Here is a 72,089-nt window from a genome sequence, read left to right as displayed (position 1 = left end):
TGCAAAAACACAATTTCCGGACAGATTTGAAACCGCTGAAACGAACTGGGCGGTGTAAAGTTTTCCTTGACTTTGATAGGAGAGCAGCCGTTACAATTGGTCCGCTGACCCGGACAGTGGAAGGCAAAATGCTGTCTAATCTGATGAAGAGAATGCCGAAGGCACCCCTCAAAGAGAATCAAACAAATCAACACCAACAGGCCAGCGAGGCCAACAGAAGAGTGCAATTCAATAAAGAAATTGAAGTGCGAACCCTGCTCAAAGGAAACCAACAAAGCAAAAGCGAACTGCAACCAGGCAAGTCAAGCACAACCAGCAGTGAGGAGCTTCAATCAACAGCTCACAGGTACGATAAGAAGCTTCAAGAGTTAGTGGAAGAAGTTAACACTAAAAGAAGTCTTGGCTACAAAATAATTGAAGATTCAGATCGACCCAACAAATTAAAGGTCCTCTATCAACAGACTGTTCACCTTCTAGAGGAAGAAATACCCAAACAACTGCAGCGTCAAAACAAGCTTGTGTCCTACCAAGCTAGTTTCGTTGAAGAGCATCTGAAACAAGCAAGGAAGCGCAAAGCAAGTTTGGACTATCATTGGCTTTCATATATAAGCAAAGGCACGCAACCAATGAATGCAGAGCAAAGCAACGCAACCCAAGCAGTGAACGACAGCGAGAGCAATAACAACTACCCAACGGACAGCCCAGCTGCTAAAAAAGTGCAAAATGGAGCAACAGCAAGTGGCCAAGAGACGGAGAATGTTTCGGAAACATCTTCAGCAAAGCAAAGGCGAGAGGAAAGGATGAAGAAATTCAATATCCAATTCGAAACCAAGATGCGACTCGAACAAACACGGTTTGAGTGGAGGAGGCTAGAGCTGGAAATGCAAATGAGGGAACTGGAAACCAAGCATCAACTGCTGGAGGAAGAGCGTGAGCTAGAGCGCAAAGTGAAGAGAACAGCATTAGAGAACGATGATGCTCGTTCCCAATCAACTGGTGCTCGCGACAAATATCCCTTCAACTGGACCCCAAAGGAGAAAGATGGCTCAGACTGGGCCAGCAGGATCGACAACCTTCTAACACCAGAACGACCAACAGCTCGCTTCGAAGTAACCCCTGAAGTGACCAGGTATAGTCGCTTCTCACAATATCGCAGTTCACGAGACCGATCCTCAAGTGTTGAAGACCGAGACGTTTCCCCTAGAGCTGGTCTATTACGATACAACACTGGCTATTCAGGTAGTAGTAGCCTACCAAAGCTGAAGTTGAACAACTTCGACGGAAACCCTCTCGAATGGCCGGAGTGGGCTAGTATGTTCATTGCTACAGTGGATCAACGACCAATACCAGACTCAGAGAAGATGAGCCATCTGAAGACTCTACTGACAAGCACGGCAAGGTCAGCAATCTTTGGAATGGGCTATTCTGGACAATTCTATAGTGCTGCATGGAGCATTCTGGAGAGGAAATTTGGAAGGCCCCATGTGATCATTGATGCACAACTGGAGAGTCTTCGCAAAGCAAGTCCGGTGAAACCACACGACTTAACAGGTCTGATCAGTTTCTCAGTTATTGTTTCGAACTTTGTGAATGTGCTCAAAGAGAACAAGCAGATTGGTGATCTGCAATCAAGCTCGACATTGTATATGGCAGTAGATCAACTACCCCAAGTTCTCAAAGAGAAGTGGTGGTTCTATGTTGATGATAAAGATGAAGATTGGCCTGATCTGATTATAATTGAAAAATGGCTATCAATGATAGCATTCGTGCACGAAGGGTTTTCAGCTTTCAAGGGAGAGCGAAGAGAAGAAGACCGAAGAAGCACAAATAGAGACAAACGGTTCTCGAAAACGTCGAACTTCAGTGCAAGTTCCAACGTGAAAGAAACGAAGCAAACGCAAAGTGATCACTGTCCGCGAGCTGATGGCACTCATAAACTATGGAACTGTCCACTATTCTGGAACATGAGTGTGAATGATCGGTACGCAGCAGTTAGAAAGCAACGCTTATGTTACGGATGTCTGGGCAAGATTGTAAAGTCAATGCGTGCGGCATCAATGGATGCATCAAGAAGCACAACCGATTGCTACACTCAGAAAACCAAATGGACGAGGGCAATCATGCAGTCAACGTAAGCGCAGCAACAATCAACCAGAATAACGAAGTTACTAGCTTTCTTCAGATAGTTCCTGTCTCAATACAGAGCGGTGGCAACAGGCTGAACACATATGCTTTCCTCGAGAGTGGATCAACGGTTTCATTCATCGATCAAAGTGTGCAAGAGAAGTTACGGGCCCAAGGCACCGGTGTGACGCCCAACATAGCTGGCATACACGGAACGAAGGATCTGAAGACAGAAAGGGTTCCTCTCAAAATAAAGGGACTACATTCAAAGGTGCATTCAATCGAAGCGTTTGCACACCCGTCAATCTCCTTGGGAAACACAAACTACAACTACATCAAGCTGAAGCAAAGCTTCAACCACTTGAGTGTTTTACCCAACAAAAGCTTCAACTTGATGGAAGTTGGCATCATCTTTGGTCAAGATGCTTATGAGCTACAACGCCCATTGGACTATAAGATAGGAACACGAAGTGAACCTTTCGCCGTTCTAACAGAGCTCGGATGGGTAGTCAGTGGACCCATGACGGGCAAAAGAAGACAAAAGGATTATCATTTCGACTTCACAGAAGATGTGAAAGTGGCTGAGAATATCCAAATCTGGTGGGACATAGAAACCTATGCTTCCAAAATCACTGTCGTCGGTCAGTCAAAGAAGGAACTGCAGGCACAAAAAATGCTAGAGAGTACGGCAAAGTTCACAGGCGAGCGGTATGAAGTGAGAATGCTGTGGAGTGAACCAGAGCAAAACCTACCGAACAACTACAGCTCAGCCTTGGGTCAGCTTTACTCACTGGAGCGAAGATTTCAAAGAGACCCAAACCTGAAGAATTTGTATCAACAGTCAATAGATACTGACGTAGAAAAAGGATTCGTAAAGATATTGGACGAGTCCGAAGTGAAAGGCACCTTCGGGAACGAATGGTATTTGCCACACCATCCAGTGCTAAACCCGAACAAGCCTGGCAAAGTAAGACGTGTTTGCAATGCTGCCTCAAAGTACAAAGAAGTATGTCTAAATGATAAGCTACTAGCAGGACCTGATCTGCTACATGGTTTGATTGGAACAATATTTAGATTCCGTGAAGGACCAATAGCCCTAACAGCTGACATCGAATCGATGTTTCTACAAGTGCAAGTTCCCGAACAGGATAGAAGTTGCTTGAGGTTCTTATGGCGTCCTAGAACAAACGAACCTGTTCAGATATACGAATATCAGCGTCATGTTTTTGGAGCTAAGAGTTCTCCAACTTGTAAAAATTATACTCTCAAGCGAGTGGGACTGGACAACGAAAAAGAGTATCCGATTGCAGCAAAGGCAATACAAAACAACTTCTACATGGACGATTTCATTAAATCGGTAGAAACCTCTGAAGAAGCAATTGAAGTCTTCAATCAACTACAACCTCTTCTCTCACGACATGGATTTGAATTGAAGAAGCGGACAAGCAACAACGAGGCAGTTACCGAAGCAATCCCAGAGGACTTGAAGTCAATCAGCAACACAAAGCAAGTCGAACTGGAACCCAATACGGAGGGACCCTCAGTGCTAGGACTACAATGGGCCGTTACTGATGATAGCCTTCAAGTATGCAGAGGTACAAACAAGGAATTTGAAGCATCTATAACCCAGAGGAAGATTCTCTCACTGGTATCTTCAGTATTCGACCCGAACAGATTGTTTGCTCCGTTCAGTGTTCATATGAGACGACTTCTGAAAAGCATCTGGACTAAGAATGGACAACATTGGGACAACGAAGTGAAGCCTAGTGAAGAAGAAGAAGAATTCCTGAGATGGAAAGAACAACTTCCAATAGTGGCTGAAACAAGCATCGATAGAAGGTACTTCAACAGAGAGAGGGATAAAACCGAACTTCATGTGTTTTCTGACGCATCTGAAGACACGATGTGTGCAGTGGCCTATATACGTTCACAACCAAAAGAATACTCAGCTGACTCAGCATTGTCATTGGAAAATGCAGAGTGGCACCGATGAGGCATCTTTCAATACCGCGATTGGAATTGCAAGCGGCAGTCATGGCAGTGAGGTTGAAAGAACAGATAGTCAAGGAACATGAAATGAAGATAAACAGTTGCAGTTTTTGGTCAGACTCAACTACAGTATTGCAGCGTATACACAGTTCCCATCGCAAGCAACAAGTGTTTGTGGCCAATCGAGTGGCTGAGATACTAGATACAACTGATGTTTCACAGTGGAAACATGTCAGCGGTATCAACAACCCAGCGGACATTGGCACCAGAGCAATCAACATTGAAGAACTCAAGAGAAGTGAGTGGCTCACTGGGCTGGCCTGGTTAAAACGACCAGAAGGTGAATGGCCGGAGCAGGTGAACCTAATATTTGCATCAGATGAAGAGAATATACCTTCATCAGTATTCATGATACAGGCTGAAGAGAAGAAAGTGTTATCCAGTGGGAACGATTCAGTAACTTCAAAAGACTAGTAAATACAGTGGCATTTGTACAGCGAGCATTGAAAAAAGACAAACCAGCAACACTTATAGTCAGCATCGAAGAAAGAGCAAAAGCAAAAGCAACAATCTTCAAGCTACTACAAAAAGAACAGTTTGGTGAAGAGATGAAATCTCTCAAAGCTGAAAAGGAAATTCCAAAAGTCAGCAAAATTCTACAATTCTCCCCCTTCCTGGATGAAGAAGGACTTTTTCGAGCCAAAGGCAGAATAGGCAAAAGTCAGTTGGACTTCAATGCAAAGCATCCAATTTTGCTACATTGGAAACATCATGCGGTTGAATTATTCTTGCGAAACGAGCACAAGGACAATCAACACGAGGGCACTGAGCATGTAAGAAACATTGTTCAGCAGAAGATGTGGATACTAGGCATACGGAACGCTTTAAGATCAATCAAGAACAAGTGTGTTACTTGCAGAAAAGGCAGAGCACAAACGATAGCACCAGTCATAGCAGATCTACCCGAAGAGCGGTTAGATGTTTCAACAGCCTTTACAAATGTTGGAGTTGACTACTTTGGCCCTTTCATTGTGAAGATTGGGCGCAGAAGCCAAAAGCGATGGTGTTGTCTCTTTACTTGTCTAACTATGAGAGCGGTGCATATAGAAGTTGTACCCAAGTTGGACATAGATAGTTGTCTCAATGCAATAATGAGATTTATTGCTCGAAGAGGCAAACCGAATACGATCATCAGCGACAACGGGACAAACTTTGTTGGAGCTGAAAGAGAGTTTGCAGAGTACGTTGCGGCATAGAACAAAGAAGGGATCGAAGAACATCTAATTCAACGAGGGATCAGATGGAAGTTAAACCCACCCGCAGCACCCCACTTTGGAGGAGTATGGGAGCGGTTGGTGAGAAGTTGCAAGAAAGCAATCTTTGCAGTGTTGGGGAACAGATCAGTCACAGAGGACGTTCTTTCAACAACGATGTGTATTGTTGAGCAGACGTTGAACGCGAGACCTTTGACTCCAGTCAGTTCAGATGTTAATGACTGAGAAGCATTGACCCCCAATCACTTCTTGCTTGGCAACAAGAACGTCTGTTTACCCTACCTACCATGCGCGGAAGATTTCGTTGATCATCGAAAGCTCTTTCGAAAAACTCAAGCCTATGCGAATCTCATATGGGACAGATTTCTGAAAGAATGTCTGCCAACTCTAAATAATCAGCAAAAATGGCGACCTACGTCGAACGAAATCCTAAAAAAAGGCGATCTCGTTTGGTTGATCGAAGACAGCGATAAGCGTGGATATTACAACCTAGGTCGAGTTACGGAGACCATCGATGGGTCTGACGGTGTGATTCGATCAGCTATAGTTCAAACGAACGACGGTGTGTACAAGAGACCAGTAGTGAAGCTCGCCCCAGTACTACCAGGAAAAGATGTTTTCGCGATGGAAAACAGGGCCGGCGATGTGGCGGCTGAGTTTACTAACTCAATGACCAAATTGAATAGCGCTTCAAGGTCATTTCAAGCATTAAAGCTAGAATAGCGTGAGAAGCGAAATTTAAAGCTACATTCTATCGATGCCAAACGGATTTGTGCAATTTCTTCAACATTTATATTTAGCAACTATTATTAGTACACAATCGTCATTCATGAAGTTAAACTATAACTCAAATTCGAACTAACTCAACCACCAGCAAAACAATACTACGAATTAACAGTACTGCATCAGATTCTTTGTGATTGGATTGCGAATCAACCTGTTATTGATACAGAATATTCGACAAAACTTCTACATGGTTAACAAGTTTCCCATGACATCAAACTTACACTGAAAAAAGTGACGTTATGGAAAAGTGTTCACATTCTGTCGACATTTTTATCTACAACCAATCAACAGTTGAATTTGACATGTAAATCCACGTGACTAGCGTCATAAAAGGAGCTTGAAAAACTACCAAAAATCAGAAGAAATTTACAATTTTGGTCATATTAAACTGACATACAGTGCGTATTGAAGCACACTTTCTTGAGCGGTAAATTACTTGCTATCGTGTCTTGTTTCTGTAGATCAAATTAGTGATTGTACAGCCTAACTTTACTCTGACTTATTGAAAATAGAATTGACTTTGAAATTCTCAAATTTTCACATTGCGGAACAAAGTTCTAATAAGTAGAGTTACAGAGCAGATAAACTGTTCGTTCTTGTTTCATTCATTTACCAGTTGCCTAGGCTGATTCCAGTTTCTTGATCGGTAGATCTGAGAACTTGGTTACAAAGATATACAAAACTTTGTATTTCGCCCATGTATTAAGATTGGGTATAAAATATAAAAGGTAGCCCCACCAACGCAGTTTACCGAGCGTTGTTCGTTCTTACAATCAGATAATAGGCCTACCTAACGTTTATAAACCAGTGAAATTTTATCTCACTAGTATTTGTGGTTAAGGAGATATCATCGAAAAACTTCTAATTTGAGACTATTTGGTTATTTGAAATTTTGATCTTTTGCTTAGTTGAAGCAAAGTTATTTTTTATTCGGCAAATCTGAACAAGCAGTTATTTGATATTATTGAATATCAAGTAATGCAACGGCGTTCTACAGTATAGCGGATAATACAGTTCACAAAAGTTAACTGCAAAAACACAATATCCGGACAGATTTGAAACCGCTGAAACGAACTGGGCGGTGTAAAGTTTTCCTTGACTTTGATAGGAGAGCAGCCGTTACAGTTTGATTTGAAGACTTCCAATATTTTTAGGTGCTGAGTTTATCTGCAGACACAGACAAGCTCCTGAATGGCTGATGACTCTGTTTCATTGGCTAGTGAAGTGCGTTTGTGTGTTTTTTGGGGGGTGAGCAAAATTAAAAAACACCAAGTACACTGGATGAAATGCAACCTAATATTAATTTGGTTTGTGCCTGCCTATCCACTGTGACCGTCAGTGATGATCTTACCCAGGCTAGCAAAGGTAGCAATTTTTTCAAGATTTTATGGAACTCTCAATATAAACATTTGTTTTGGAAATATCCACCTGACAGGAAGAGTTGACGATGAGGCACAGGTGAACATTACCAAATTGCGGTTATTTGACCGTCATTGTTGTATAAACCAGCAGCCTTGAATTTTGAAAAAGGGTGAACTGTTTCAATACTTTTCTTCAGTGAATTGATACGCTTGATTTGAGACGTTTTAAGGCACTTCTGGCTCCAATTCTACAGGGTGTATTTTCTTTTGGCTGTCAGCTATCTGTTGAAATCAGAAGCATACTGATAATTATTGAATTTGGGGCGTTCTAAGCATTTTGGTTGCTATCAGCGCTCAAAAAAATTGTCTGTCTTGTTTAAAAGAATGCTGATTCTGCTCAAAAAACTCCCTCCGTGGTGTTTCGTTTTTGTTTACTGAAATTGTTTTTGATGCAAAAGTAGACAGAAGTTGATTTGGAATTAGTCCAGTAGATTTTTTTCAGCCCCCCCCCCCCCAACCGATGTTTTTATATGTGGTTTCAACAACTCTGATTTCTATAAATTGAACTTTGTTGTACTTATTCACTGTATCAGGAGAACTCCAAATTGAATCTGGTTAAGCGCTAAAATTAAGTTCTAAGGTCATTTAGGTCGTTAGCTCCGCTACACCTGTTTCGTTATCATTCGTTACAACGATTTTACTCTGCGCTCTGGAATCAGTTGCGTCCTTTTGTCAATTGATTTGCGTTGCAAAAAATATTTTTGATACTGACATTATATTTTAAGCCTTTTTTATATTTTTAACTCTGATTCACACAGAACTAACTTGTATATAAGATATTTTTGTTTGAAGAATTCTAATATTTTCGGCAGCTGAGTTTGGCTGCAGACACAGACAAGCCCCAGGATAGCTTTTTTCTCTTTTTTATTGGTTGTTGAATTGTGTTTGTGTGTTTGTTTTTGGGGGCTGGGCGAAAACGTGTCAAATTTTAGCAAGGTATAAATTCCGCAAACACCGTCCACAGATTAGTTGACTTCGTTTTTCCGAGAAGGAGCCAGCTAATCACGCTAACAACTATTTTGGTTTGTTTGGGGCGCCAAATCATTGGAATTCATAGAGTTTTCAATTTGTTCCAAATGGCGTAAACACTCCTAAAGCGGAGCCAGTTAAATAAAAAAATGACCACAGCAAAATTTGTTCCAAATTTCAGAATTTTCTCGCACAATTATTTTTGGGTCAGTGATCATTTTTTACAAATTTTTCAAAAATCACAGGTCACGGGGCGGTCACAAATCTTCTTCCTTACATTGGTCGCTGTTTCAAAATCCACAGAGCGAAAGAAAAATGGGGGTCATTGACATTTGCATAGAAGGATGAAGCAGACTATAATTTATCCCCCACATGCTGCTATGTTCTCTAAAATCCACAACAAATTTTTGCCAAAAACTTTCACAGCATGCTAAGAACAATGTAAAACTACTCTACAGAAGATCGAAACTTGGTCTTCAGACAGTTGTTCCTAGAGTTTTTTTCCAAAAAATTTCAGCAATTTCTTTGTAAACAAGAGTGATCAACGTCCAACGTTCTGGTGGTGTCAGCGTAGTTATGGAATCTTATGGTTTTCCATTGAACTGTGAGCTTTTCAACTTATTGTTCAACAGTTTTTAACCACTGTTTCCGATGTGAAATAATAACATTTCTAACTTTTGATGAATTTATTATCCATTTTAATTTTAGTTTAAAAAAAGTTGTTAACCGATCTATCTAATACGCATAGATTCTGGTAGCATCGAATTTATCATTGTAAATTTCTATGGGATTTTCAAGTGTAAATGTCGCTCACAACAAAAAAAAAATTAATGGCCTGTTCTATGTTAATCCCGTTATTGTTTTATTAGCAATCTTTCTAGTTTAATCTAAGGCGTTTTTGGAGATGAAATCCGTTTTTCGTTAATGATTCGATAAAAAATGGTTAAGAAGGGAGCGGTAATGTATGTCCGCACATTATTCACCAACCCAAGTTTTACAAATAATTTTTAATCTAGCATAAATGCTTTATATTTAAACATTTAACTCATATTCTTTGAAGTACGGCAAATTAACCTGTAAAAAATTTTGCTAGTATGATTAATGCGCGCCTAGCAATGTCGAAAAAATCCAGAACATCGACAAAAAGAGGAACCTTTCCGTTTCGGTCCCCAGCACATTTTGCACGACCCAGCCAAAGAGCAGAAACTTAGTTGATTGTCAAGCTAAGATATGGCACGTTCTTCTACGGTTCGCAAATAATATGCACAAACTCAGCTGGGGGCACAAACGCAAAAGATCCAAAGTGTTTTATTTTTAGTAAGAAATTCAAATCATGATTAGAAGTATCAGCAATTGAAAGGATCGGCTACCTCTATTTGATTTGAAGTTTACAATTTTTTATGAAAACGGGTCTGTAAAAGCTGCTTAGAGGTTGTTTTATCAAAAATTATTTTAGAAAAAACAACTTACAATTTTTTGAAAACAAGTTTAATAAGCAACATAGAAAATTCTGTTTATTTAACTGATTTATGCGCTAAGCAATCAATATCTTCTTTAAAAAAAATTTAGCACTAGTATAACTTATAAGCAAGTTAATTTTGTAAGTAATTCTGTTCTTCGGAAAGAAATATTCGTTTTCATTTTTCTGCATACATTTTAAAAATACAAAATTATGTTTTCTTTAAGTCACTAACTGAAGCCTTCATGTACGATGGCTTCTAACAAGAATAACGTCAACCATTTATGCGCTAAAGTTGATTCGTAAAGAAAAAACATTGCCTAAAAACTATATTGCGCAAAGCTACAAATAACATTTTCCGTAAACTGAAAAACTTCTAGTTGAAGGTTTCTTAAAAAAGTTAAATTAACTGTCAAATAATTTTTTTCATTAAAAAATTGAATACTTAAAAAAATTCTCAAAAATTCTCCGTTACTCAATGTAATATATTAGTTCCTTTATGTGACCAGTGACAACTGCTATTCCAAGTTTCATCAAATTGCATTGTTCAAATATTTCACAGCAAATAGAGAAAACAAATTTAGTTAAATTCGCAGAAACGCTCGTTTTTGCATTTTTTTACAAAAAAAAATAAAATATATTTTTTAGTTGAGATGGACTTGATTATCTTTTACTAATACTCACTTATGTAACTTTTTTTTCAAATGTAATTGAAAAAAAATGCGTTGTCTTAATTAAGAAGTTCATCTGTTAATTCTTGCTTGATATTTCTGTTAAAACTTCTTGGGTGTTTTCCCTAAATCACTGTCTATTGAAGACCAGAGTTGCATTTATGTATTGATTATATCTTAGAGCTTATAACAGAACTGTCCTGAAAAAAATAAACAAAATATTTGTAGTTACATCATATGTCAGATGTTAGTTGTTAAAAATTGGAGGAGAAAACTTACTGCTGCAAAAATACTTTCTTTTAGCCTCACCAGTGTTTTCCTGATTTTTTTATTGTGGCCTGAAAAATCCAACTGATGATACTAATGATTGAATTGAAGAATAAAACACTTGAAAAGAGTTTTTGCTACATATAATTGAACGTTTCTAATACATATACATCTTTTTGTGGATCCAGCTCTGTAATGTAAAATACTATGATGAAAATAAGATGACCCTGATAAATTTCTTGACGTTCCTTGTGTTTACAAAACATTTTTTAAAAAATGAAAGAAAATTTGTTAATAGTTCCGTTAAGTTACAAATTTTACGCATATCTTGTAACAAATTTTGCTAATTTTCTTATTTTTCTGGAAGTGACTGTGCAAAATTTTATTTACTAAACTTCTAACAGGGTAGCGAAACTTTAGGACACAAAATTATTAACATTACTGCATTTAGCAGGATTTTTTTGGATATAAAGTGTCGCGATTGACATTTTTGTTGACCTTTCTCAGAAAAAGTTATATCCTAGCAAAAACATCTAAATAACGTACCAAAAAATTGACATCTTACATTACTTGAAAAATGAACTTCTTTAAGCGTTGTAGCAGTGTCAAAAGCAACGAAGAATTTGAGAAGCAACGAAGTGAAGAATTTTAAAAACTTAAGCCTCATCCTCGCATTAAAATTTGAGACTTCACAGATTAATCTGTTTGCATAGCTTTTTAATAGCTTTTTTAACCTCTTTTGTATGTTTCATGCAGAAAATATATTGATCGAATAAAATTGACACACTAAAATGCGAGCTTCGCATATAATTTCTACGCCCTAAATGACTTTGAAGGTCCGAATAAAAGCTATCTAGTAGTGATCGATAAAAAAGTGAGGTAGTTATTAATAACCGTCAATAAAGTCAATAACAGGTACCCGGTTCACTAATTAAGGTACCCGAAACCATTATTTGAAACGTTAAAAAGCGAGGGAAGTGAAAATGTTGGCAACTTCAACTCTATTTACTCGAGAAAACAAGAAATTGGAAATACCTCCAACAGTCGATTCAGTTTTGAAGGGCTTTCAAATAGCATCTTTTTCTCTTCGCAAAATGTATCGATGGCCAAAATTGGCTCATCGAAAATAGTACGGCTGGTAGTAGTTTAATCGTGGAAATTTCAAACATTTGTTTGCTGATTTATCTCAACATTATTAATTTTCTCGGACATTTGTGAACGGGTTATTGGCGTAAAAAGTGATGCCTATAGTCTTGTTAATGTATTTGTTTAATGAATATCATCATTGTGATTTTTCTGACTACAGAATACAATTCATTATTACTATTATTATTCATCACTGAAAAAGCTGAAGGATGAATTTTATTTTGAAAAAGAGAATTGGATATTAATAAAGATTTGATATTTGAAATAAGTCCTCACTGCAAACAAAATTCAAAGTATTATTCACTTGCAATCAATTATAACTTCTTCTAAATTCAGGTAATCAATCGCTCATTTAGAAATAGTATTAATATAACAATCCATCCTGCACTCTCGAATCGTACCATAAAAGTATGGACTCTAGACATATAGTTTGGCGCTTACGATTTTTGTAGAATTCATTAAGTGTACAGAAAACGTCAAAATGTACACAAATGAATAAAAAATACTTCTTACTCGTGGAAAATTGTACGGAATGAATTAATGCACTGCACGGATTAATTTATGTCAGCTTTGTTTGTTTTTAGGCAAGTTGACAAACAAATAGCAAAGCAGGAATGAGTTTATTTTGAGCTCCATGGGGTAGCGTTGTTTTTGTTTATATAAATGGAAAGAAAAAACAGACACAAAGTGAGGTTTAGGAATGCTAAAACGTAGAATTAAGGAATGAATCAAAATAAAAGGACAATCAAATTAAAATTCGTAAATCATCTTTCAAGAACAAATTAAATGCGACAATTCAATCTCTTTAAAATCTCTTCTTTGTAAATTTCTTTCAAATTTAGGACAAAACTGAGATAGGCTAAGCACAAGAGGTAAAAATATAAAAGAATAAAAGAATTAAATATCAATTTAGAAAAGTTTTTTAATTAATAGTTTTATCTCAAGTTCAACCCGCATATTTTAACAAAGCTTTATCGGTCAAAAACTGCATATTTTTTGCACTAATCAAGTAAACTAATTGTTAAAACCACATTGAAAGCGGTGGTACTATTAGGAAATTTTTCCTTGTAGGGAAAGCGTGACCTGTTATTCTGGGAATAACTCAAAATATTTACTTCAACTCTCGAAACAAGCCTCTTATCAGAAATCTTCACATCACTATCGTACTATATCCAACGGCTTGTTTGCAAGAATCTGAACAGAATATCACTACGTAAATTAATTGATTTGAAACAAAGTTATTTGGTCCAAATTTAAACTAAGACAACGGGAGGCTTTTAAAATATCATAAAATGAGATCACAATAAGAACAATTGGATCATGTAAACAAACTACCATGTACCCCGACATTTTAATAAACCCTTAGGCTGTTTAAAAACTACGAAGGCTAACTGGGCGGTGTGGGGGAGGGGGAGGGGTTTACAAGACCCAAATATAAAAGCGAAGAAAATAATTTTTAAGAGCTAAAAAATGGTACTTTATTACGTAATCACGAGTCAAAGAAATAAGGTTTTTGAAGCACTAAATATTGAAGAATTATTTTTTCGTTTAGTGGACAACAGAAAGCAATTAACTATTGTACATACTTGAAATCAGCTATTATTTCTTTAACTAAACCAATATCAGCTTTAAATTAATTATCAGCAGCACCCTCAAAACTGCTGATCAGCTACTGGCAAAGCGGGTGGGGGATTCGGTTCCCAAGTTTGTATGCTCGGTTCCTAAGTCTTCTCAAAACTAAATTATTTTAACTTTAAACTAGTAAAATAAAATCTTTTTGCATTATGTTCCAAGTCATTTTGGCGGTATTTAAAGTGAAGTTTTGAGCTTTCACCCGTTTGAATTTTAACAGGTATAGACCGACCGTCTTTATAATGTCGCTGAACCCAAAAAGCACATGTTAACGAAGTAAGGGTAGCAATTCTGTCTTTACAACACCCAGACTAACATAAAATGCATCAAATAATCACAAAGGTTCTTTTTCAAAAAGATTGCAATTTCGGTGAGGAATCTTCTCAGAGTTCTATTTTTAGAAGAGTTTTCATTTGAGGTCCAGATGCAGGGAAGCTGAGATGATACGGGCAGAGAATGCAAAAGTGGGGGAGGGGGGTTCCTCAAAGATGAGGCTGGGCGAGTGGGGTTTAAGGGATTATTGTGACATTGGAGGAGGCACTGCAGCTGAAGCGTAGTCCGCGGTTCCCGTTGAGTTGATGGCTGCCGATTGAGCTCCGACAGATGCCTGGACGGCGGCAGCAGCTGCAACCGCTTCCTGCTGCTGTTGTTGTTGACTTTGCTGTTGAGATACTACAGTAGTCACCAGTCCGTTCAGTTGCTGTTGCTTCAGGTGGTCCTCAAGAGACATTTGGAGGTGCGGGTGACTATGGTGGGATGAGAGGTGAGAGTGGGTTCCACCAGCTTGGGGTGTTGCGTAGAGGGCTAAGTGCTGATGTTGGTCATTGCCTGAGGCTCCGGTGGTTGCACCATTTTGAGCGGTTGCTGCTAGTGGCATGTAGCCCCCAGTGCTGGCCCAGTGGGGTGCCAGGTGATAGTGGGCGGTGTGAGGATTGTGGGCTCCAAGTGCACCGTGAGGCACACCAGCTGCGCCCAACCCATTGGTAGTTGGGGCTGCACCCATTGTGAGCTGGTTCATTTGATGGGCTAACTGATGGGCTAATTGCTGACCACCGGCAGGGTACCCAGCAGCTGTGACTGCAGGTCCGGTTGAGACTGGCACTGAGAAAGGTCCGCAAACGGGCACATTGCCATTGGCCATGGTCGGGGACATGACACCCTGGCCGACCGGTTGTTGGCCAGTAGCCGAGGTGGTAGTAGTCATAAGGGCGCCGTTAGAGTTCACAGCTGAGGAGAGGAGTGATTGGTCCAAGTGTAGGCCTGTTTGTGAGTATTGATTGTTGTTGGCAGTTGACAGCAAGTGGAATGACGTGGCGCTTCCCGGTTGAGCAATTCCTGCGGGGATTCCAGCGGCAGGCGCTCCAGCGGCCGGGTGGTGGTGGCCGTTCAAGGCACCGGTCGGTGACAATTGATGCATGGTTGCGGCTGCTAACGATTGCTGACCAAGCAAAGCGGCTGTAGCTAGGGAAGGGTAGGCGCCATTACCTGCGGCTGCTGTGAGGGGGTGACCTTGTGCTGTGAGTGCGGCACCAGTTGGCGACGTTGAAGGGTATCCGGCTGCCAAAGGTAGATGATGTGGAAATGCTGCTGCCGCGGCGGCTGCTGCGAATGCTGGATTGGCTGCTGCCAGAGGCAAAGCGGCCGCGGCTACTGGAGCAGCGGCCATTCTATTGTTGGCAATGCTGTGGTAGCAGAATCCATTCGGAGTCAAAATTGATGGGTCGAGCGCAGTCAGCCCAGTTAGGAATTCCTCCCCGTTTCTGAACTTGTTCTCTGGCTTTTTCTTCTTACCAGTATCGGCAAACTTTACTAGCAAAGGCTCTTTATCCACGGGTGAAGACAAATTTTGGGCACATGATGGTGGGAGCGGGTTTCCGTTTAGTTTGTCGATGATGTGTTCACAGATCTCTTTGGATTCCATGCGGGCGAAGCCAACACCTTTACTTTGAGTTGAGTTGTCACGCAGAATCCGGGTAGAGATCACGTGACCATAGCTCTTGAGCAGCTTCTCCAGTTTCTTCTCGTCGAAGCATCTAGGCAAGTTTGAGATGTACAGATTGGTGGGGTCCTGTTCTTGCTGTCGGGCCATCTGGGCAAGCACGCCTTTGTTCTGGAGAGCCACAACCGCTTTGAGTGCCTCGCCCTCATAGGCGAAATCAACAAAGCCGTACCCTTTGCACAAGTTAGTATTCTTGTCAAGTATCGCTTTAGTTGACACAATTTGACCATAGCTCTTGCACATGTCAACTAGGAACGCATCGGTTGTGTTCTCGGAGAGGCCTCGAATGTAGAGGTTAGTTTTACTCAGCTTCTCCCCACTGTGGTCATCACCACTTAGACAATACTGCGGGATCAATTTAGGCGAATCGGCCGATGTCTGCGAGTTATTACACGATGAGTTTGAGGAATCGCAGGCCGATGCCACAATAGCCTGTCCATTTACGACTCCTGAGGAGGCCAAGACATTGCCGGTGCCTCCGTTGCTTCCAAGATGAGCTCCGCTCTTCGCGGGGGAGTTTCCACTGCCAACGCTGCTTCCGTTAAGGTACACTCCACTGTCTTTTCCCGGCGATGAGAGGTCGGGCGAAGCAGAGTGGACCCCGTTAGTCTGGGCACCCCCTGCACCTCCCCCGCTGCTAGAGCGCATGTAGGTGCTGACCATGGTGGAGAAGTCTAGAGTAGGGTTCTAAACACATCAAAACGATTAACAAACTATCCATACGTAGCCATTTATGATGCATTATCTAGATAAGCCAAAATAAATTAACAACAATCAAATGTCAATATTTATGAATTTTCTCGACGAGAAATTTGGCCAAGCAAAAAATTCACAAAATAGAGTAGGTAATTCTATATAATGGTAAGCAGATGCACCTCATCTTTATCCCTTTTGCTACCCTGACAGGATAGCTGTATCGGGCTTTCTATCGAGGTGTGGGGGTGGGGTCTATGGTTAGTAAGAAATGAGTGATTTGAAATCATATTCATAACTTACGAACAGTTTTAGGATATTTACCGTTTGTGCCTCCCACCTTAGTAGGTGCATATTATTTGCCCCCCCCCCCGACGCACGTGCCTTATTTTTACATAATGATTTACTATGTAATGGCACGGGCTCTGTAATTGGGGGGCGCGTAACTACTGGGGGGGGGGGGGGGGGGGTTGGCACAAACGGAAAAGATCCCAGTTTTGATATATATATTTTATAAATATCCGAATTGGTATACAAAAATGGGCATATATATTCAACAATCATACCACTTCATTCAGTCATAGATAATATCTTCGTTCTATTTTTAATATTTTTAGAAGAAAAATCTCAGTCTAACAATCTGTCACTCGTATCCATTTTGAGAGCAATCAATTCATTCAATATCGAACATACAAATCTCGTCCTAATACTTGCGACCCAATAGCCCAATTACAATTCAGCTAATCTCCATTCTGAATATAAAATTAGCTCTAATAACATTGTCTCCAGCAAAAACACAATGAAAATATAAATTTAGTAACTTTGTAAGCCCCTCGTCTTATTGTCAAAAAGATGGTAGATTGCCGATATTGTCAAAAAGAAAAAATCAGTTAACTAAAAGTATTTAAAAAAATCCGTTGAGTCCCAACCCCCCCCCCCCCCCCCCCCTCCCCCTCCCTCACCACCTCCACCACCACTCCCCACCAAATGATCCCTTCCTACAAAACACCCAATGAATGAGACAAAATAGCCGAAATTGAAACCAATATTTCATCTGGGGGAGGGGGACATCAATCCTTACTGTGAAAGCGCCGAAAATAGTATTGTCAAACCTAAGTAGAAAATGTTCATAAGAGGTCAATACGTAATTCTAGCGATGCTGTATTAGAAAGTGGTGGTGGTGGTGGTGGCATAAGTTCTAATATGGCAGGCACATTTGTGTTTAATCACTTTAATCCTACCGGAATTAAGCTGAAGAGAGGGAGAGAGAGAGAAAGAGTGGTAGAAAAGACAGAGCAAGTCAAATGAGCCGTGTGTGTGGATAGGCCGTCAAAAACTGGGAAAATATGTGACGTCAGCACAGCTCATATAAAAAATTTAGCTCTTTAGTATAAATGATGAAATTTAGCGACAAGTTATAATTGCCAAAATAATGACAAAATTCGGAAAAAAGGTCTGGAACGGCCTGGAAATTTTTGGAACGATTTGCTTTCCCCCTGTCGAAAATAACAATTTAAAACATAAATTTACCCTTAAGTAGTATAGGTTAAATAGTTTTACCCCGAGCTGTTAACCTTGCCTTTTCTGTCAGACACAAATATTTTGGGTCTTTCCTATTATAGCCCCCCCCCCCCCAGCTTAGTGGCCAGATAACCTATAGCCCCCCCTCCCCCAACATGGTAATTATACCATAATAGGGGGGCTTAAATTTCATGGGGGGCTAGAATGGGAAAGACTCAATATTTTTGCTACCCTAATTTTGTTCACACGGGGGCGATGAAAACATATATTTGTTCACAGATAGAAGGAAAGAGATATTCCTCTTTATATTTTTATATAGAAAGAGTTAAATATAACTTTCAAAATTAGCAAACTCAAAGTACCGATATATTTTAATACATTGAATGTTGAAAAACGTTAAGTTAATAATTACATAAATTCCTTATCAGAAAATTAGTTTTTATTATTGATCGCGCTTTGTAAGATTAAAGTACGGCCAATTTAAATCGACTTACCATTTTTAGAGAGAACAACAATTACATGATTAACTACAGACGATATGGGCGGAGTCGCGACAAATTCCTAACCACTAAAATTGTTTGGCACATCCTTAATCATAACAACAACAGTAAACAACGAACTTCAAATCAATTTTTGATAAATGTTAATGAACCAGACCAAAAGGAAAACGATTAAGTTGGTGTTCAAAAACAATAAATTTTGTCAAAAATTACCGAAATCTTAATTTTTCAAGACGGTAAAGTAAGTCAAAATAGAGTAGCCGTATGAACAACAACAACAATGAGGAAAACAGCCCAAGTGCCGAATTCAAAGGGAAAAACTGCACTTAAATAATTTCACCTCAATCAAATTTGGCTAGATTAAAAGAATTTCCCACAAATTATTGCCTTTGCTCTGAAAAAAAAGACTTTTTTATCTCCGAATAAAATGTGTGTGTGTGTGTGTGTGTATTTGAACAAAAGAATCATTACGGATTAGAGGGACGGAATTTACACGTATAAAACAGTGTTAGTTTATACTCTCACAGCTAGAGGGCGGGGAGGGACCGTAACTGAGAAAGGGTGGTACAAATAGGCGGGTTGGGGGGGGGGGGGGGGGTAAATTACGCACAGTTTCATTCCTTCAAATGCTCAATAAACGTCTTCCCACATTTACCATTCACGTGCAATGCGCGTGCCAAGGTGAGGCAATAAAAAATCAATAAAATCTCTTAAGGTAATGTGCAATTTGAGCGGAACAATCGACCTTTTTAAGGGCTGACAGTTACCGATCTCCGACGGCATAAATATCAGACAGTTCTGCTCTTAAGAGTGCTCGTTATTAGAAACTGGTAGCATAACTAGAAGAGATTATAACATCATGGCCATTAATGGGACATCAAAATGGCGGACAAAAGACATCTCTAGGGTAAAAGCATGCTTACAATTACTACTAATTGACATCAGGATCTAGTAAAAATATGGAATCATTCTCAAAAAAGAACATAATAAAAGTTAGAGCCATCGAGAAATTGACATCTAATTTAGCAACAATTAGAATACAATTATGTAACACAAACTCTGGTAAAACTATTTGTCTAAATAATTAGAATATAATATTTTACAAAGTTGTTAGACAAATTTGTACGATTTGTGAAATATTTTCGCAAAATTCTGACAATTTATTTCAAGCACAATATCGAAAATTTTTCTTTAAAGGCTCATCCGATTCCAGAAAAAGTTTCAAAATTCCGAAACTATCGAGCCTTTAAACTCGGATGAAATAGGTAGCCCTTCATTTAACCAAAAATACTCTAGACAAAAAATTTCGTAATCAACAATCGCCTGGTTAGAGGGCAACTAATTTCAACTTCAAACTTCTAAAATCGAGCAACATAGGTATATCAAAAGTTACAATGAGAAGCTAAATCGGTCAGATTAAAAATTCCATAAAAGGCGAACTAAGAATGGCCTTTATAAATTTTATATATTTAGGTCAAGCGCAATTAAAGACCCCATTTCACAAGTTCACGCCCATTGCCTTCTGACCAATATCCCTTTATCTAATTGGATGAAAAAAAACAGGTCAGACATATTGATCAATTTTGCAACACAAAAATAGTGTAAAGCAAAACTGTTTTTTGTGTTGGTTGAAGTCGGTAACACTTATCTAAGAGCAAAGAAAAACAAAGGAGCATGAATAGAAAATAAGAATCAAAAGATTATGCTCCTATGAAAAACATAGGGAAACCAAATTTATCTATAAAAAATTAAGTTTGTTAATTAATGGCCTCAATAAAATCTCATACATATTTTTTTCCAAATTTGTTCTCCAATTTTGTTGAACAATTAATAGCAAGAAAGCAATAATTTGAAAACTTTACGATTATGGTCAGAATTTTTCTAATTTGATTTAAGTCACGATCACTATTCACACCATTTCAGTTGGAAAAGCGAAATAATAGAAACAATGGTAAACAATTGACAATCAATTATTGGTCAATTACCATCAACTCAAAATAAAGCAAAAAATGTTGAGAGTCGTTCAAAATCATATGATCAAATATTGATCACATCAAAGGTCATGAAAACTTGAAAAATCAAGAATTGAAGAACGAGTTGCTCTCAAACAAAGAGGCATTTAAAGAAGATTTGGGGACCCAAAATATACAAAGGGGTCGGTTTCAAAAAAAGTGACATGACCGTATTTAAGTTTAGGGCGCCAAGGCAATTTACCCAAATCCATTTTACCCAATGCCATTGTACCCAGTGTCATTATACCCAACCCGACATTTTACTCAATGAAATTTTTTACTCTATTTTTAAAATTACTAGAACGACTATTTGGCATAATAAAATGGCCCGTGGGACTTGATATTAAACTATGACAACCGAACATAGGATTCTTTGTCCACTTAAATATGTTGAAACACATTTAAACCACCGACCGTTAATTTTTCATCGGATGATTGAACAAAAAATAAAAGGGCATTGGGTAAAATAGCAATGGTTAATATAACTTGGGTATAATGATATTGGGTAAAAAAAGCATTGGGCAAATTGTGCTGACCGAATCACCGAAGTTCATAGTTGACTACTTAATTGTTTTTAAGAAACTAAGAAAATAAGAATCAGAAGATTATGCTCCTAAAACACAGGGAAACCAAATTTATCTATGAAAAATAATAAAGTTTGTTAATTAATGGCCTCAATAAAATCTCATCATACTTTTTTTCCAAATTTGTTCCCCAATTTGTTCCTACTTAATTGTTTTAGATTCATTCTTTTTTTTTAATCTTCAAAAATGTAAATTTAAAGTTATAACCACAACAAGAACGTTTGGTTAAATATTTACATTTTCAAAATCGCCTCGTAAATATATGAATAGTTTGGTATTTACACTTCAGTAGAAAAAATTCCTAAAGCCTCTTACTTGTCTATCTATTGGAACACGTTCAAAACTGCTCACAGTGCTTTTACTTTCTTGCAGTAAAAAGAAGCAAAAAACAGTGTACAGAACTAACTTCAGCTGCTTGAAAAATCTGAAACTAGTTTTTATTGCAAAAATAAGGCAGTTGTGCGAAAAATTAATACTATATGAATTTTCATTGGAAAAGATTTATCTATTATTTTCTATTTTTAAGATTCATTAATTAAAAGTTCTTTTACTTAGATCCGGATTGAAATGACAAGATGATGCACCTATGTTAATAAGACCGATAAATTTGAAAATTAGGAAAGACACAATAACACGTTTATGGGTCAACAGCAGGTTTTATTCAATTTTTACATTTTCAGGAAACTTAAACATTTTTAAACAAAATTTCAAAACCGGGGGGCTTTACTTACGTGAAACGTGTTGAGAATAATGTACATTTAATCGACAGCCAACGAAACTGAACAACTTTTGATAAAACTGACGAAACAGAAATTATGAATTTCAATGGGCGTTCTTAATACATTTATACGAATCCGGCATTTAAACCAGGAAAATGGCTAATCGCTTCTAATCAACACTGCCCAAACAAAATGGGGTATAAAATTTGACACGGGCAAAACGGGCGGGTTCACTCGGGCTTATTCAGATCCACTTGACTCCAAATGGGCAAATATAACGAAATGAACTCAAAAATGGGACCAAAAAACTGCAAGTAGATTTCTTTTCTTTTTTGGCAGAGAAATGCTGTACTAAATTGAAGGATGGTATTGAGAAAAAGAGATTAAGCGAAGAGATAGCAATAAGCGTAAGGGTAGGAAGGATAAACTGTTGAGCGCCCAGTTGACTTGACTGGGTTGTCCAAAATAGAGGGTGCTAGGGAGGGGGAGGGGGTAGGGTGACTTGAATGCGAGTGTCTGTGGGTTAGCAATGGGGGTTAAGGAGCTGGGCGGATATAGACGGAAAGAGAAAGGGAAGTCAGCTCCGTTGGTCAAGTGAGGGGGGCTAAATTTAAGGAAACAGGCACGCCAACTGAACGATTAGTTATGTCGATATTTTAGTAAAAGCGCTCGTGTAGCAAGCAATACACGAAACCCAAATTCACAATACCACATAAGCTGATCGGTTTTAATCAGAGGAAGCCAAGCCATGATTAGCAACTGCGTCAGATAATTCGCTAATTCTAACACACTTAGCTCTCTTTATTTCAACAAATATAATAAACAAAATACTCCTATCTGCTCAAACAATACTGTTGCTTTAATTAAAGCTGGTAAGAGTAATTAAAAAGATAACAAAAATGGCAGCTGTTGCGAACTTTTTATTCAATTGATTTTGGCATTATTTAAAACTATGATAAGAGCTGACTTTTCAATAAATCAACTTTCAAACTTGTTAAACTTGGCGATTAAAATTTTCAAAAATTCGGGTTTTTTGCGGTCACTTTAGCTTTCAAAAGCAGATGAGATGAGTATTATTTGGCGTTGGATTCAAAGAGTAATTGTTATTGATTTTGGGTCATTAAGTAACAATGGGTTAAATAGCCAAATTGTATTGTAATGCCTTTTATTGTCCCTAGCTCAATTACACCTTTTCACTCGATGGGCTCAAGCGCGTAAGCTTCATAGGGAGACAATTGGGGAAAAGGCAAATTGGACTTCCTGAGACAATAAAGGAGCAACGAAACGAAGGAGCTGACTATATTAAGAGCTAGTAGTAGGATAAGATAGGGTACGGCTAATTTTGTCCACATGCGTGACGCGTCATTTAGCATAAACTTTGCAGAGCATAAAGGAAAAGTGAGAAAACTTAAAAATATCCAAAAAAATAAATTTAACTTTTTTTGCAAAAAAACTTGCAAACCTCTCTATCTAACTTCACCATTAAAATAGACAGAAATTAACTGAAACTTCAAAAACTTAAAGTTGCTCATTCGAAAGCATTGAAACAACAGGTCGAAACAAGTATTAACTTGATCGCAAATAACAGCAAAAAGTTCTAACAACAAAAATGCGCCAGATTTAGTCAAGCTGAAAATGTAACAGTGATTATTCTACATCAGCCATCGCTCTTGAAATTCATCAAGCCGCCGCTTCTCGATTAGAAGCATTTACGCATCAATAAGTATAAAAAGTTGAACTTTATTTGTATGATTTTCTGCCAAACGGGCCATCGTCTAGGACACCTCAGATATACGCTATATAGCGATTAAAAACAATTTTTGCAGTGGATCTCGGTACCATGGGAGGAGAATATAGTTAGGGACAGGACAATTAGCTCCCTGCCCAATTTGGGAACCACAGGGGGCGGAGGCGGTGCGAGAAACAAACGAGGGGTGGTTGTGGCGATGAATACTGTCACAAACACACTATTTCTTTTCTTATCGCCTTTAAAGATGGGCATGACCTCATTTAATTATCACGCCTACCATTTTCCTTCTAATCAATTCAAAAATAGTCTCCTAATTATATAGTTGGAGCAAAAATTTTATCGCAAACTCTAAGGTGAAAATGAACAATTGATGTTTACCTGAATATCAACTGACGAAAGACCCATAATTCGCGCGAGTTGATTGTTCTGCAGTAGCAATAATTCCAGTAAATAATTTTTAACGTGGTTTAAAAGGGGAGTTTAAAAAACGAGCATGTAACTTCTAGCCGCGTAGTGTAATCTAAATCCAATTAACTTTTCAGAATCAAAAAAATTGTTCACATGTACCGTGTATACAATAAGAGTCAAAAATAAGTTCAGGTCAGCTAAGATCAAGGCCGAGCTAGAACGTCTTTTCAAGCTTTCTTTGCAAGCATTAATTTACCAGTATCAGTAAATTGTACATTAAACTACTAAAACTTAACAGATGGTCGAACTAAAGAGGGTGTTGGTTAATTCATAAGAGAGAAATAAAATCAAAATGAGGTGCCATCAAAATCATCTGCTTGATTGACTTCAAGTGACGGGTTGATAAGAAAGTTCCTTGGGCAAATAAAGCCCAATTTGCTCAAGAGTACAGATTAAATTCTGGATCAAAGTACCAAATATCTATCTCATCTACCACCCAAAAGAGTTAAGAAATTTGTCTCGCTTTTTACTAAACGCCTCAAAATACTTGGTCGACTCAAACTTAAGGTTAAATGGAAAGTTTTGATGTTAAAGTATCAAAGATAAAACTAATATCAGAGAAATATAAAATTAATAAAATCAAACTATATTTTCTTAACTTTATTTCCAAAATCAGAAAATGCACAAAATAAATGCAGCTTATATATAAAATGATAGGAATGACTATAGATATTTTCGGCTGTTAACTTTCCACTCAATAATTTTTATCTGGTTTGTTCAGCTTTTTTGCAAACAATGAAAGAGAAGAAACGATAAGGGGCTAAAAAGAAAACAAAAACAAACTCTTACGAAGATGAGCTTCAACACGCAACTTTGCGACTTAACGTCTATCGCTTCTTCGCTATAATTTGACTAATTTGTGGCACGTTTGATCTACAGTTTATAAACTTATTACTAATCCACTGCTAATCTTAATTATCAATCTACCTATCTTGGTCTGAAGGCCGTACGTACAAACATGCAACATACAAACAACTATATAATGTATTAGTCAAGTTTAGCCTTACTAATAACTCAACTTATAGTTCAAGTTTTGGCTTGTTATCTTTAAGTTATTTAGTATCACACGAGTCATTCAAGTCACGTGAAATGGTTAAGCAAAAGGTATTGAGAAAGGTATTTTGTTTTGTCTGATTTAACCGACCAGCCTGGTTCAATTAAAATGATTGTGTGGGTAATTGCAATTAATTAGGTGCACGTCAACTCACGTTCGTAAAATCACCTGGACGCCATTGAGTGATACTTTAACGATTATTAATTGATCTACGATCAGTCGCAATTTGAGGTGGCAACCGCGATTTGGAGAGAAAATCAACTGCTCTCAAGCAGAGCTTGACAAAAATTATATGATTAATATTCAACGCCAAATCTCTACAAACACACACAAAAAGGGCAGAAAAAATGCTGCAAAAAAGCTCAGCTTAGAGTGAAATTAGAGCTAAAACGCTAGCAAATTGATGCAATTTAGAAAATTTAAAGAAATTTTTAGCGCAGGCCATTACAAATATGCCAAATAAGTCGCATAAATGTGACAGTTGCATAATATAGTTAAGCAGAGAAGCAATAGAGTGCCAAAAAAGGAAGGAAACATAGCTGGGAAAATAGCAAAAAATTCACAAATTGCAGTAGCTACTTGGTTAGGGATAACAAACCAATGCAAGAGGAAGGAAAATAGGCAAAAATTGGGAAAGCGTAAAGTATTAAGGCAATTGGGCTTCATGATTAAAGGCATCAATTTAGAGGGGATAAATGAAGCTTATCGCATCGCTTGTCGCTGACAATAGTTTTCATGCATTACACGGCCACACAGCTCTGAGCTGACAATGAGGCAAAAATCGCGACTTTCATTAACACCAGCTTCACAGACATTTCTCATTTATCGGTGAATAAGATCAAAAAACTGAAAATCAAATTTCAATTAACAAGCCGACTTTAGCGATTAAGCGTAAGAAAGATTTCAAGCAAAGCAAAGAAACATTTTCTAAGCATATATTTTACAAAAGAGATCTTGGCAATGAACACCTGGATTTAGTCTAGCAGTTACAAAAATTGAAAGAAAACGGTGGAAGTATTGAGTGTATAACCGCATCTATCAAATCATGTCACAGAAAAAAAAACAGAAAAGTGAAAGACATTGAAACTTACACTTTCTATTGGTTGCAAAACATGCTGAAAATAAATTTCTAGAATCAAATGAAAAAAACCTAACCATATTCAAGCCAAATATGATTTATTTCTGTTTAATTAAATTAAAATCCAATTTTGACAGTTGACTGCTATATTAAAGCTGGCTCGGAAAAATCAAATCAACAAAATAAGTCAAAGGTTGGCAACCTTTTTTCATCATTGTTTCTTTTTTCAAAAACTTCGAAAAAGCAAAGGCTCGCAATTTAATAACTAAAAATTCTTAGCTCAAAAATCAAAACGCAGCGCAAAATAATTTAACTACACAGTTTCCTTTTCAGAGTTTTACTGACAAATGCGTTCATACAGTCGTCAATCCGATTAATAACTATCGTTAACCAATTTCCGCTGCTAAAAATTGTTAAAATAAACCAAATAACGTCGTACAATTTGCAAACGAACGACAGGCGGGGCAATTGAATTCAGAGGGGCTGTAGCCCAGATATTTTTCTTTATGTATGAAAAAGAATCTGTCTAGGGGGTATTAGAAACCACAACATCCGGCGTGCTGCGTGCTACACTGAAGCATTAACCGCAATTATCAGGCCCTTGTGTGATCCTATCTTACAATCGCTTTTATTTTCGCAACAGAATGATTTTTTGAAGAGTTATTTAGGTCACACAAAAACCAAGACGTCAAGAGTGACAAAGTTATTGCTCAAGACGAAAACGGTCAAGCAAACATTTTGCATTAAAAGACACACACGTTTACAATAATTGGACGCAAATTTTGACTAAGAGCAATTAAAAATTCTTATTTTTTTTTGTTTTCCCAAAAAAACTGGCCTACAAAAACCATATTTTATCAAAAATAACGTTTCAAATATAACGTTATCAAATATAACTCATAATTAAATACTTTTATAAAAATTTTGTTTTTCACCACTAAATTCTCTGATATCATTTAAGTAAGAAAAAACAAATCAATGCAGTTCTAGAAAGCAATTTAATAAGGAATTAAAAACTTTCATTTCCGGTCGTGGTAAGTTAAACTTCGTAAAGAACCGTAAGCAAAAATAGGAAATTAGAAATTAGTTCTTTAAGGAATTCCTCGAAAAACCCTCAAACAGACCTCACAGAAATTTAACACGGTTTTCACAAGATTTAACACTAAAATTCGAACAATTTAACCAGGGAAACGTATGGGGGCGGGGGGTGGACCGGGGGCTGATGTGGGGGGCAACCTCTAAGATCCACTCTTCACACCAAAAGTATAAGTCCCCAAAACTTTTTCTGAGAATCGAATACTTGGAGACTGGTGACCTGAAAGGCTCTAAGAGCACTTAATGCCCGCTGGGCGCTTCCTGTTTATCCCGTTTTCGAGGACGAAAAGTCAAATGGGTCAGACGAAAAATCGTTCAAGCAAAAAAATGCATTAAAAAGGCCAACAGGACTAATATAATTGCCACAAACTTTGTTTGAGAGCAATTAAACAGAAAAAGCTCATATTTTGCAACGAATATGCAGAAAAATGTAAAGAGCTATAAAAAATCTTTTCATTTCAGCTGTCTACATAATGACTAAATCTGGGCAAGTGATGTACTTGGACAAGAAAGTCTAAGGTTCTTCTAGGTTCACAACTGGGAGAGGGTGCTGACCGATATCTAAGCATTTTAGAGGAAGTGATAAGCTCTGAATTTATACTAAATGTGTTGAACATTATTCAGCATACTACGCCAATATTAATGTACAAATTAACCGCTGAAAAATATCTCAACCCCCAGCAACCCATTCGTTAAATAATTTTTGACAAAAACCACGACCCAGAATTGAGGAATTAGACTCAAAAGTACTTTCAGTTCAAGTATTTATGTGGCCTTTTTTTCTCTTAAACAATTTCAAGAATACGGATTTTCACAAAGCTTTTGTTAAAATAGAGTTCACACGTAAATGGAAATAATTTGCAGGTGCCTAAAACTATTAGGAGATATCCTCTTTTTAAATTATAACACATACAAGGGTCACATTTTCGTAGATGGGCTATGGTGAGGAATTCCATTAGACTAATTTGAAGGAAATCAACGGCCCCTATCATTTGTAAGGGCGTCAAAAAGGGGGAAGGCACCCCTACCCTAATTGTGCTTATTCACATCACCACCAATACAATTCACACCTCATTAACTACCATCACCCCAGCACCAAAAAACCTACAAACAAACACAAACAATTGAAAAAAAAAACATTTTGTTTATCAGCCAAAAAAGAAACAACACATGAAAAGAAAGAAAGAACTGCCTCAAAAGGATAAACTCTAAAAAGAAAAACAATAGGAAAGGAGGTTAAAATATATCAAAAATGGGTGAACAACTTGATCCAATCAATAAAGAAAACAACTTACCAAACAACCGCCACGCTCCCAGATAAAAAATAAACACACAGACAACTACAAACACTAATGCATTGCTTGCGTCACACACGCTAAGTTAATAACGAGAATAGACAGTTCACTATTGAGGTAAACCAATAGCTGGGAAAGGGAACAAAATAGGAAATATTAAAAATAGCGAATGAAATAAATCCAGTTGCCAATTTTGATTAGGAGTATTTTAGTTTAAATTTAAATCACGCTTAAAAATACATAATGTGCATCACCTTAATGGACCCATACATATATATACACATCTTTATGGTTTCGTGTTATGTGGTACTGAAGGTGTTGTTAGTCTGCAAATGACATGGCCATCATTAAAGGATAATGCACTACTATTTTTAGAAGACAGCCTATTGTTAAAATGCTTGCCTGAGAGAGAAGGGGAGAGAGAGAGAGAGAGAGAGAGAGAGAGAGAGAGAGAGAGAAAGAAAGAGAAAGCGGCACGCCTAAAAGGCAGGCAACCCTTGCGTAGGTAGTTCGAGTAGGCCCACTCGACCAGAATAGCCCGCTAACTTCATTATCCAAATTGAAAAAATATGCCCGCCCAGAAAACTATTCCGACATGTAGCGTGTGTATATACCTCTATCGAATCCAGATAGAGCCAAGGAAATACTATCCCACACGCTATTATCGTAAATAGCATTTTTCATATTGAATTAGTTGAAAAAATGGAAGAATTGGTTCAACAATGGTCATATGCGACCTGCGCGCCAGGTTTTCACGGAAGCCTCCGTACTAAAAATGTCTAATAATAAATTAAAGTGAATAATTTCCTTTCATATAATCACTGCCGAATACATTGAAGACAAAACAACTGGCAAATTCTAGAATTTCGTTTATCAAACATGACTACCATAATTTGCGGTGAATTTTATAATCTCTTTTCTCTAAAACTAGGCGGCCGAAAAAGACCACCAATATAACTATTTATCCTGCTGACTAGACATAGTTTATCTATCAAATGTATGTTCCCTCAAAAATAGCCGACATCATACTTCAATGAATCTGTACATAAAGACCGACAGATTAAAAGACCACTGTTTTAGAGCATAAATTTCCTAGATAAAAAAGCGATTGAAAACAATTAAGCACGCTTTGTAACACACAAAGCTACAATTGTTGTCAAAGCATGCAATAATACAATAGAAAAACAAAAAACTACAGAAAAATCGAAAACAGAGTGAGGCAAGTGAATTGCTCTCAAATGACGGGCGTGATGGGACTTATATTTTTGCCGTATCAAATTGGGTGGTTATGGGCGTTCATATTTCAAAAATCTCTCCTCGATAAAGAAAAATTTCTGAAGAGGATGTCTTATCAAACTTCCTGTTTTGGCCCAAGAAAAATTGATTTAAGGTAAAGATAATTTGGACATCAAATTTTTATTTTCAGCTGTATATTAAATTCATTAGGAGTGCCCATCTGCTGTCGAACGATTTTTAATTGGATTGGAAGACCAAGAAAAGTGAATATTTACGGACATCGCCATGTACATACATTATCATCAAAAAATGTTATCGCCACACGAAACGTATGATCAACTTTTTTACATACGTTAGGCATTTGGTTCACCACAGGCAACTACTACAATTAGCTTTCACAGTGCTTGAACTCTAGTTGCGGTTCAATGCGCTTGGAGTCAAGGCAAATTTTTCGATGTTGCAAGAGGATGTTGAAAAGATCTTGCAAGAGGATGCTAACCTTGAAAGAATCTTAAGAATCTTGCCTAGGGAATCTTGCCCCGACTAGGTTTCAATTTCAGCGTCCAAAAGGCATATTAAATTATTATATACCTTTTGAGAGCAAGATGTCTACTTTAACAAGCAAAATTACTTCTAACCCGTAAAAACATCGCGCTAACCGTAAAATCACTCAGGCGAGCAAAAGAATATTCTAGAAAACAGCCAAGCAAAAATTTTGCATTAAAGAAGACGCACAAGTTCACAATAATTGCTTAAAACTTCGTCCTAAGACATTTAAAATGCCTATAAATTTAGCACTAGCATTTTCTTTTGCATTCATTCAAAATTATTTAATCGATATTACTTGACTCGTAATTACGCTTTATTGCTCAATTTATTTTCTTATTGCCGTTTCATTTTGTAACATCTGCTGTACATTGAAGAATTGCTCACGAAATACACAATTAGTAAGAAATGCATTGAAAATTTTGCGGACATGACTGACGTTTCAACCTCAAATCACCCAAAAATCGAAATTAAATTTTCATCTCGAGAACAAACCCCCTTGGGAGTGCTAAAATTGCCCCCTCATATATATAGTCACTCCAAATGTTGTTTATTAATTGGAAGGTGAAAACCAACTTTTCTGCTAATTGGCAAAAATATGAATTGTAATCAAATACTAATACCACTCAACAAGGATTAAATTAAATGGGAAAAAGATCAACAAATAAATCGATAATGGCATTTAAAAAATGATTGAAAGATTTAAATGATTTTATATAGATAGTTTAACCAAAATCTACACCAAAAAATCTACTAAAAGAAAAATTAACAAACTAAAAATCAATTTGAAAATTCAGTCACCTTTTCAAATACAAAATAGGTCATTCCCAGTATTAACAAATCATTATGATAAATGAAACTTTGCTTAAATCATAATTGAACTGAATAAACCCAATTTTTGACTGAAAGGTAAACATCCTTTAAAAAAAGACTAACCGTCGTGCTGTTTATCCTCATTTTCTATGGAATAAAATCGAACGTCACTGCAGTGCACTGAGGATTCCAGTAAAAAGGAAGCGGATTGAGAGAAATCTTCCCTCAAAATTGTAATTGACAAGCAATTATTGTATTGAATGACGCTTATAGGGGAAACAATAAATAAATCAAACGGTACAACAACCGCCTGGCTAGTAACTATCTATCTACCTTAACTCAAACCAGCACTGCTTCGCTCCAAAATCAGGAGCTTAATCACAATACCTTTTTTAAATCTATACAGGTATTAACCCAATCAAGACTTGAATTGAAACAATTGTAAAACAGATGCAAGTTGGGAATTCGATTCTGGTTTAAAAGACTACGAGGATGGTTTTGTTTTCACCTGTCAAGCGGTCACACAGGCTAATTACGCAGAACAGCAGCCATATGAACAAAATATACCCACGTGAACAAAAACGGCAATACGTGATTAAATACTACGCAATAGTATTCGAAATAATTCCCCCAAAATTTGGAAAAATTACCACTTTTGATGGCGATTAAAACTGTGGGCTAAATTTGTGTTGCCCAGAATAGCAATCAACATAATCTAATATTTCAATTGATGTTTAATTGCTTCACAATTTGTTTTCGAGTGAGGCTTCTTTTATCGTAAGGTTAGAGCGCGGCTGATGCTTGTAAGGCAATTGTAGTAGCGCGGGCGGGCGGTAATTTGAACAAACGGGCCCTAAGTGAAGTTGGAATAATGAAATATTGATAATGAAAATTTGAATACAATTGAAATTTTAGTTGCTCGCAAGAAACATAGCACAAAACACAAGGCAGGATGGTGATAAAAAGAGAATAAAAATAACAAAAAATAATAAAGAACAGAGCTAGTAGAGAGAAAGAGAGAAAATAGAAATCGAAAAAGAATGCGAGAGCGGAGGGGTTAAGATGTGGGAGCAAACAGCGCAGACAGGAGAAAAAGCGATTGTTGATGTAAGAGATTAAATTACAAGATACAAAAACACAACAAATATTTCAATGGAGTAACAGAGCGAGAACAATAATAATAGAGTGTGCGACTAAAAGAGTGAAAAAACACGGGAGACGGAATAAAAACAATAGTACCGTTGTCGTTGTTTGGTAAAAAGTGAAAATTATGTTTCCCTTGAATTTTCTTTTCACCAATTTTCGCTAAATTTACTAAGATCTATCTACTTCGAAATGGTTACACGTGTTTCCAATTTACAATAACTAATCTCTTCACACACTCATACAACCACATCAACAAAACAAACTTTTTAATTTGTCGACAAAGCGATATTTAGCTAAGCAATAATAATAATATTAAAACTCTGGTTTAAGTACAAGTGCAATATTTCAATTATTCTTTCATAATTTAAAAGAGGATTAAGGCACACATGTGGCAAACTATGACGAACCTCAATTTCTTTGTGAATTTCAACACGTGGCGAAGTGCTAATGGCAGAGACATATTAGGAATATATCAATGTGAAACAAACTCAAAAATACAACTCAGCAAAAAATAATAATATTCAAACCGCGAGAGGCTGGCTATAAATCTACGCGTTAAGTATTGAAATATCAGTTTAAGGCTGCGTCATACTAGCTAGCTCGCATGTCCTCAACAATGCCAATGTTTGTTCACAACAGCCGCTACAAAAAAATCAACTTTCAGCGCTTTTTCTGTAAAATTGGAAATTTTCTGTTGTACATTTAATTTGTCAGATTTATAAAGACATAGATAGTATGTAGCTAGTTATACATGGGGATTCCCAGATTAAAAAATCTCCGTGATCTATGCATGTATTGACATCTGACACCGCCGGAACAGCCTTCAATTAGCTTTGAAGCCACTTGTTGGCTCAGCAAACAACTAGACTGTTACTGTTTCTGGTGCCAAAGATGTAAATGTTACAAGAAAATCGCAGCAGATATAATGGGTGTCACGTGTTAGCCAAAACGGGGGATCTTGTCAGTATTTTCAACTTTCATGGGCGTTCTCCTCCATTAGCAAAAAAGAACTTTTAATAATCTAGTTCTCAAATTAAATTCAAGAATACTTAACCTACAAACTTCTGATTGATTGAAACCAAAAATGGTTCCAAATAAATCTTCATTCATTATAAATACTAAAGATACCAGCCGTCACTGTGCAGCCAAAAAAATTATACTCATGGTGATTTATTATCGAGCGATCAATTTTGATCGTTTATCTCTCGCAAAATTCTCAAATTCAAAACAAATTTGAGGGACATATAGGTGGATAAAGCCAGAATTTTACAGATCGGGTCAGAAAATTAGATTCAAGATTAAAGTCAGAAAACTAGATTCAATATCAGATTCAAAATTAGACTATTGCGCGAAAGAAACATTTTTTGCAAAACTACCGATAAGAAGTCTCGCGGGTTGCTCTCAACCGACTGGCAAGGGGTTGGCTTCAGCAGTTCAGGGAGGCTAGCTTAAGCGGTGAGCACGGCAGGGGGAGGGTAAAACTCTAAGAACCCCATTTTACTCCATGAATTTATGTCTCCAAAACAGTTTTGGTGAATCGCATAATCAGTGTCTAATGAGCCGAGAAACTAAAGCCCAGAGGGCGTAACCTATGTTAACCTAGTTTCTGAGGACAGAAAGTCAAAAGGGTTGGACAAAAAATTGGTCGAGCGAAGAATCAAATTTTTAAAAAATACCACATGACTAATTATTGCTGCAAACTTCCTTTGAGAGCAAATAAGGAAAGTTCAGAGAAATTGTGAGCCAAAAATTAAATCCTCGCGAGAATGAAAATCTTCAAAAACTCGATTTCCGCTCTCAATTTAGCAATGATTTCAGATCAAAAACCTATTTAAAAAAGACGCCTAACATAAAAACAACTTTGACTTTGTCCGTCAAGTATTATATAGAGAACTGCTGGCGTAAAATCTAAAAATCAAATGAAGTAGAAACTAACGTACACTACAACTATTTGGCTCAGTTGGAAAAAAATTGTTTTTGAGGCTTCAAACATTTAACATAAAACGCTTAGCGTCGGACGAATTGCATTCCAACGATAGGAGGAGTAAATTAATTTAGAAGGGCTGTTGTTCAGAGTCTTTTAGTCCCGTCCAAATATCCCGTCCTCAGAAAGTGCGACAACAGGATAACACTGGGATAACTTCAACACTGAAAGATGCCTTAAATTTACAAAAATTCTTCCGAATGCAAGCAACCAAGATCACTAAAAAAGTCAGAGGTCAAGTATGAAAAAGATACTTGAGGGGGAAAATCATCTACAATAAAAGCACAATAAGTTCAAGCAAGAACTTTGCCTAAAAACAAGCTTACAATGACTGCCTCAAACTTCGTTCGAGAGCAATTGAGTTAATGAAAATTTTGATGCCCTGTTCTGACTCCCTGAAAAGTTTGGTTTTCAAGCAAAAAAGTGCAGCGATTAAAATTTATCCAAAAAAATTTTTAGTTCGGCCGCATAAAGAGATGTGTGCTTGTTTTTGTTCCATCTTTTTGAAATTGCTCATATCAGGAGTCAAAATTCTTATTTTTATACAAATAACAACCGCATTTTACAAAGCTATCTGCATTTGATTATAATGATAAATTCTCTTGTTAGCTCTAACGACGCTTGCGCCCCTAGTGAGAGTACAAGTAGAGTTACCACATCAAATTGCTCTCGGACAAAAGGCTATAACTAAACCGGATTTTAAAATTCTATCTGCATTTGATTACATTGATATAATTTATTGGTAGCTCTAACGCTGCTTACCCCTATAGTTAGAGTACAGTGATGTTTTCACGACATCATATCAAATCTAAAAAAACGTCAGCTGCACTTACCTAAAAATCAGAGCATCATGAAGACGATAGAAGATTGAGCAGAAGAAAGACATCAGTTTAACAAGCTGATATCAAAATTCGTGACAATTTGGTGACAGCAATTTTCTTTGGCGGTCACAAAATTTCATCAGCAAGCTGATACAAAATCTTGTTTTGGTTGTAACAATTTTAGGAGGTTAAAAATCAAATTGAATCAGTTAAATGGCAAACATTCGATTTTGAACTTTCGTGACAATAATTTATATTTGAGGTAGCTATAACTAAAAAAACAGGTCACGAATTTAGAAAATGCCATTACTAAACTGCTGGCCAAATCGTATTTCAATTGGAACAATTTTGAAAAGTAGGGTTCTTCAACCATTCAACATAAAACGAGTAGCGTCGGACAAAATGCTCTCAAACAATAGGCGGGAAAAATTAATTTAGAGGGGCTGTTGTTAAAAAGTTTAGTCCCGTCCAAAATCCTTTTCGAACTATATTTTCACTACGAAACCTTAAAAACGTTATCCAAAAAAAATTAGTTCGGTCGCATAATGAGATGTGTGTTTGTTTTTGTTCCATCTTTTTGAAATTGTTCAATTCAGGAGTCAAAATTCTTATTTTTATACAAATAACAACCGCATTTAACAAAGCTATCTGCATTTGATTATAATGATAAAACTCTCTTGTTAGCTCTAACGACGCTTGCGCCCCTAGTGAGAGTACAAGTAGAGTTACCAGATCATATTGCTCTCGGACAAAAGGCTATAACTAAACCGGATTTTAAAATTCTATCTGCATTTGATTAAATTGATATAATTTTTTTGGTAGCTCTAACGCCACTTACCCCTATAGTTAGAGTACAGTGAAGTTACCACGACATCATATTAAATCTCCTAATAAAACGTCAGCTGCACTTACCTAGAATTCAGAGCATCATGAAGATGATAGACGATTTGAGCAAAAAAAACATCAGTTTAACAAGCTGATATCGAAATTCGTGACAATTTGGTGACAACAATTTACTTTGGCGGTCGCAAAATTTCATCAGCAAGCTGATACACAATTTTGTTTGAGTTGTAACAATTTTACGAGGTTAAAAAACAAATTGAATCAATTCAATTGCCCAACATTCGATTTTTTTAACTTTCGTGACAATAATTTATATTTGAGGTAGCTATAACTAAAAAAACAGGTCACAAACTTAAAAAATTCCAGTATTAAACTACTGGCCAAATCGTTTATCAATTGCAACAATTTTGAAAGGTAGGGTTCTTCAACCATTCAACAGAAAACGAGTGGCGTCGGACAAAATGCTCTAAAACAATAGGCGGGAAAAATTAATTTAGAGGGGCTGTTGTTAAGAGGTTTAGTCCCGTCCAAAATCCTTTTCTCAGAGGGTTTCGGACCTGCAACAACAGGATAACACTCGAATAACTTCAACTCTAAAAATTGCCTTAAAATTTACCAACAAAAATTCTTCCGAATGCAAGCAATTGAGATCACTCAAGTCAGAAGTCGAGTGAAGAAGTTACTTAAGACAAAAATGATCTACAATAAAAGCGCAATAAGATGAAGCAAAAATTTTGCATAAAAACCACACGTTTACAAGTACTGCCTCAAACCTCGTTCCAGAGCAACGAAATTACTGAAAATTCTGCTGCCCTCTTCTGATTCACTAAAAGTTTTTGTTTAGAAGCAAAATATTAAACGACGACTATCCGAACAATAACAAGAAACCCACTTCATTAGATACTGATGTATGTTCCTCTAATCTAAAAACTAAATTTTCACCACGAAACCTTTAAAAACGTATCCAAAAATAGACTTTAGAAGGGTCACATAATGAGATGTGTTTTTGTTCCATCTTTTTTTGGAAAATTTTTCAATACAGGGGACAAAATTCTTCTTTTCTTACAGATTAAAACCAAATTTTACAATGCTATCTGCATTGGATTACAATGATATAACTCTCTGGTTAGTTCTAACAACGCTTGCCCCCCTAGTGAGAGTACCAGTAGAGTTACCACATCATATTAAATTCCTAATAAAATGTCAGCTGCACTTACCTAGAATTCAGAGCTTCATGAAGACGGTAGAAGATTGCTTAGAAGAAAAACAGCAGTTTAACGAGACGATATAAGAATTCGTGACAATTTGGTGACAACAATTTACTTCAAAAAAAATTCATCATCAAGCTGATACAAAATATTGTTTTAGTTGTAACAATTTTGGGAGGTTAAAATTGAGCCAGAGTTTAATAGCCCAACATTTGATTCTTTCTTAACTTTCGTGACAATAATTCACATTTGAGGTAGCTGTAACTAAAGACTAAGAGGTCACAAATTTATATAATTTTATTACTAAACTGCTGGGTAAATCGCTTTTCAATTGCATCAATCTTGAAAGGTAAAAAAGTACGATTTTAAGAGCGAGTTCGGATCTAATGACTTTTTTATCGCTTAAGGCTGCTTTTCAATTTGGGCTAGAAGGGAAAAAGAAGCTTAGATTAAGGCTTAAGATAATATGGAAATCTCAACTTTGAAAGCAAATATCATTGCCAAACATTTTCGTTATCGGAGTGAACCAGGGGGACGCACTCAAATAAAAAACAGCAGCGGCACATAACTGAGGCACAAAATAAGTCCAAATTTAAGCCCAGTTTATTTGGCCAGCCCATCCATTTATTCACGCAACTCTCACGTCTTGTCTTTCTTATACTACATAACACGCACGAATTCCATCAACTAAAAATAAAATAAGAAACTGGGGATCTTAGCGGGTCGCAACTAGCTCAAAATTTACAAATTGGTGGAGCCAACCACAAACGCACTCCCATTTCATCACGCGGGCATTGCGCCTGCCCGGCTTTACACAAATATATGCCAAAAAGCGGGTAGTAGATTAAATGAAAATAGTTTAGCTAAACTTGTGCTCTAGTTGGTTAGTGAAAATATAATTTATTCATAAAGCATTAGGCATAAGGCCCTGGCAGGACCCTCGCTTACCCGCTCAAGATGCGAGATTAGCCGCAACAAGCATAACTAATGTCTCAAAACATTCACTTGCTTACCTGATTCTAGCCCCGCGCTGGTGCGGGAGGGTTTTCTCTGGATGTTAAAGGCTGGATAGCGTGAGGAAGGAAGGGGTCTGTTCCAGTTTAGATATTCTGGCCGAGTCAGTCGTTCAGTAAGCGAAAAAATGGGAAGCACTACGGGAAGAGAAAGTTAACAACAAAGTCAACCCGAGACCAACCCAGGCACCGAATAAGTAAATAGACAGTTAGCTAAACAATCACTAACCAGGTTTATTGTAACCAATTATAACTAGAAGCCTTCCGCATTTTGCGGTCACGAACGGTGGTTCAAAAAGTCCGTTTAGGTGAGAAAGAATTCTATGCGAGTCAGAGATGAAAGATCACTTCAAAAGAGATAAAACTCAGCGCATAAAAGAAGAAAATGAAGCAGCAGTTGGTCGGTTAACTAGAATACGTTAGTTAGTAGTTAGGTTAGTAAGTAATGGAAATAGGAAAAGCGCCCAAATTGATTTCACGAGGAGCCACTTTCACCTTACTACAGGTAAATTGATTGACTTTCTGATGCTCTTTTACCCACTCTTACGTAAATTCAGTGCAAGAACCAACAAATCGAACTAGCTGTTTAACTCCTCAAAAACAGTACGTGACTACCTGTGCCTCTAAGCCTTTGAACACAATCAATATCAAGTGCGCCAACGCTCCGGCGGAATAATAATGCAATCAAACAATTGATCGATAGATAAGGTATGGGGGAATAACACACATACACACTGCAAAAAAGTCACAGAGTACCGGTGCCTGTGTTCAGATCAATTCATCTACTCATTGTTATGCAATTTCACACAAAGCACGATAAACAAACGTACGCTCAGTGAAGGCTGGAGCAAAAACGTCAATTTCAAGCATAAAAATGATACAAAACATTGATCTGTGTAGTATCGTAGCAATCGTATTCGAAAAACGAACAAGTCATTGGCGGAAGGTGCATATTAAGCGGTTATGTTATTAGTTATATCTAAAAGTAGAGAGATTAAAGATTAACTAATAAAAGAGGCAAATTTAATTCGCTCCTTTTTTCCTAGCCAGACAGTGTAAAGGTATTGAGGGGGAAACAATAGAGCCCTGATAAATCCCCACATGGAACATTTCACACAAACAAAGAACCCTCTTATTCCCTGTTCTACAATTCCTTCTATTTCTGTTCTATCCACTCAATCTTAACCAAAAACAGCAGCAGCAGTAGTTGTAATTTTAGAAGTGTTCTAGTACTCCAGCAATCAAAAGCTCACACTAATTTTACAATGCTTCCATATCACATCAGTTATATTTATTACTCGAAACAATAACTGAAACGGCAGAGCAATAAACGCTCATATCACTCATTTATCAGATAATAGACAGCTGGTAATCGGCGACACTACTTCTGCACATCACAAAAATATAAAAAATTTATTCGATATGCTATTTCACTTCCATCAAAATGACTTGAATGAACGATTCTTGAATGACGCACAAGGCTCAGAATTTTAAATTGACACATCAAGCCACCAGGTAGAAATAAGCCCAAAGCGCCAACATCCCTTCCTAATAAAAGTACGTGCATGCAAAGTACACGAACTAAACTAAACATACCATGCTGAAAAAAAAACAATTTCACAACAGGTAATGAATTTAAAGGCTTTCTTAACAATGATCACCTACCGGTTTCTTATAATTGAAAGTTGATGCAGCATATAATCCGACAAATTTTCAGAGTTCTAGACGATTTTGAGCACAATTAATGTGGTCAAACAGAGCAATAATGAAAACATTAAACGCCAATTAGGTACTGAAAACCTGGAAACCAGAGCAATAAGCATCGCCACCCACAAAAGCATTGCAAGCAACGTAAGTTAGGATTAATTCTGAGCCAATTGTAAACTTACTTTGAAACGATCACTTGAAGAAAAACTTATTTCAAGGCAAAAAACAACCATTATTGTTTTGAACGAAATGGTCTTTAAAGATAGGCGAGGTCTCAACGCTTAGGCGGGGTCTCAGTTTTGTAGACTGCGTTACGTTAACCCCGGAGTCAATAAATGTAAAACGACATTTTTGCACCAAAACAAAAAACATAACCGAATAACTTCACAAGAATTGCTCTCAAACGACCTGTGCGGTCTTATGTAGCCTGCTTCATTGTGGGGATTCAAATGACATCATTAGGGGTTATTATATACCACTAATAAAATTAAAAGTAAAAAATGACACAGCACGTTTCATTTGACTTCTAGTGTGAAACTGCCGCCACGTGAGTTCAGCGGCTGAAAATTGCGAATGAGAGAGAAACTTAAATCACACAAAACAAAAAGTCAAGGGCGTAAAAGTCACTCAAAATTCCAAAACAGTCAAGCGATAACTTTGCAAAAAAGACAAGCACGCTTACAATAATTGCTTTAAACATCGTTCGAGAGAAATTAAAAACATGCACTGATAGCGTCAGATGAATTGCTCTCAAATAACAAACCGCAAATTTAATTTAGAAGGGAGAAAGCTTAGAAATGTTTTATGGGAGAAAAACAAGACCGCCCCCACAGGTATTCAAACCTCACACCTTCAAGTTGTCACTCTGACACTCTTAACCACTCCTGTGTTAACCACTCAGCTACAATGGCTTTACTTTCCTTTCACTCACAACCGCTTTTTACCAACGAACTTAATTTGAGAACGAGAGCAATTTAGATGGCTAAAAATTGATGGTCTTAAGTGTGAAAAGAAGTCAAAAATTTTCTAGAACAAAAGCGCAAAAACGGTCAAGAAAAAATTTTTCATACCATAAATATACCATAATGAGGGGCGGGGGCTATAAACTCACGGGGGAGGGGGGCTATAAAGGGAAAGACCCAAACAGTCATATCGGTTTTCTGAAACCCTGACACTCCTTTACTACCAATCTATTTTTTCTATGTATCAAACGTTACAGCTCTTCGAATCTTAAAAACAAACATGAGACTATAAACAGTCCCTATTTATAGCTTTGCGGCTGTGATTTGCATACGCAAAATTTTGCCAGGAGACTGATTTGATGACACATAAGTGAATAAGAAATTTCGTCAAACTGTCCTGCAACCTAAAATATAACAACAATTGATTAATGGAAAGAGCATCCTATAAGGTTCGGTGAAATACAAAATATTTTCATAAATATTCTTGCGAACTAATATCTAAAATCAAAAGTTGCGTATTAAAAAGATCATATTTCAAGTTTATCAGGAGCATTTACTGTTCCAGTACAACCTCTTTGCACTAACTTGCAATCAAGTAATGCTTTTTAGTTGACAGCTAGAAACCCAAGTGCTCTCGTATAGAAATATGAGACAAATTTTCATTCAACTTTCTCATGGTTGAAATTTAAACTGCTGTTTATAAAAATGGAATGGAACATATTTTAAACAACTAATGATGATTAGCTATGCCCTGCAACTCACTCATTGACAAAATAATTGCACAATTTGTAATTTTACATGGTGAACTACCAGCTTAGAAAGCACTTTTAGCCAACATAACTTTAAAAATTTTGGCCTTTGAACTGATAAGACTTTAAACATAACGTTGGCCTTTAAACTGACAAGCTTAATTACAGAGAAAATCCAAATAGAAGTTGGCCAGTTTTCCATAAGCAGCTGTATTTTAAGTTATTTGTTCAACCTGCTCATGTCTCCATATTTTGAAGAAGATTTTGCATTGTGAATTCAACAACTTTCTGAGCAATTTAAACATATTTCACGTGGGACTCAAAATACAGGATCTATTCTGTTTCGCCCCATGTTTTTTTGCGCCTCCAATTACAAATTATATGTTGTTATGTAGCGTGTTACTATGTAAAAAAATAGCACGAGGGACTGGGGGCGTAAAAAATATAAGCCCACTAAGCTGGGAGGGCGGGGGGGGTGTCAAAACAGAATAGATCCAAAATAGAGCTGCTTATGGAAAACTGGTATCTGGGTTTCCTATGTAAGTAAGAGAGAGAGAGAGAGAGTTTAGGCTTCTGTGGGTCTTTCCACATGGGTTTGCACCCTTCATATAACGACTGAGCTGAGCTTCTGCACCGGGTTACAATGTCCACAGCTGCAGTTGAAAACCCAGGAACATAAGTAAGGTTGTCAGTTTATCCAAAAAAAAATCTGACAAAATTCTGATGATTATTCGTCGATTGACAAAAAATCAAAAACGGCCAAATTCATGTTGACTAAAAATGGCTTCTATATAACAGACAGATTACCATGTAAAATTGCATTTCGTACGTTTTCTTTTGCTGAAGCGCGTATATATGAACAGGTCTTCCACGTTACAGCCTCCTTTTTGTGCATAGAACCCTAAATTACTGTGAACACTTTAGATTGGGGATTATAATTTCCCGACCGATGATGGCTATAATGGGAAAGACCCCATTTAACATGTATCAGTTAAAAGGAGGGAAAAGGGGAAATTATCCACCCAAAGACGAAAAATTGAGCCCCCACAATGTACCATAACAGCAGCGTATTTACATTCACAGCAAACCCGCAATTAATTTTCAACTTATGGAGCCTCGCTCAATTTCGAAATATTAATATAATAATAATACAATATTTAGGGAATAACCAAGGGAAGTTTTTTAAGTTCCCAAATCAAACGTAACCGTCATTTAGTTCAAGTTTTTTGATGTTTCTACAATCAGCGCAGTTGCATCTCAATCGCCAGGAACACAAATCCATCTCGTTGAAACTGCAGTTGAAATACCTCATACGCCGTCGAAATGTTCGTCTTGTAATTGCAAAGCTTGGCCACATCCACAACGAAATACTGTCTAAAGAGGTCAGCCAAAGTCGCGGCCCGCAGCCAAAAGTCTCCTTCTTGCTTGTTCCGCTTAATTTTAATTTCTTTGCACTTGTATTGTACTGCTGATCTTCTCTTATCCATCTTCACAATTTCCACTTTGGATTTCCAGTCTAGCTGAAACTTGTCGTTGACAATGGAAACAAATGTTAGTAGAACCAGTAGCTCATGATAGAGCGATACAGGAAGAAGTTTCAATTCTGGAGTCTTTCTTTATAGCCAATAGGACAGTACTTTGAAATCCATTTCGAGGTTTTCTTTTGTACACTGTCAATAATTATCACGTCGTTCTCGAAGCTTTCCACTAAATTGCTTCATAGGACAAATTCGTTAAGATGTAGCCCTTGTAGAGATTCAAGCCTGTATAACTGTCTGCAGATTAAGCTATTAGGTCTGTTCAAATGGAAAGCTGTGACGGCTTTACCGCAACAAAAATTGGCCTGTGAAGTCCATGTTAAAGAACTGTGAACTATGAGGCCTAAATCTTTTTGAGTCGCACGCTCTATGCAAACTGACACGTCACCCTTGAAGCCTAATAAGCTACAATTGGTGTTGCGACGGTGTAACTGACATTACAAGCTTGTTTGAATATGGCAGATGATCAGCCTTAAAAGCTTGGTTCAATTGGTTATCTAACGTTAGGTTATGAACACAATCAGCACAGTTAGTCAATACAACATCGAGTTGCATTGAGCCTTCGTTAATCGGTTGGGTGATGTTGTTCTTCAGTACAAAATCTAAGACTTGTTTTTCATCTGGATCAGTGGAATAGCTTTGTGTCCATTAGGTTCTACTAAAATTGATGTCGCCCACTATAAACACTGCTTTATATTCCACCAGTAAAAATTGACTAAAAATTTAAACTAACTGATCTGAATTATGATGATAAACACGTGGTTTTTGGAGAGCTATACAGAGAAACAAAGCGATACTTTTGTAACCGCTTTGTATTTTCAGGACAAAAGCATCCTCAATTAAAATCTCCAGCTCCAATCTCTCAGGACTGATCTCAGGTATGACTGCAATCAAAACACCACCATGTATAGTGGCTGAGCCGCTTTTAGTGGATCCATCTTGGTAGTGGATGATGTAATCGCCAAGAAACAAACACGAATCGGTAATATCATTTGTCAACCAGGTCTCAGTCAAACAGACAATGTCATATTGAACGGTTATCTGCAGCGCATTGGAAAAATTTGTTGAATGTCAAGAAAACATATCACATTGTGAAGCAGAATGCGTTTTATCATAATTGCTTCAGAGTCTAGTCATTCCGAAGCCTCAGGTGACTGGCCCTTCACTTCCATCATCCAACTATCATTTTTTCTAGCATAGTTTGAAATCTTTTATTCGAACTTTTCTTCTATCAGTTCCCTCATCTATCAGTTTTTTTGTGGCGTTTCAAGGTTTCAAGCTCGAGCCTAGCTTCAGAAGGAGTCAATTCGCGGCTCACAAACACTTGTCGTTCAAAACTTCTCAGTTTGGCAACTGAAGACAGAATGAGTCGTTTTTCCCAGATAATAGAAACTTTCATTATTATAGTTTGAATTCTTTCGCTTCTGAACGTCCCAATCTTTTTGAAGTCCACAAACTGTGCTTTGACTTCAAGATGACTGCAAAACTTCAAATTTTCTCTCATGTACTGCTTATGACGATCTCTTGCATTTTCAGAATCAAACTCGGTAATCGTTCAAATTATAATCCTTTCCGGAATTGGTTCCACTTTGGGAGGATTCTTTAATGGCGGACTTTTGTCTCGTAACTCAAAGTTTTCTCTAAACTCATTTAACGCTTTTTTGATTTCATAAACTTCCTTGCCAGTGATTTGAAACTTTGTCCTTTTTCTGCTTTGAAGTCTTTGAGCTGTTTTCTACTCTCCATAAGCTTGACATCCTCTTTAACTTGAACACATTTTTTACATTGTAGGAGCGCATTAATGCCTAATTCTCTTATACCATCGATGGCTACTTGTGATAACACCGTACAATTTGTAGTCAATTGCAACTTCTTTTCACAGGTGAAACAACTGAAGATAGCGTCACTTGAGTCGAACGCTTTTTTACAAGTGGAACTTACCTCAGTTGATTTATTGTCACCTTTATTGTCGAGATTGCTGACTTGATCTTTTTTGGAGATGCTTCCTTTCTAAGAATTTCCTGTTTTAACTTTAAGATTGATTACCAGATTTTTCTCCTTCTTTGATTTTTTTCGACAACTGCCGGTGTTGTTTGTTGTTTCTTCTTTTGAAATATGAATTGTTTGAGATTTTTTCGATGACGATAAAGAATGTTGAAAAGGGGAAGCTGTAGTTTCACGCAGGGGTGAACATTTCGCAAATCACTTAAAGTGTCGTCACTTTTATTTACGATTTGAGAGAAGAGTTTTCACGTCATTAACCCAAAACTTCTTGTTCTTCAGCAGCTCGAAGTAATTCGGAGCAACGTATCTTCTAGCGTAAATCACAGCAGATATTCAGTCACCGAATCCGATCAAGATTCCTTTTAATTCGTCGATGTGACAAGGAGTATTTCTGTTAGACTTGTGACTGTTAAGAGTTGCTCACAATATCATGCCACAAAACTGTCAGTTCGTTTTTCGCTGTCTTCACAATGTTGTTCGCGTGTCTAGCCTACCCTTCCAAATAACACTATAAGTAATAACAACCTGTCTCACTTTTTTACCACGGCAGCCAGAGAGATAATTGCTCTGCTTAGGAGTGCGAACTTATCTTCGTGGGGAAACTTAGGGACCAGTTTCCCGAGTTTAAACAGGTTATCCCGTTTCTCTTCAAGAAAACTCAAATCCATAGGACAACTCAGCAAAAGATTGCATAAAAAACCGACAACCATTGTACGAATTGCTCTCAAATGGCATGAGAGGGTTGAGTTTGATTGTGCCTATCTTAGAAGAAGTAGTCGAGCAGGATTCGTTGGGAAACCTTTGTTTAGCACAAAAAATTCAGTCCAATTTACAACAGTTTTGAGAATTTATGGCAATTGCCCGATCTGAGTTTTTGTCTCCACGTTCATTTATTCTTTTCAAGAAAGTTTTTGCTATAAAACTTCCAGTAGATATTGCTAATTTTTTTTAATAAAGACAAAATTTTTGATACATTTTCAACAATTTGATAGACATTTGGTGCGGAAAAGATTGTCATTATTGCGGGATACTCAATGCATTGAACTCTGACCTCAAGTCCACACAATGATGTCACCTCAACAGTGACAAAAATGCGAGGATAATTACTTCTATATAAAAAGCAAATAGGCAAATTGTCAAATAATTTAGACCGCAGCGGTAGCTTGAGTTGGTGCTGAGTATCCCTCTTGTTATATGTGTGATATAATTGACAGTAATTGAGGTTACTAGCAGTTCAAATGTAATTGATCCATTTTTACGAAAAACATTTTGCTTTGGTTGTATGTTTTGGTTGTAATTTGCTGTGTGTTTCATTCTTTGAATACTCTACTGATTTCGCTAATCTTCCAAAAACACGGATAGGATCTTTTGTAAAAAATGATCTGGAAGTTCAGTTCTGAAAGGTTGAAAGCTTCATTGACCAGCTTGCAGTTTTTTTAGATCATATCAGACCTGGTTTTCTTTCTTGCCGAGGAGAGGTAATTTTGATTTTTACTAAGACATGGACTCTCAAAACTTTCTTTTCGAAACTGCTGAGATCCATATCACTGATTTTTTAGGTTTGATTAAATTTTTCCTAATATTAGTGAAAGCTGCAATTATTGCATTCGGTCATTCTTTTAGTCTCCAGGCGTTTTATCATGTTGGAGTTAGACAACAAGGTCTGAAGCCGTCACTTTCAGAATAGTTGTCGTCTTTCATCTAGCCAATTGTATCATTGCTCTTATAAAAATGTCGTGTTTCTGAAGCAGTATGGATTGGCATACTTAACTTATGATCGTGCCATCAAGAGCTTTACAATCTGTTTTTCTGAAGGCAAATTTTTTGTTAGCAGTGGCACAAGAAACTTAAATTTGGTAGTCTTTATATAACGAGTAGTCGATAAAGCAATGAGTTATTAGTTCCGGATTTTTGACGCGAAGAACATCTGGCTGTGTGACAGAAGTGTTGTAGTTAAAATCAATCGAAAACTCGAGAAAATTCTTTCATAATCATTAGCTAACCTAGTTTTCCAAAATATGCTTGCAAATATTACATAACGTGTAATTATAAAAGATGAAAAATTGTTGGTTGCTTTCAATTTTTCAGAAGTATTGTGAGCATCATAAACATAAAGGAGAGCAGCTGTATTGAGTGAAAAGAAAAAAAAGTAAAGGGAAGGAATACATACCTGAATTCTAAATTTCCCACCGCATCATGAGAGCACTATTAGTATGTAACAGATTATTGCATTTCTTGCGTCGAAAAGTGAAAGCACAAAAACGTCCATAAGGTTCAAAATAATCTGTTGTAGTCTTAAATTCAGCCAAAATATTCAACTCTTACATTACGAATTTGATGTGAAGGCTTAAGCGTTTGTCCCCCGACCACATTTTGTCTGACAGGAAAAAAAAAGATCATTGAGGCAAAAATTAAGACAGTGAAATTTCTAGAACAGAATCAGATATACAAACTTTTGCGCTACTGAGAGAGAGAGAGAGAGTGGAAGGCCTAATTCCCGATTAAGGGCCAATAAAAAAATCAATGAAATTCAATTCTACTATTTAACATTTACAAAGATTGTACACGTGGGGAAATTGCCACAAACAAACCACAAGCATCGAGAACAGTTGTCAACTCATAGAAAGATGGATTCAATAAAGAACAATCTTGTTGATCTTGAAGTTGCCATCATCGATTATCTCTTGACGATAGAAAAAGTTCTTCTTGTCAATGGACCGTTTGTACAACGATCCAGGTGCTATTTTACGTTTGAGTTTGAGTTTCTTCGTCTTTTCGTCATACCAATAGGTAAAAGTTCAACATTTTCACAGAAATTGCTCAATAGCATCCTGTGGGCCCAGAGAATAAACAGTAGGCAGTCCTTAACTTGGATTCAAAAGGGCATCGGTAGGATTTTATGAGTGAGAAGAGTGTCCAAGTAGTTCCTAGAGCTCCCGTAAACCAACCTCAAGCACTTTTTTGGGTATTCTCAAAAACCTTGAGGTCTGCAGGGGACAAGCAACAGACTTGAAAACCACATTGGACTCTTAAAACAACATACGCGACGTAGAGCTTTTGTTTGATATCTGATGGAATACTCCAAGGTATAGTATTCTTGAACTTGTAGAAAACTCTGAGGCTGTTGGTGGCTTTACATTGAATGCGCGTGTTCCGTTTTTTTCTTTTGACTTAAACTCCAAGATCCTCCACGCACTCCTTTTGTGGAATTGTGATGTTGCCCTACATAAAAGAAAATCAATGAAATTCAATTCTACTATTTAACACTTACAAAGCTCTTACACGTGGGGAAGTTGCAACAAACAAACCGCGAGCATCGAAAACAGTTATTGAAACATAGACAATTGGATTTAATGAAGAACAATCTTGCTGACCTTGAAATTGCCATCATCGATTATCTCATGGCGATAGAAAAAGTTGATCTTGTCAATGGACCGTTCGTATAACGATCCAAGTGCTACTTTAAGTTTTAGTTTGTGCTTCTCCGTCTTGTCATCACAACAAGAGATAAAATTTCAACATTATCACAGAAATTGCTCAATAGCATCCTGTGGGCCAAAAAATGAACAGTCGGCAGTCCTCAACTTGGATTCAAAAGGGCATCGGTATTATTTTATGAGTGAGTAGAGTGTCCAAGTAGTTCCTAGATTTCCCGTAAACCAATCTCAAGCTCTTTTCTTGGGTATTCTTAAAAGCACTGAAATCTGCAGGGGACAAGCAACAGACTTGAGATCCATGTTGGACTCTCAAAATAATATAGGCGACGTAGAGTTTGTGATTGATATGTGATTGAGTACTCCAAAAAATAGTATTCTTAAGCTGGTAGAAAGTTCTGAGGCTGGTGGCTTTACATTGAGCGCGCGTGTTCCGTTTTAACTTCCTATTGACATAAACTCCAAGATCCTTCACGCACTCTTGTTGTGGAATTGTGATGTTGCCCTACTCTAACATTGGCTCGCGGTCTCAAAAGAAATACATAAGCCCTATTTCGCGTTCACTAACATCCCGTTTGCGTAATTCCAATTGAAGAAATGTACAAGACCATCTTTGAAACTCCAGGAGTTGAGTACTAGTTTCGCATGATCAGCGAATAAACCCATAAAACTGTGGAAAGGGAGACACGCCAGGTCATTGGTAAAAATCAAGAGGAGCAGGGTTCCAACTTCTGAACTCTGGTGTACACCACTCAAATATCTTGTGTGCATCAAAGAAAACCCGTTCTTTCGTACTGTTTGAAATCTTCCCAGCTGTTGGTTTCAAAGAAGGAAACAAAATTTGAGTCAAGACCAATTTTTCGCAGTTTCACCAGTAGAATGGAATGTGGCACACGATCAAAGGCTTTATCGTAATCGAAGAAAATCGAGAAGATTTTTTCTCGCTTGTTGAGATAGAGGTAATTGACGCATTCTAGGAGCTCAAAAATTGTAGATTTCTTTAAGTGGAAACCATGCTTTGTCAGATAAATTTTATTCTTGAGTAGATCAACAAAAAACTTGTGGAGTAATTTTTTGAATATCAGTGAGATCTTTGGCAGCAAACTAATTGGACGGTAATTGGTGATCTTGTTGCGGCAAGCTCCTTTGTGAAAAGGTTTAACAAATGAAGATTTCCAAATTTCGAGGAATTGGTTGTTCAGGATTACGCAATTGAAAACGATCCGGAACCCTGCTGCCACCTGGGTTTCTTCCAAATCATCAACAACTATAGTGCAAACTGTTCTCCAGCGGAAGTTTTTTGAAATGTAATCATAGGAAAGCTTAATATAGCTCTCTCGCAGCCCTCTTTAGGCTTTAATTGCGGTTTTGCTATCGTAGGGCGCCCGGTGTAATTAATAATAATCCAATGTTTTTGCAATCTAAAAGCGCTTGACTAACTAGTGTTAACGGTTACTATTAAAGATGTTCTCTCGAATGATACCAAGATGAGACTGAAATTAATTTTTACACGAAGAAAGTTTTACACGAAGAAAGTGGAGAAAATTCCCGCAAATAATGTCCGCAAAGAACGTGAGTGAACGAGAGGTGTTAGCAGAGGGGCCAAATACCTCACGCAAAATGGATTGCTAATAGTACCATATAACAAATGAAAGGATTTTTATCATGAAAAAAAATACCAGCAAACACAAATACAGTGACGTGTTGGATCGTCAGCCGGAAACAATTTGCTACGATAACATTTAAATAAAAGACGAAAAAAATCAACCCAATTCTTTGAAGTGATCAGATGAAATTGAGGACATCCGGCGAAAAATTGAGGACATCCGGCTCTCACATTGCACTTTCACATGGTTTAAAAAAGTTCACAAGGTTAGGTCGAAACTCCGCTGCGCCCCGTTTAGTCGAAAAATGTACTTCAAAAGTGCCTTTTGCAGCCGTAAAATCATTCAGGATAATTAAATCCGATATTAAGAATTTTCAGCAAAAGCCTAAGCATTTTTCTCCAGAGAACATTTGCGTTAGTCAGCATATATTAATACGATCATTGAGGGAAAATTATCAGTAAACAGAAATAGGATCAAGTTGACAAAATTTTGATGCCTAGGACATTATATGGCTGCGAACCTATGCACAATTTAGAGGCTGTCCTTGCAATTGCACAGTACTTTTGAATAGAATTAAGAGATCACATAATGATGTTTGCAACAATTTCTGGAAGTCTAGAAGAGTAGTCTTTCTGACTCCACCTGGGATTTTTCCATATCTCTTTCAAGAAAACAGTCTCCTCAATATGAACTCTTTCACTTGTGAATTCCAATGTACAGGTGCCTCAATGGACGTTTTGTTTAAAACCTAATCGTATGAAGCCTTCAAGCAGCTCGCTCGCTGCCCTCGTAGGATCTAACTAAAGCTTCTCAATCATGAAAAGCCACCCGATGTAATCAGTGATAATCCAAGTAAAAAATGCAATAAATAGGTTTGATAAAATATCGTTACTGTTTCTTTCTTAAACATGTTCTCCCATATGGTACGAGGCACCATGTTCTGGAAAAATTCAACGAGGTTCACTTTTGGCGGATCCGGACGACTCGTTTTTTCAAGTATAACAACAAGGATAGTGAAAATTATATGAGATTGAAGCCGTTACACAATCCTGCTGCAAAGGGCAGGAGGAAAAGAGAGGTGTAAGAGAAACAAACAAACCAGCAACCTGACAACAAAAAAGAAATGAACGTGATGGATAACATATGGATTGGCATCGCTAGCAAATGGCAATTACTATACCACCCAAATTACACAAACACAGTACATATTATAAAAGTTGCAAGTAGGATCAAGGTGGCAGGTTGTGAGGCAAGTAAACTCTGATATTATGCAAAATGTGAACAAATTATTAATGTATTACACCAGATCATTCAACACGTCTAGATTTTGCCTAAATGCGTCTCTAAGCAAAGTTCACAACATAGACAAAAAAAAATTTTCAACAAAATTTTTTGAAATGGTTTGAAAGATCATATGATCACAAGTTTTTGAAGAAATGTAAGTCATTTCGCAAAAGTATTGGGTTCACGTTAGAAAGGGAAAAAATACATAATCAAAACCCCTTGTCTGGAGTTGCAAAATTGTATACATTTCATTGGAAAAACTTTATTAAAGCAAAAAAATTCAAATCCAATTCCGAAAAAAAATGAAGGAAAACGTCCTGATATGTTATCCTTTTCCTTAAGTATATAGGGAATATCAGCTTCAAATTTTATAAACAGCTACAAGCAGCTGACCTATAACGACGGTGTTTTGAAAAATAGCAAACTGAAAACGTTCTGGCTCTTAGTTGAATTAGGTTTCTGAAAAGGATCTAAAATCATACATGGTTTACAAGATTTAATGTGGTTCATATGCTTCCATTTTGTCTGTCAGACGTGTTGAGAGGTAACCCCAAGAACTTCAAAAAAATTTATAAGCCTATGCCCCCGGTGGGACAGCGTTCAACTGAATATTCGGGGTCTACAAATCCAAAAACCGTAGACCACGAAAATAAGCTTCAAAAAAATGATTTTTTTTCATTGCTTGAAAGAATCTCCAAACTCACCGAGTTTAATTTTCAGTGACTGGATTTTACGTTAAAAGTTTGCGATCAATTCCTTTGAGGTCAAACTACTTCTGCGGCATACTCATGCAAACAATCATAATCAGGGCGTTCACTATTTGCGTGGTCAAGTAAAGGAAAGCTATGCAATTTTCATTTTAGGTTGGTTACTAGCTTCCAATAAATCAAATTGTGTTTTTTTCAGAAATTCTGGTGCCACAACCATTAAAAAAAATCAAAGCTGAATTCCCTAATGAGAGACTTCCATACCAGTCTCCCCCTTCACCAACACCAGAGTCGATTACTTCAGCCTGTTTTACGTCACCGATTGTAGCACTAAAACAAGCTGAAGCGTTGGTGGAGCGGGATGCTGTGATGGGAGTGGAGCAGTTTGCCTGTTGTGGTGGAGCGCTCAACAAGATTTGGTACGACATTGATAAAAATTGTGGCGAAGCGGAGAAAGAACTCCGCAAGTGAATTGAAAAATGAAACACGATCAACGTCGCTGAGGAAATTTCACACATTGGCATTATGTGGAAGTTCAGTCCCCCAAGCCCCCACCGCCAAGCTGGAGCCCGGGCGGAGCTGGTTCTGAGTTTCAAGCAAGTACTTTACAGCATCATTGGAAAACCTCTTCTCACAGATGAAGATTTGGATCTTTCCCATTGTAGACCCCCGAAGAATTTTTTCTCCCTCATTACCTTATAAAAACCATGCTGGGGAGGGGGCTGTGCGTTATCTGACCAGTAAGCTGGTTGAGAATAATGGGAGTGACCCGATGTTTTAATCATTGTTTGCTATCTGGTCGAGCACTCACTTTAACCACGTCATCTAACGTTCGTAAGCCTTGAACCGTCCGTCAAGGGCGCAAAAAACCCAATAACTTTGTATTTGGCAACCCAGTTGCCGGAACTCTGCCAATCGTGAGCGTTGCTTGCAGTCCTATGCCAATACAATTTGCGCATATTGACTTAAGCGGGATATACTTGAACCGTAATTTTGAGCGCAGGATGCCTGTTGGCACAGTTCAGATAGTCGAAAGCAATCCTAGGGGCCACTATCCAATTGCTCTTAGCAAAGAACTCCCTTAAGTGTTCCATGAGCGTCTGTGTTCCGCCATCATTCGTATGTCGTCCGTATCGCTATTTCGCGCCCTCATTAATTTTGTCCTGAACCTCTCAACCACTTCCTGCTAGTGAGAAAATGTTACTTATAGTATTTATAGCATGAGGGCCAAAAAATTATTGCTTCATTCTTAACCGAACAATTGATTTGACTAAGATAAGCAAATCAGAGCCGATCACTCTAAAATGTGTCTAGCTCATCGCAACTTGCGTGGAAAACACCAAGAACTTTTTTTAAAAAAAAAACAAGAAATTGCCTTGAGCTCTTTTTAATCTTAAAATTTTAAAGTTTTGATAACAAATAAGTGACCGATCTCAGCCGAAAAATGGCTCAGGTGAAACACTTGGTCGCTGGCACTTAAGCTAGTGTGAGGAGGTGATCTTTAGCCCTGATACGATTGCTTCATGTCGCGCTCTGTCGCTTGCGTTTTTTCGCTTTCAAAAGGGAAAGCCCAAAAAATTTTCGAACTTTTTAAAAACATTATTCAAAGAATGAGGGTATTTTACTCGATTGTCAAGTACACTGTTGAGACCATTAAAGAAAATCCAGAAACCAAACACTAATCAAATTCTAATGTATAGTTTTTTCCTCATTTTCCAAACAAATTTCAATCAAAATCCACTAACGTCTTGCGAACTGCTCTTAAACGTATGGCTTCAGTAGTACCCAGCTAACCATCCTGGGCTCGTAGGGGTGGCGAGCGCAATTGGGGGTCATGCAATGGAGAGGGTAGGGCTGGGAAGACTGAACGAAAGAGAGGGGAGGAGACAGGAGGAGGGTGGGCAGAGAAGCGTTGGAGGCATCAGTGGGCGTTGGGTCGAGCGAGGGGGAGTGACTGAGAAGCGATGACTGCGGGAGGGAAGGGGAGTTTGGGGGTAAACTTTTGATATACAAAACAGCCATTGATCCATGAAATCGTCTCCTCAAAAACCGTTTTGGTGAATTGCATACTTAGATACTAGTAAGACACAAGGCCTTAAGAGACTTGCTCAGCCACTTCTTAAAAAAGACACAACGTAGACCACAGGACTGGTATAGTTGCTACAACCTTTTATGAAAAATAAAAATATCTTTCAATCAGAATAGGAATCTTAATAACTGGTTTGGGTGTCATCTGCTGAGTTTCCTTCACAGTTTATATTTTCCAGTTAAGCTCTATCAGAGTAAAGAAGTCATTTCCGTGAGCGAGTTTGCATATCAAAATTTCTTAAACTTCTGAAAATAATTGTTAAATAAAGAAAAAATGATCGCAAAAGCTTCTCATTTATTATCGTATTTTTATCCGTAGGAACTCCTTCAATTCAGTGAGGGCAAAAGGCAAAAGTCCGGACAGTGAGCTATTTTTTGAGTGCATTATAACTTGAACGCAAAACTCGTTCCAATAAGAAAAACATATCAACTGGCGATTTTTTGCCTAAAATTTTTTTGAACGATTGAACAAATGTTCATTTGAGATAATCATTAAGTAATTTGTCTGTAAAATCGTGACCTCAAGATAAAAAAAATACAAGATGGCAAACAATAGCTCCACTCAGCTGTTGCAAGATTAAATTAAACAAAAGATTTGGAGAAAATTGATATATAACAATTATACGCTACCTAAAATAAATTAATCAAGCAAGCGAAAACGATTAAAAATTTGGTTAACAGAGAGACAAAAGACTACAGCAACTGCTGCACACATTGACCGGGAGAAATTGTGCATGAAATTTTAAGAATCTGGAAGCTCTGAAGTCAAATCAACCCGATTGAATTACGTGGGTTGAATTGCTCTCAAATGACAGGCAAGCGGTCGATTGGGGTAGTAGCCAGCAGGCGCTCAGGCATGCCAGCCTTAGGGTGTGGGGTCTCAAACGTTTTGGGTTAGGCATGTAATAAGCCGAAGGGGGTACTGAAAGAAGAAGGGGTCCAAATTGCCACGTTAAGGCTGGTGTAAGGAGATGTGGTGGAGGAGGGGATGACTGAGGAGGGGTGTGGGAGGTGGGAGGGGTTGACTGAGGAGGGCCGCTCGAGGGAGGGTGGTGGGTCAATCTTTTAATAATCGCCCTGCGAACAATGAAATGATTTTATGTCTCCTCAACAGTTTCGTTGAATCGATGCTTAGAGACTAGTAAAACGCAAGGCTTTGCGAGAGCTTTTTTGCCCCATAATACTCACCGGGTTCTACCTTTTAACCCGTTTTTTAGGATGAAAAGTTAAATATAAAATCAGTCGAACGATTAATTGCATAAAAAGACAACAGAGCTGATATAATTGCTACAAACTTCGTTTGCAAGCAGTTAGTAACTAAACAACAACTAACATCAGACAAATTGCTATCGAACGAATGGGGAGGGGTTGTGTCCTAGCAACATTTATTTGATGGAAAAATTGACAATGGAGGGGTTCAACCCCGGACTTCCCGTGAAATCAAAAGAATGTTCCAGAAGAAACCTGCCACGCAAAAATTTTGCATAAAAAAGATTCTCACACGTTTAAGAAAATAGCTTCAAACTTGTTCCAGATTAAGGAAAAACATTTAAACAACAACAAAGTTTACAAAAAAAGCTACAATAAGTAACACAAAACGTTATTTATTTTTTTATATACTCAATCAAGTTTAAAACTACTTAACATAAAAAAACACCCCGATCTAATTTTGGGTCTATTTACCTTTCGAGGAAGCAGTTGCTAGCTGGACGAATGAGAGATGTTAAACAACAAATAAGTTTCGTAAAATCTCAATTCAATATCATTTCAAATTAATTTTGAATTTTTTGTCTTTCGTTCGAAAAGTTGATTGCAGACGTCAGTTGTTGCTATGGGAACTGGTGGTGCGACTAAAAAAAGAGAAAAGGTAATGGTCCGGGGCAATTTTGATTGCATTGATTTTTGGCACAGCAGTTATTTCACTTTTTTACTCATGTGAACAAAGCACATTAGAACGATAGATGGGCAATGTAAGAAAGAGAATTTGGGGCAAAACTTGTTGTGTTTTCAGGAGCAATTTCATCTCAACTGAGTCGTAAAATTGATGAGGACACTTTGTGATGTGGGGCGGTAGCATTAGGCAGCAATCAGGCAAAGATCAACTAAAAAGCGCCTACCTCTGGGGGGCTAACGCACAAATATCTTCACCCACGCATACAGACCAAATTCGGGTAACAAGGCGAGCGAGTTAGTACTAGAAGAACAGAATGGCGCAATGAATTAAAGCGGGGAGAGGTGTTACGGATATGATTGCGCGAAATCAGTAAGTATAGTGATATAAATTGTTCAAATGGGAGCTAATCTTAGTTAGGGAAAAATGCCGTGTTAAAGTAAACGCTTTTCAATGCCAGCTACGCCGAGTGCTTTTATAATTAGCATCAGATGTTACTATTTGGGTCAGGTCACAAATGTTCGCGCTCTTAACCCGTGAGGAGGCGTGGGGGGGGGGGGGGGGTGTTCAAGAAGAGGGTGAAAAAAATTAAAGAAGAGTAAGTAAGTTGGGAGAATAATTTGTTCAGTTGTCAGATGCAGGAGTGAATTTATTTTAGTATAATCAGCAAAATTTACTCCACACTTTACGACAGTAATAATCAGCCTTTGGGGCTGAAGCTGAAATATTTAAAGACACGTTACGACTTATTTTAAAACTGCTGACGCGACATAGAAACAAATTCAAACAGATTCAGCGTACAAGACTATTATATAAACTTGACTTTTTGGAATGTGAAGAAATTACTCGTATTGAAAAAGAAACGTGAGAAAATTTCACGTGCAAGCGACCTGAAATGCTGAAATAGTGTGATATCTGATGATGATAAGGTATAATATATACGGGCAATTAAGGAAGCGTAATAATCTAATTCAATATCGGATTGTTGTACTTCTTCAATCAAGTGTGTTCTATAATCCTTTATGGGAGGCGCAACTGTTTAGATTCCCTAATCTAGGGGAGAGGGAGGAGGGGAGGGGAGGGGAGGGAAAATATAGAGGGAATGATTTAGTGAAATTGGGCAAATCTGCTGTGTTTTTGTCACACGCATGGATAGATGCAATAAGTGGTGGTACGTGTTTAATAAGAAAGGGGTGCAATTGATTGATGAGATCAAGTAAATTCTTTCACGAGGCAAATTTATAGCTGGCGAGTGGGGGAGGGGGGGGGGGGGGTGTTGAGATAACCTGGAAGACGATACCGTCAATTTACAACTTACAACGCCTTCACTGTACCGCTCATCAATTTTTGCTGTGGAAAACAACCATTCTAACATCAGTCAAACAGTTTTTAAACAGTTTTTTTTTCACATGAATAAACTAAGTTAATTCGATTTTCGCTATGTTCAATAACGTGATCAATTACAGAATCAAAGCTTAATTAAAGTCCAACAATCAAACTCCAGCCCAATTTCCAGCTGTTGTAATTTCAAGCGCTCTATTTAAATTTGAAACAAAAAATCACCAATCAAATAAACTTTTTTCAGTTTAAGATATAAAAATTCTTGCTGGAAGCAAAACATCACTTTGGCAACCTGAGCCTAAATTTGTTATAGTAGCTAGTAAACCAGCATGTTTATCTCATCGCTGTAAAAACCAAAAATTTCATTTAGCTTTGAATAAAAAATTTTATTCAATATCCAAAAAGTTTAGGATCCTAGTTTATTAAAAACATCAAAAAATTATTCGGAATTTTAGTTACACAGAACACTTTCAAATGACCCTTGAACAAAATTCCTCGTGTTAAATACTAATTTGCAGAATTATATATCTTGTCGATGGTTAAATTCCGAATAGCAAAAAGTCTTAAAAAATTTTGAAAAACCAAGTATTATTTAAGATCGAAAACAAAACTGAAGAGAAAAAGGTTTCTTCTAATGAAACCAAGATTGGAACCCAACAAAACTGCAACTAAGAAATTCAAGAAAGTGTCAGATGGTTGCTTTTAATGCCGAGAGGTGTTTCATTTATGTAGAAAAAAGTTGGCTTAAATTATCGGAGCTAAGACAAACGGCAATGGGTATGAGCAATATGACAGCGGATGACCCTCGTTAGCAAAAAAATAATCAAAAATTAATAATTAAACCATTATGAGGACAAATTATAACGGACGATTATGCTTGTTTGAATATTTAGACATCGATTGGAGTTTTGCTGCAAATTTACAACTGTATGTGTATTGCGCAAATGCTAAGTATTTTGATCTCTGATTAAATTGTTTCTTCAATTGAGCGTTGTGGTTATTGATTCACTTAAAATGTTTGCTTAGGTTTCTAGAAAAACAAAAGAAAGGACACTAACTCGTTTTATATTCAACAGTCAATGTAATCATGCACAAAACCGAATTAACAACTTCAAATTAGATCACTTCATATTGTTTTCTTCATGGAGAATAGAATTGGCATTACTAATTTTTCGGAAACGCGTTTTTCTCAAATTAAAATGTCGTAAGTTATAAAATTTAAGGCAACCGATTTTCCGCAATTAGATGATCGATTTTAAGGCAACCGATTTTCCTTTATATCTTTTTTCGGATCTTTTCCGTTTGTGCCCCCCCAGCTTAGTGGGTGCATATTATTTGCACCCCCCAGACGCACGTGCCATATTTTTACATGATGATTTACTATGTAATGGCACGTGCTCTGTAACTGGGGGGAGCATAACGTACTGGGGGGGCACAAACGGAAAAGATCCCTTTTTTCTTGATAACAATTGTTGTTTGTTAAGATTCCAAGCCATCGTAGAAAGGCTACACAAAAAACCTCAAACATATTTAACTCTATCCTGCTGTGCTATTGCCTTAGTATATGCTGACATTTTGAATCAGTCAATCAGACTACACCAACTAGTAAAAAGTGTAAATCTCCTTTTCCGGCTCTGCAAAGATACAATCCACTGGCTGGCAGTTCAAAGCCACCAGCAGAGGATTTGCCGCGAAAAACAAGCTTGGCTGCGCGCGCCCGCTAAATGCTTAGCAATATTGCTCGAATGGTGAGAGGCGATGCTCAGCTAATTTCCTTGCATCAATAATTCATAATATTTTGCAGACACTCTGTTGTATAGTGATGACTGTAACCAATTACTCATTTTCCATACAAAATTTCATTATGCACGTCAATTTTTTACTCTAAAAACACTTAAAACAAAACTATCAGATACAAATAGTTAAAAACTGTGAAATTCCCACTTTTTTTAAGATAAACTTTTAAAAAATATTTGCTTATTGAGCAAAATTTTGTTCCTTTTGTAAACTGGTAGAGAAAATTAAGATTCTACTCATTAATAATGCAAACAGATTAGTTGCCTAAATGAATTTTAAATTTTGATAACTTAAGACAACAAATTAAAAACTCGTAATAACTTTATAACCTTCTTTGTTCCTACGAATTCGTAACTGTCTGACTGATATCTTGACAATTCTTAATTTTGTTTGTAAAAGAAATTGTCAAAAATTATACTCATATAATTTCTAATAAAAAAAACTGTTCACTTTTAGATAAATGCAATTTGAACAATTACGATTTTCCCAAACTTTCATTTTCAACCGTCAGCTGAGAATGCAATTATCGTGCAAACAAAACTTCAGTTAAAACTGTTTCTGGAAATTCTTCATTTTTGCATAAAGTTTGTGCGGGGATAAGACGGTGATTCAGAAAAAGATGCTATATAAAATAATATTTTCCAACTAATTGTATGTTCCCAGTTTTTCAATTAAACAGTCCGACAAATAATTTGCCATTTACGATTTTAGGCGAAAAATAATTTTGCAAATGTCTTGTGCTCACACTTTTTTTTGTTTCTTACTTTTACAACCAGTCTATAATTTCGATAATACGTTTTTTGCGTCACTTGCTGTTTCCACTTTTTTAATAAAATAGACTTTCACGTGACAAAATTTCCGTGACACGTATTTGGAAACTATTTGGGTCAATTAAGATGATTAGCGCATACTTATAAAAGTTAGAATATCCAAAAATTATAAAATTGGTTCGCAAAGAAAGTTCGGATCTTTTCCGTTAGTGCCCCCCCCCCCCAAGTACGTTATGCGCCCGCAGTTAAAGAGCACGTGCCATTACATAGTAAATCATCATGTAAAGATATGGTACGTGCGACGGGGGGGGGGGGGGGGGGGTGCAAATAATATGCGCCCACTAAGCTGGGGAGGGCACAAACGGAAAAGGTCCGAAAGTTCTCTGTTTTATAATTCCTGAAAGGGTTAAGAACAACCAATTTGTAAATACAGTTATTCTCATACAATCAAATAGGGTTGCAACTGAACCCTATATAGAGGGCATATTTACAAAATGTTCATTGAAAGGGTTCAAAAACCTAAAGGCAAAGAACACAACACAACGTTAGAATTAGGGAAAAAAATGATAGATGACAAGGAAAAATGAATAAAACTGGCGAGGGAATGAAAATCAGTTCACATTCTATACAGTCAGGCGGAGACGTTTTTGCCCTCGCGGCAGTGGCAATCACAATTAACCCGTCTGTTGAGAATCGCTGTTACGTGTCTATATTGACAGGGTCTGAAAAGAAAGTGGCGCTGTTTGCCCTGCACCCTTTTTACAGAATGACTTAATCTCATATGAACTGAACAAAAAAGTTCAACCTCATTCAGATACTATCACAAAAAAATTGACCTGCAAAAATCATGGTTAAAATAGTACGTAGAAAACCTAACGATATTTAGGACATGAATAAGTGAAAAAATGGCGTCAGTCACGCCAAAAAATTTCGAAAAATTTCCCTTATCCTGTGAAATCTTTGTGATTCATCGCCTGTAAAAACGTCTTGTGCTAAATATATTTGAGGATTTTTTAGGATGTTAAAAGAAATTTTTACATTATTCAATTGTCGACTTCTAATGCAAACTGAGAAAAAATTAAATTACACCCAAGAATAAGAAAAGACCCAGCAAAATGCTGGAAAATAGTCGCCATTGATTCCCAAAAACACCGGTTGCGATATAAGGAGGAGAAAAAATTGAAGAACTGATTTTTGTACAAAAAATATAATTCAAGTTCGAACTACTAGAAGTCAAAATAATTACAAAGAGACAGCGCCCAATGCAATTCAAGTCTTTTAAAGTGCTGAAATAGGCCCGCAACAGAATTAAAATTATTTTTATTTTACCGCAGGCATATTTTCAATTTTGCTGCAAGCCCGCAATGGGCGGCTTTTAAAAATATTTTTTAATTTTTATTGAGATGGATTGCCAAAAAACTGAACATGTGTTTGATAACGACAACTTGTAAAAACTAAAAATGACCGTTCTTAAAAACTGTTTTGACTAACAACCCTGCAGTAGAAAAACAAACAACTAACGTCATTGTTTTCAAACAACAAACGGGGATTTCTTCGCACATCGAGTGAAGGAATTGATTGTAGCTTGATCATCATCCCATTAACTCTAGAAACTATGCAACAGCTTATTATCAAAAATTGAAGGACGTCCCAGGGCCTCTGCTAACGGAAAAAATTCATAAAGATGAAAAATTGCTTAAATTCGTGATATTAAAATCTTGAATAACTTTCCATTACATCTATAAACTATTATCAACTATAGTTACCATTATCTATAAACTATTACATATAATCAAACCCTACAGGAAGTTCCTTGGCTCTCGAGGCTAGAGAAACCTAAAAAATGATAGAAAATTTCAAAAATCTTTTTAAAAAAATTAAAAAACCTTAAAAAAATTTTAAAAAATTGCTAAAACTTGTGTTATTAGAAAGTTGAAATTTATTCCATGGCCAACAAAAAAATTCCAGTAATTTACTAACAAACCCTAACGGAGGTTTTCTGACCCATGAGGGTCAAAAAACCAGAATAATGACTATAAATGTCAAAAAATGAAAGAAAAATGGCGAAAATTGTCAAAAATGTGCTGAAATTCGTGATGTTGAAATCTTGCAAGACATTCCATATAATCTAGAAATTGTACAGTAACATTTTTCCAAAACCTAGAGGAGATTCCTTGGCTCTTGAGGCTAAGAAACCCTAAACGACAAAAATTTTAATAAAAAATCTTGAAAACAGCAAGTTATATCCAAAAATTTGTGACATTAAAAATTTGTGTTTGTGACATTCCACGGCCAAAAAAATTAACTTATTGTACAACCCCTTAGGATTTTTTCTGGCCCCTGGGTCTTGAAAAACCTGAATAAGGAGAAATAAATGTCAAAAACTTTGAAAAAAATTGCACTTTTTGTCGAAAAAATGCTACGATTCGTGATGTTAGAAATTGGAAACTTTTCCATTACCACTAGAAACCATGCAGTAGTCAATTGTTAAAACCTAGGGAAAATTCCATGACACCTAGGCTAAGGGAGGTGTGGCACAGAGGGCTGATGGGGATGGGTGCAACGCTGAGGTGGGGGCAACAGCGCGGTGGGGGAGTGAGGGGCAATAGTGGGGGGTGGCGGCGGGTCAACAGTGGGGGTGTCTACAACCTCTAAGAACTGCCCTTCACGCCATAAGTATAAGTATAAGTCTCCAAAAGGGTTTGAGCTGAAACAGAGCTGAAAAGCTCTAAGAGCACTTAATGCCCGCTGGGCACTACCTGTTTATCCAGTTTTTGAAGACGAAAAGTCAAAAGCGTCAGACGAAAAACCGGTCACGCGAAAAATTGCATAACAAAGACCGACAGGACTAATTTAATTGCTACAAACTTTGTTCGAGAGCAATTAAAAATTTCTCACACTTTTAAGTTATTTTATTGGTAAGATAATATGACAATATCCCATAGGTAGTCAGTTTTCATAAGAGACAGCACGTTTTGACTTGAATTATATACAGCCAATGAAATCAAATACTAAACCAAATTCTAATTAAATACTTGCAGAGATTAATATGAAAATTAATCCTATCTAATAATCAAATTAAAGCCCCAATTTTATGTTCTCAAGAAACCGAGGTTATAGGAAATTGCTCCTGTTGAAATTTTATCGGAGTAGTTGACAGATAATTCCAGACAAAAATTTTTCTTTAAAACGAACACACACCTTTACAACAATTGCTTCAAACTTCGTTCGCGAGCAAATGAAATTTTTTTTTATTTGGAACCTAAAATTTGAATTAAGAATATTTGTTGGCATATCCTAACACGTTTGCTCTAAAAATTGCGCATTGCTTCGCGCACATATTTGAGCGAAACTTGTGGGCATGTCGTTGTGATAATCTTTTGATTCAATATAAGTTGTGTTAATTGTGTTTGTTGAAATTTTACAATGTTTTTGTTCTTTTTACAACTATGTGGGATTCTATTTGAGTTTTAATGGTGTATTGTTTTCTTAAATGCGATTTTTGTAGCTTCGATTTGGTATCATAGGATATCATAAGAAAAAATTAAGCACACAAGATTGTTATTAATATGTTTTTCGTTCTGTTTTAAGTTGGCTATTGTGACTTAAAGTGGTTCATAAGATTTTTTTTCCAAAATTAGATTTTGATAGCAAAATGTGCTATGTTCAAAATGCAGTTCGAACGTCAAAATCTTTTTAAATTTCAGTAAGCCAAAGCCAGTCAACCATATAGGTGTCTATTCAGTCGTAGATTATCTGAGAGAAATCTTTGATCGGTAAGTTGCTTATAAAACCAATTACGCATTATTTATGGCAATATTGAATACGTCAGACGTGTCAAAAATTAGACTTTTCAGACCAACCAATCAAAGATGAGAAATATATACTTCAAATATGCATAGAAATTGCAGCAATCTGATAAGAAACAAAATTAACACGACTGGCGAGCGGTGAACAGAGGACAAATCGTTCAAGCAAAAACTCGCATAAAAGAAGACCATATTACTAATATAATAGCTAAAAACTTAGTTTGTGAGCAATTAACAACTCAACTTTCAAAAAGTCAGGTTGGTGGGTTATTTTCCTACCCAAATTCCCAGGTGGAGTTGTCTACAAAAAGTTGACCCCCAATGTTTTCATAATTAATTTGACACGGCTGGTGTCTTCATCTGTCGTTTGAAAGGATATATTCGAGCAATATTGAAAACTGTCAACTTTGTCGAAACCAAAGCATGATGTTGATTTCTATTTTTCTTCTAAATATATTTCTCTTCTTCCAAGTAGCAAGACAAGATTTGTGAAGCAAATCTGACTAAAGTAAAAAACTAGTAACCCAGTCATTGTCAAAAAGAACTTTTATACCCTTTTGCAAGCAACAGCAACACTCCCGTCTTCGGCAACTAGAACTTTCGTGAGATTTGCTTCACAAATCTTTTCTTACTACCACGATAAATAAAACAATAAATATAGAAATCAGCATTATGCTTTGATTTTCGGCAAAGTTGACAGTTTTGAAGACGGACCTCAAGATTAGGAAATAAAAAAGTCGGTTGTTATTCGAATCCGATCGTAAAAAAAAAGATTTTTTGCAAAAATCAGCTTTTTATTGTTTTCGCATGGATTTTAACTCCCTATGCCTGAGTGGTTGACTAGCTATCACGGCTGTTTTACGTTGCAAAATAATCTTTCTAGTTAAATGCAAGCAAAACACATTTTTCAGGGTGAAACAGAACCGCAGATTGCACGCAAAAACTTTCGAAAACAAATTCTGTGTGAGAAAATTTACAGCCATCACGATACAATTACGATACAATTTTCCGATACAACGTCATTACGATACAATTTTCCAGTCGTTCAAACTATTCGTTCAACAGTGCAGCCACTGATTATTTTACCTCGATTTTCAAACCCAGAAAACAATCTTGAGCTATGTTCCAACATTCAAGAAATATGGGTGCGCAATTACATGTGCGTAATCTTCACTATAAAATCTAATCATCTATTCATATTTTCATAACTCGATTGCCTCGTTTACAAATGGGCGCCAACTAAACTGTTCATGTTCACATCATTCAGCTAATTTACCCGAATTACTCATACCCTTCAAGCGACTTAATTCACCCAAATTGTTAACATGGAAACAGTACCAGTCTACTTTCATTGTCATCGGCAGACGAGTAAGTTTTGGTTAGGTTGTGGCGGCGACCAGATTCGAATAATTCTTACTAGAAATATTGCAAAGAGTAATAAACTAGCTCGTGATTTATAATCTGGTGATAACAAGCAGTTTATACAAATATTACATGCAGCAAACATCTTATGTCTATGCAAACGTAACAATTCGCTCTTTAAGCGATGTCGAGAAAGCTTATAATTTTTAATCTCTCAATTCTTAATTCTTAAAATAACAAGAACGTTCAGATACTCGAAAACATGTAAAAGAAATATGTTAGTAGCAACACGAAAAAATTATCATGGTGTGACCGATAAGCTAAAGCAAAAGTTATCAAAATTTGTTTATCTCATGTGTGTCTAGAACATGTGAACATATTTATGATCTCTGAAAAGGCTGAAGTTGAAGGACACAATAACACTTTTAATATTTTTTCAGAAAAAAAAATTAGATGTTTTTTTGCAAAAAGTTAGGCACAATTTGAAGAGTAGTGCTTCAAGATACTTGCCGGAAGCAAGATCAAAATATTACTCAATCGGCAATTGGTAACTTTCTTCTGCTATATACTAATGGCAATAATGATATATTAACTCAGAGCATGAAACTGAATCGGCCTCAGTTGTCATCCTCCACTAAAGTGTAACAGTGTTTAAATTAGTTCAATTTTCAAGAACAAGCGACTAATCAATTATCAAACAAAAAAGAGGAGTTTTTGGTTGCACGGGACCTTTATGGCCTGATCGATGTGCAGGCGTGGGGATGAGGGGTGAAGTGAGAGGCGGCTGATGTGCGGGGGGGGGGGGGGTTGGTGGTGTTGTGGGGGGTTCTAAGAACCGCCCTTCACGCCATAAGTATAAGTCTCCAAAAAAGTGTCTGTGAATCGCATACGTGGAGACCAGTGAGCTGAAAGGCTCTATGAGCACTTAATGCCCGCTGGCTGCTGCAAATTTATCCCGTTTTGAGGACGAAAAATCAAATTGGTCGGAAGAAAAAGTGGTCAACCGAAAAATTGCATTAAAAAAGACCAACAGGGTTAATACAATTGCTACAAACTTCGTTTGTGTGCAATTAAAAAGATTACCATTGCTGCACATAGTGGTAATGTTTGGTTGTATTCTTTGCCCAACCAAAAACGTATAAGATACTACTTCTGCTTAAGTTGAATGAATGCGATTGATCTGTATGTACAATTTTTAGTGTTTGATGTTAAAGAGTCGTATAGCAAAACACAAAAGGCAAATCAGAAGAAAGTTTCCAGGCACCGTTTGTAAATAAAAATAATCATTTTAAATCTTCTAAAAATATACACATGCACGAATTTTTCAGAAAGGGTTTTAAAAAAATTCACTCGTTGATAACAATATTGAACAGACGTGCACAGTGTTGTTAAAATTGACAAAAGATTTTAAAGAAATATAACTGTAATTATTTCCATGACTTTTTCATCTGTTTGAAGTTCTCATCTGTTTAAATTAAAAAGTAGCGAGCATTTGCAGGATGCGATTCGTTTTCTGCTGGAAGTTCATTAAATTTTTTCGCAAAAAAGTGATCGAATGGGCACATAAACAAATTATTTTAAGTTACTTAAAAATGATATAGTTAGTCGACGTGTGAAAGATCAATAAACAAAAATGTCGAGTCTCATTTTTCTCAAAGAAATAAAAGTAAATAAACAATTTTAATAGGCAATTCAATTGTGAAAAACTTTGGTATTATTTTTGTATATCTCCCCTAAATTATTCGGCGGCCACAAATGGGACACAAAGACCCAGCTCCCAAGTCCACAACCCTCAAAAAAATTATTGGTTGGAACAAGGATTTCTGCGGTAACCGAACCAAAATCGCTGTCTTTAGTCTTTTGATTGTCCACAAAATGGTCAAAGATATTTTAACAAATATTAGGTGCTAAATCATGCATGGATGACGTTGCTTGAGATAACGAAATTTATACTAAAACAACCTATTAATCTAACGGCTTCTTTCACGGGCAGGCAAAAACGTTGTTGCAAAAACCTCACTATGAAAAAAAGGTTTGCCAGTTCTGAGCTACAGTTTTAAATCTTTGCCATTTTAAAGGTTTTTCGTTAACTCATTGCTTTTTTCGAAGATCAGCTTAATTTCAAAATTTTCATTAGACTTTGATATTATAAACTGTGAAACCGAAAAACTACGTACAGCTGAAGAATTTTCGAAAAGCTCCACAAGCATCAAATAATACAACATTTCGAATTCACATCAGTTCGATCGTAACTGTTAATTAAGTTTTATCTTTTTAAAAATTGAGTAAATAGTTTGTATTTTTTTGCATGTTTACAAACGACATCTGATTCCAAATTTGTCCGAAGAACTGGCTTTTTCATAGTTGTTGTATCAAAATTGCCATTATTTTTTAAATTACATTCAAATCGCGACTACTTTGTGATCATTCAAGTATCTCCATTATTATTTGAAAGCATGGCTGAGAGTCTTTGTTTTATGCACATCTTTTGTATGAAAACTAAGGTCTTGAAAATGCCAAGTCCGGTATAATTTGAAAATCTTAAATAAATGAAAATTTTTAGCTGGTTCGAACAACTTTCTCCCTTATGATTTCATTGTAACGCAAAAAATACGTGACTGCTTGTCCAAACTCGATTTGGTCGTATTTTGCCAAAACATCTCGTTCCATCTCCTCAAGGATCGGCACAATTGCTTCACTGTAGACGCACTGAGCCCGTAACCCTTGAAATATCGTTTTTGTCTTGAATTAAACCTTAGTTGATTTTGTTTTTGTCCATGGAAATTAGACATTTTGAATCGCAACAGCACAAGAACAAAGTGGCAAACAGTACAAGGACAAATCAGAACTCTTGTTTTTGTTATTTTGTGTTAGCCAAATACTTCTAATTTGCGTTTGCATGATTCCAATTTCTCCGATTATAATAATTTGGCCAAAAACGAACAAGTCACCGGCCTCAAAATAACATATTAAATCAGCGCTGAATTTCTCAATGTTTGCTTTTGAATGTAACAAATTCTCATCATTTCTTTCCTTCCATGAAACACGCAAATGTGTGTTTGTGCAAAAAAAACAGATTTATACACAAAAAACAGGTCGACTAAATGTTGAATGTGTCCCTTTTGTTACGACTGTTTAGAGATCGCAATGTAAACATTTTTTTCACAAGACAATTTAGGCAAAATTTTTAGCTTCAAAAATTACTTACCGGTCTAGATGAAACGTAGCGCTCAGAAACCATGACAGAAATATGATAAACTTGCAATTATTTATTGCAAACTTATGCAACTTCAAATTTTTAATGGATAAACAAACAGCGATAATAACTCCGCGAAATAAATCAAATTTAACAAATCTCTAAAACTCTAATCTATTTAGAAGTTACTAAATACAAACTTGCGTTGAACTCTATACAAGAAAAGAAGAATTTGTGGGCAGAATTTAGTTCACAACTAGTTTAGGTGGAGGACGATAAATAAAGATTAAATCAAAGTTCGATATATACTCAAAAGGTGGTAACAAGTTCAGATGAAAAGTCCAACAAAATATCTTGCGAAATATCTCAAAATATCACGATTATAAGTATCCCAAGATCACGTTTATAAGTGCTTATAGCTAAGAAGGGTTTGGTACAAAGATTCTTTAGTATAATTTCAGGTGATATATGTCAAACTATAAAACTGATGAGCTATGTTATTAATGAGAAAACTTCAATAGTAGAAATTCTGACTCATTTCTGAGGATTTTACTATCATTTTGGCCAAATTACGTGTACAAGTATTGTAACTATTGTAGGATTTGGTTATGTAGTATATAATACTATTCGAATGTAATGTGGGCTAATTTATCGCGCGGCCTCGTTGGGCAAACATAAAGAACTGATAAAGTTTCGGCTCCTGGTAATGTATAATTGCTCATCAACAAGTTAAGAAGCTTTGCGTTCCTATGACGTGGAGTCAAACAAACCCCGTCCAATGTGGTTACATTGTACCATGCCCTTATAACCATCAACAAACACTGGGGGTAGTTTGCTTTAGCCGAAGTGATCCTTTTTAGAACATTTGGTTGCTTATTTTGCATGTAAACAATTTAGCTTAGTACCTTTTCACGCCGGCGCTATCTTCGTGACTCAGCTCAGATGAGCAAGAGCAATTACATAATCCTTCAACATATGGATGGCAAATACCCGAACCCCTTACTTGTAAAACGGTTCTCTAGAAATTAGAGACGTAATATTATTCGGGCTCGAAGTAGTTTTAAATCCGATAGTAAAGAGTTGTTAATTATAAAGATAGTTATCTCAGTGATAAATATGAACATTGTCAAAGTTCTGACAAGACTTTTATGAAGTTAGTATGCTGAAGAGTTGTTTGGGTTTATAATTGTTACAGAATTACTCAAGCTGTCCATCAATGTTAAGTATGGTTTATACTGAATGCGTTTCTGATAAATCCGGGGGGGGGGGGGGGGGGGGGGCTAAAAGTTAACGTCGAAACTGAAATTGACAATGATTAAATGAATATTCAATTGACAGGCAACCGTTTCCAAATCTGAACTTCACTAAAAAAATTCGCAAACATGTACTTATTCTAAGAAAATTTGTGTCTTTGTTAATCTCAACCAATCTCAGCACTTAATGAGCAAAGGACAAACAACTGAAAAAATGGATGGTGAAACATTCGTCATAGCTAAATAAGCGCTTAACGTTAATTAACATCATCCAGCTAATTTTGGACAGCACGCGTCAAGAAATTTTGTAAGAAATTTCTTGTAAGTTCAGTTTTGGTATTATTACTTAACCTCTTAAATTTGGTCATTTCAATTGGTCGAGTTTAATTTCTAGGTAAAATGATTTAAACTAATTTTCTGGTGAATCGGTTTTAACTTCTAAGGCATGATTTTTGCCAGTCTTTTGCTTAGTTTGATTTTCATTTTTCCCGTCTTTTATTATCAAGTTTTGTTCGAAATGACGCATTGACATCAAAAGAGCAGTTGACAAATTTGAAACGTGTTTAAACCATGTTTAAGATATACGCGTATAGGTGTGATGAATTTTAACATAGCGAATTTTGTTCACACCTAAAATGTGAAACATTCTGTTACAGAAACCATTTAAAAACGAGCATGCAGATTGTCAAACGTGAATAGATCTAAACCTACATTGTTACGAACACAAGCAACGTTTAGTGAGTGGGCGTGAACAAATGTTTACAATGCAAAATGGGTACATTGAAAAACACCAATTGACAGAAGTAAACCCCAAAACTGCAATTTTACATTGGTCACTGCCCCTTTTTATAGTCAATTTTTGTCAACAATAGTTTGACTGTTTCTTTTGATTTCATGAAAATTGCCACAAAGAATACCGATTCATAGAATTTATTGTACAAATCTGCATATAAAATCTTTTGAGCTGAAATTAAAAACAGTAGTTAATGTTTTGCGTGTCGTTTGGGGCGTTGTCAGGACAAAATGCCCAATGCCAAAAAACTCAATGTGCCAAAATACACAAAAGGTACACAATATTTTGTTACGGTATTATGACTATCAGAGCATTTTAGCATGCTCTTGCTTAAGTGATAAATTACAGCGCGCAAATTTCGTTAAAATTCTGTTAAAATTTCATGTAACACTAGGGGGCGCCGACAAAGATTGCTGCCGCTATAAGCACTTTCGCCTAAGGTCCATTACTCACCCTACCCCCCCCCCCCCCACACACACACACACACGGACAAAAATTTCGATCTTGGCGCTTAACCTCAAAGGGGAAAACCAAGCAAAAAGGAATGCATGTTTGAAGGCTTAAAATAATCAAATTTCTGACAAACTGCTACCATGACTATTATTTGGATTTCTAGATAAAAGGCAGCTTTCCTATCGAGAAAATGTCCTTGTAGTACTTCAAACATCGATTATAGAAATCTGTGACTTAAATGCGAAAGCAAAACATCAAAAACTTGACTTGATCTGCATTTAGCGTTAATAAGTTTTAACGACTGATAGTTGGTTCTGAACCCAAAAAATTAATTACAGTTCCTATTTTTTGTCAGTATAGCTAAATTTGTATGGCAGATTCTCGTGGTTTTCATGCTCCAACATGACCGCTGAGAAATGTAGTTACCATTACAATTATCTCCTTTTAAAGATAAATATATTTGGAAATGGATGACTAAAATTCAAGTTTAAGGAATGATGCTTGTATTTCATGAAAAATAGTTCCAGTATCAAAATTTTATACGATTTTCTAAGGTAATTCAAGTATATTCAGAAATAAGGACATTTTCGATTTTTTGGTTATATTTATCACTTTTTGTTCCAATCAGCCCTCTTTTTTCTTTTTAAAAAATTAAACAAAACTTACCCCAATGATGGGGGGACTGTACCACGGGTTGTACGGTCGGGTGTACATCATTTTTATGTTCTTCGGTCAATATCCTTCTCAACTCAAATCAACAAATAAACTCAAACAAATAGAGCTGGTTGTTTACGAATTCCGGGTGATTACTGTTCCAAACAGAAAACAACAGAAACTGCTTTGTTAGTGTAACCAAGAAGTAACTATGGATAAAGTGGGAAAAGAAGAAATCAGACCTCTCGCGGGAAGTTACAGGGGGTCGCAACTTTCGTTTTTTATCGTTCACAAGTTTGTTCATGTTTAGTTTTAGAGTCACTACATAGCTACCTGTGATATAAAAATGACCTTTAGCTCAATATTGGTTTTTTGCTGTTTGTGGCGGAATTGTTTAAGTGACTTTAATTACAAATCACAGCTAAACAATGGTGTTAATACACCATTATCGTGACCTAAGAGCTCTGGCAAGATTTGTTTTGAAGTTTCATGGCTGCAGTCGGGAAAATAAACAATATTAGAGTCTAAAGAGATCCAATCAAAAATCAGCAACGATTGGAAGTCAACCGGTTTG

General features: G+C 36.8%; 1 protein-coding gene across 9 annotated transcripts; it reads right to left on the bottom strand.

The window, feature by feature from the left end:
• Positions 1–12,309: 12,309 nt before the first annotated feature.
• On the bottom strand, positions 12,310–71,652 carry LOC142340534 (uncharacterized). Of its 9 annotated transcripts, none has more exons than XM_075391102.1 (2): positions 71,528–71,652; positions 12,310–16,424 (listed from the first exon to the last, which is right to left on the bottom strand). In XM_075391102.1, the coding sequence occupies exons 1-2, from the start codon at positions 71,576–71,578 to the stop codon at positions 14,256–14,258; spliced, it is 2,220 nt and encodes a 739-aa protein (XP_075247217.1). In that variant the 5' UTR covers positions 71,579–71,652; the 3' UTR covers positions 12,310–14,255. The 9 variants fall into 9 exon arrangements, with proteins under 9 accessions (XP_075247217.1, XP_075247218.1, XP_075247224.1 ...); XM_075391103.1 differs by lacking the exon at positions 71,528–71,652 and adding an exon at positions 68,375–68,917; XM_075391109.1 differs by lacking the exon at positions 71,528–71,652 and adding an exon at positions 55,880–56,956.
• Between the last annotated feature and the right edge of the window lie 437 nt (positions 71,653–72,089).

Source organism: Convolutriloba macropyga, chromosome 6 (genome assembly GCF_964194025.1).
Source record: "Convolutriloba macropyga chromosome 6, txConMacr16.3, whole genome shotgun sequence".
NCBI classification, from domain to species: Eukaryota; Metazoa; Xenacoelomorpha; order Acoela; family Convolutidae; genus Convolutriloba; species Convolutriloba macropyga.
This window is presented reverse-complemented; position numbering and strand designations above follow the sequence as displayed.

Excerpts from the sequence above, each read along its gene's own strand:
- LOC142340534 (XM_075391102.1), bottom strand. The coding sequence starts at position 71,578 with ATGATGTACACCCGACCGTACAACCCGTGGTACAGTCCCCCCATCATT. Across the intron at positions 16,425-71,527 it reads ACAGTCCCCCCATCATTGGG|AACCCTACTCTAGACTTCTC; the intron begins GTAAGTTTTGTT and ends TGATGTGTTTAG.